General features: G+C 44.4%; 2 protein-coding genes and 1 long non-coding RNA gene across 3 annotated transcripts; all 3 read left to right on the top strand.

Moving 5' to 3' along the window:
- Nucleotides 1-25,909: 25,909 nt before the first annotated feature.
- On the top strand, nt 25,910-26,581 carry LOC137356497 (histone H2B 7-like). The gene has a single exon (XM_068022385.1). The coding sequence runs from the start codon at nt 25,919-25,921 to the stop codon at nt 26,297-26,299; it is 381 nt and encodes a 126-aa protein (XP_067878486.1). The 5' UTR covers nt 25,910-25,918; the 3' UTR covers nt 26,300-26,581.
- Nucleotides 26,582-32,711: 6,130 nt separating this feature from the next.
- Nucleotides 32,712-50,822, top strand: LOC137356375 (uncharacterized). The gene is made up of 5 exons (XR_010971038.1): nt 32,712-32,794; nt 34,178-34,257; nt 40,067-40,150; nt 46,334-46,413; nt 50,740-50,822. It is a non-coding gene; the product is annotated as an uncharacterized lncRNA (long non-coding RNA).
- Nucleotides 50,823-53,053: 2,231 nt separating this feature from the next.
- LOC137356358 (histone H2A-like) lies at nt 53,054-53,496 on the top strand. The gene has a single exon (XM_068022244.1). It carries the CDS (start codon nt 53,054-53,056, stop codon nt 53,492-53,494), a length of 441 nt encoding a protein of 146 aa, XP_067878345.1. The 3' UTR covers nt 53,495-53,496.
- Nucleotides 53,497-66,643: the final 13,147 nt, after the last annotated feature.

Consider the following 66,643-nt stretch of genomic DNA (forward strand, 5'->3'; position numbering starts at 1 on the left):
GCCAGCCGTAGATCACAACCCACACTCACATATCAGAACAGGCAGGTACAGTGTAAAATATCTCTTAATGAACCACTGACAGGGATGTGATACAGACCACATTCATTCATCAGAAACTTACAGATACAGATAATAAACAGTACTTACATACAACAGATTGAAAGGAACAGGTTAAAACCCATCCTTATATGAAGACGTCTGATGGGTACAGAACACAGGTGAGGCCTCCAAACCAGAGACTGACATGTCGAGTGAAAACAACGCTGGTGTGTCATCAATTAACATGTGCTGTGTAAAGCGACACAAAAATGCCACTTACTAACAGGTACAGTGACAAAATCAAACAACCTTTCACACCACAAACTGACAGGTGCAGATTAAAATCCAAATTCACAATTCAGAAATTGACAGATAAAGAGAAATGCCCAGACTCCAAAATCAGATATTAACAGATACATAGCAAAACCCACACTCACTCAGTAGAAGCTCATAGGTACAGAACAAAACCCATAATCACCCACTTAGAAACTGAATGTTCCAGGGAAAGAAAAAACAGAATCACCTATTGAAGATTGAAATTACTGAATTAAATCACAAAATCATTGACCAATACGGAGTAAAAGCCACAGTTAAATATCACATACTGACAGGCACAGAATGAAACCCACACTCACATGTCCTGCAGGGAAAGACAAACATGACACGACCCAGAATGTCCATGCATTTCCTCCTGCCATATTCCGTATATATGACCAAATAGATTCTTTTGTTAACAACTCAAAAACATCATCGCTGCCAGTGTTATCATATTATATTTGATCAACTCTTTCCACTCCACAACCCTCCATATTTTTGCAGACCTGTCTTGCTGAATATTTGTAGCCAGTAATAATAAGTTCCCATGCCTCGCCTAGTTTCAGCCAGAATTATGTAATTGCCACTATATAAATCTTTCATGTGGTGACTTGTGGCTGCAGCTGACCAAACTTATTTGGCACGCAACATAGATTTAAAGACTTGCACTTCAATGCTTGCATTTGCCCATGTCTGACCCCAACTATACTGGACGGTTCCGTCCTGGTGATGGAGGGAAGTGCAGCAGGGCGGTACATCCTGATAAGGAATGGAAGTGTCGAGAAATTATATGTACAGAGTGAAAAAATAGATGTGTTCATACCAGCAAAATGGAAATGTTTGAAGAGACAGAGGGACTCAGAAAGTCATGGTTAAGTTCGGGCAAAGGGGGTTGGACGATCTGACTGCTGCGTCAGTTTGTGGCTGTGATAGGCATGAAGTGTGATTGATTAATTTAGATATCCAATCAGACAGATTTAGCTTTTAGTTTTAGTTTTAGAGATGCAGCACTGAAACAGGCCCACCGAGTCTGTGCCGACCATCAACCACCCATTTATACTAACTCGACACGAATTCCATATTCCTACCTGTCCCTATATTTCCCGACCACCTACCTATACTAGGGGCAATTTTATCATGGGCAATTAACCTATAAACCAGCAAGTCTTTGGCATGTGGGAGGAAACCGGAGCACCCGGAGCAAACCCACGCAGACACAAGGAGAACTTGCAAACTCCACACAGGCAGCACCCAGAATTGAACCCCGGTCGCTGGAGCTGTGAGGCTGCGGTGCGAACCGCTGCGCCACTCAACATCAGGCAGTGACATCATTGTAAACCAGCCAATCATGAACATGGTCATCTCCCATCCTTCATTTGCATAGGGTTCTGGGGATGTCTATAAAATTCAAGCTCCGAGCGAAATTTCGGTTATTCTGCGTCTGAAGTTGATCGTGATCATGGTTGACGAGAAGAAAACTGCAGCACCTTCCAAGAAGGGCGCCAAGAAAACTCAGAAGAAGGCGCCAACGAAGGGCAGCAAGAAACGTAGAAGATCCAGGAGAGAAAGTTACTCCATCTACGTGTACAAAGTGATGAAGCAGGTTCACCCTGACACCGGCATCTCCTCCAAAGCCATGAGTATCATGAATTCGTTTGTGAATGATATTTTCGAGCGAATCGCGGGTGAAGCTTCCCGCCTGGCCCATTACAACAAACGCAGCACCATCAGCTCCCGGGAGATCCAGACCGCCGTGCGCCTGCTGCTGCCCGGGGAGCTGGCCAAACACGCCGTGTCGGAAGGTACAAAGGCGGTCACCAAGTACACCAGCTCCAAGTAAATCGCCACCATGGACTGAAAAACACAATATACAAAAAAGGCTCTTTTAAGAGCCACCCACAATTTCTCTGAAATAGCTACAACATCATAATTATCGATTTCTTTTTATGTTAATACGAATACTCTGCAAATTTTTGATGGCGGTTGTATTCTCTGTTTAAATCCGGTCAGGTTAATGCAGATTCATTTTGGCCCCTTTGCTATATTTCGAAAATGAAAGCTGATTTAACGCATGATTTAAAGATGTTCTCAGTTACTTGGTTGCCGTGTTGAAGTTTGGCTATCTTTATGAATAAGTACATTGTTAAGAAACCCCGTTGGTTTAGGCACCCTCAGTCTCTAACCCGTGACACTGAAAATCTATACTCCGCTTTTGTCTCCCACGAAAAGGGATCAATCTAGAATCAGTGATACAGTATAATTACGAAGATTAACCTGAAATGTGTCCGGTTACAAAATGCTGTGAATGAGTCTTTCAGCCGCTGGTTAGACTGTATCATGAAAAAGAATAAAGCAGAATACATGGCGGATTACAAAAGCGAATCTGGGACAAAATGTGGAATTAAAAAATGAACACGTTTTTGCAATGTTTTCTGTAAAAAAATATAACCTATAAATGTGATATTCTATATTGAAGCCGCCCCTTGTTTTACAAATATATTGGCGGGCTTTTCAAATGTGAAATATCGTTGGGAGCCTGACCATTTCGCGCTCTTATTTTCCGCTCTCAACTCACTGTCTTCTTGTGATTGGTGAATTGAGCAGCTCTCTGATTGGTTACATGTACAGTACAATGACACCGAGTGCTGACTGACCAATCAGCAGTGTCCCCAACACCATTCCTCCAGAAGGTACAAGGAGGAGGAATGTGGGCGGATCTCAGCATTCTTCGTGAAAGTGTTTGTGAGATTGTGGCAATGTCTGGAAGAGGGAAGACCGGTGGTAAATCTCGGGCCAAACCCAAGTCTCGCTCCTCCCGGGCTGGATTGCAGTTCCCGGTCGGCCGTGTTCACCGCCACCTCAGAAAGGGGAACTATGCTGAGCGGGTGGGTGCCGGAGCCCCGGTCTATCTGGCTGCTGTGCTCGAGTATCTGACAGCTGAAATCCTCGAGCTGGCCGGCAACGCGGCCCGGGACAACAAGAAGAGCCGCATCATCCCCAGACACCTGCAGCTGGCCGTCCGCAACGACGAAGAGCTGAACAAGCTGTTGGGAGGGGTGACCATCGCTCAGGGCGGGGTGCTGCCTAATATCCAGGCCGTGCTGCTGCCCAAGAAAACCAGCGCTCCGAGCACGAAGGGCAAGTGAAGCGGCCTGACTTGAATCTGTGAACCAAAAGGCTCTTTTCAGAGCCACCCACTTTATCTGTGAAAGGGCTGGTTAATATCTGAAAGACTGTAATATTATACAGTTATCATTGTTTTGTGTTGGAATGAAGTGTACTGGATTTTGGCATTTAGCTGCTCATCAGATGAAATGCATTCTAATTCCCTCAGACCCTATTGGAAAGGCACTTTTACCATTCTACCCTTTATGTACCACAAACATTTGTTCAGTCCGAAAACGATCGCCGGTCTATTAAAATGCGCTGTGCACATTGGTATCGCTACTCTAGATCTTACAACTGCCACGTCATTAAATCTCCAGCTACCGGATGCAGATATAAGTAATTGTGTCTCCCGGCTTTGAGTAAATAAGTGGTCAAAACCTTCTGAGACGTTTATGTGCTGGAATGAACAAGAGATCACAACTCTTTCTTTTGTCCATTTGGTGGCTCTTAAAAGAGCCGTTGTGGTATTTGATGCCTAACTCAGTTCCGGGCAGGGTCAGTTTAGGCTCGCTCCCCGCGGATGCGGCGTGCCAGCTGGATGTCTTTGGGCATGATGGTGACTCGCTTGGCGTGGATGGCGCACAGGTTGGTGTCCTCAAAGAGCCCCACCAGGTAAGCCTCGCTGGCCTCCTGCAGGGCCATGACGGCAGAGCTCTGGAAGCGCAGGTCTGTCTTGAAGTCCTGTGCGATCTCCCGCACCAGGCGCTGGAAGGGCAGTTTGCGGATGAGCAGCTCGGTGGATTTCTGGTAGCGGCGGATCTCCCTCAGAGCCACAGTGCCGGGTCTGTAACGGTGAGGCTTCTTCACTCCGCCCGTGGCTGGAGCGCTCTTGCGGGCCGCTTTGGTAGCCAACTGCTTGCGGGGAGCTTTGCCTCCGGTCGATTTGCGCGCTGTCTGCTTGGTTCTGGCCATTATCTTGGAACAAATTCGCTGTTAATGCGGAGACTGCTCAGGGACTGCCTATTTAAGACAGTTGAGGGACCGCCCTAGTGTTGTGATTGGATGCAGCCCCGTCCTTCATTTCAGTTTGAAACTCGCTCAGGGAAGTGAATGGGCGTCGGGAATTGCTGCTCCCTGATTGGTTGAACTGCAACTGAAATTTCATCAATTTGAAAAAGCCCGCCAATTTCAAATTAGCAAACTACTCAAAGATTAAATAAAACCTAATTCGGCGGGAACAATTATAAAATCTCACTGCTTGGAGCGTCATTTTTTCCCGCTCCAGATCCCCTTCTATCTTCCCACACGGTTTGAATTGGGGTTCATTCCTTGTTCGGTCTCGGGCGGGAATAAAGCTCCGGTCATTGCTTACTCGAACGGGAATAAATCCATCATCTTCACCAGCAGTTCAGGTCGTCAATGGACATTGTCAAATGCAACCGTTTAATTCATGAGGCGATAACTAAACATAGAGTCATGGAGTTACACAGCACAGAAACAGGCCCTTCGGCCCACCGAGTCTGTGCCGACCAACAACCACCCATTTATACTAATCCTCCATTAATCCCATATTTCCTGCGGCATCCCCACCATTCTCCTACCATCTACCTACACTGGGAGCAATTTACCTATAAACCTGCAAGTATTTCTTCAAGCATCTAACTATTCTAATCCCATTTTCCAGCACTTGGCCCGTATTCTTGTATGCTATGGCGTTTCAAGTGCTCATCTAAATACCTCTTCAATGTTGTGAGGGTTCCTGCCTCTACCACCTATTCAGGCAGTGTGTTCCAGATTCCAACCACATGATGAGTGTTTTTTTCCCCCTCACATCTCCATTAAACCTCCTGCCCCTTACCGACTGATCGATCCGTTCGCTGAGTGAAAACAAAAAAGTTTCCTCCTGTCTAACCTATCAATGACCTTCATAATTTTGGATACCTCAATCATGTCCCCCCTCAGCCTTCTCTTTTCTGAAAATCATTGAAAGTTTATGGCACAGAAAGAAGCCACTTGGACCATCGTGTCTGTGCCAGCCGGAAAGCTCTCCACCCATTCTAATCCCACCTGCCAGCATTTGGTCTGTAATCCAGTAGAATATGCACTTGAGGTGCATTTCCAGACTTCTTTTGAATCATTTGAAGATTTCTGCCTCAACTACCCTTTCAGGCATTGAGTTCCAGACCCCCACCATCCTCTAGATGAGAGGGGAAAAAAACCTTGTCCTCATCTTCCCTCTAATCATTCGACCAAACGCTTTAAGTCTTTGACCCCTGCATTAAGGTAAATTGGCCCTTCACCTACACTCTATCCAGGCTTCTCAAAATGTTATCCAATTCAATCAGATCTCTCCTCAGCATTCTCTGTGCCACAGAGAACAACCACGGACCATTCAATCTTTCCTCATAGCTGCATTTTTTCCAGTCCCGGCAACATCCGGTTGAACTGCAACTGAAATTGAATCAATTTCAAAAAGCCCGCCATTTTCAAATTATAAACGACGCAAAGATGAAAGAAAACCTAATTTGGCGGGACCGATTATAAAATCTCAGTGCTTTTAGCGTCATTTTTTTCCGCCCTAGATCCCCCTCTGTCTTCCAACACGGTTTGAATAGGGGTTCATTCCCTGTTCGGTCTCTGGCGGGAATAAAGCTCCGGCCATTTCTTACTCTAACGGGAGTAAATCCTTTTTTACATCTTTACCGGCAGTTCAGGTCGGCAATGGACATTATCAAATACAACCTTTTAATTCATGACGCGGTTATTAAACATGGAACAGAAGAAGAAAGTGAAAAAATGTGCGAGACGTGAAGTGACTATAAGAGAATTCAATACTGATCTGATAAAGTCCACATAACATTGGATGAGCTCCAACAATTTCACATCCCAAGACATCCCCGCTGCAGTTTCAAGGTCCGTTATCTCTATATGAGGTTTTGGGTGGCTCTTAGAAGAGCCTTTTGCTTTTGGTAGACAAGGTCGATTTGTTTAGCCGCCGAATCCATAGAGAGTGCGGCCCTGGCGTTTCAGAGCGTACACCACATCCATGGCGGTGACCGTCTTTCGCTTGGCGTGCTCAGTGTAGGTGACCGCATCTCTGATCACATTCTCCAGGAAAACCTTCAGCACCCCGCGGGTCTCCTCATAGATCAAACCCGAGATGCGCTTCACTCCGCCACGGCGAGCCAGGCGCCGAATTGCTGGCTTGGTGATGCCCTGGATGTTATCACGAAGCACTTTGCGGTGTCGCTTTGCTCCGCCTTTGCCCAGTCCTTTGCCTCCTTTACCTCTTCCTGTCATGACGTTTCTTCAGACAAACCGATTCTGAATGAGAAACGAGTGGTTTCTGCTGCTTTTTTATCCAGCCTGCCCCGACCTGACTGAGAAAGAGACAGAGAGCCAGAGGCGGGTCTGGAGGAAACTGAGTGACAGACAGAGCAGAGAAATGTCTTTGATCCTCTCGCTCCGCCTCCCACTTGCTCGAACCGCCAATTCAAGAAAAAACAGTTCTCGACATTAGAGCTCAGCATAAAACATGGAGATTCGGCCTTTATCGCCAATGATAACAAAAACCGGCGGTCTAAATAAGGATCTGTAACAAATAAAAGTTAGTAATATACAAGCCTAAGTGCAGTGCTTCCGATCACAAGTCAACCTGTTTCGGCACACCTCTCCTCCCAGACGGATTGAGCAGTTTACTGAAACCTAACACCAGCTGAATTATACAAAATCATGTATTGGAGTTTGAGATGTGACGCGGGGTATCTCGCCCGAGTTACTGTGTTACAGGCTGTCGCCCTGAAACGAGCATGAACTGAGACTTCACCGAACATATACCCGGGTACAGTGAGGCCCGGACATCCCTGATTTGTTACAGAGAGTGAGGAAGGGCTGGGTTGAGAGTCACCAGGGAACTTGGATTTAATTCAAATCATTTCCAGGTGAAATGTGCACACGACTGCGGGACAGGGATCATTTGATCGGGGGATCAGCTCTTTCCTGAGAGACGTGGGTGGCTCTGAAAAGAGCCTTTGGGTTCAGATGTCTACAAGTTTCCCGTGCTGTTTCACTTCTTTCCAGGGGCTGCTTTCTGAGCCTTTGCTGCTTTCGGCTTCTTCCCGCCCCTTGATGATTGGACTTTCTTGGGCGGCTTTCCGCCCGTGGCCCTCTTGGTTTTATTAGCATTCTTCGCTGGAGATTTTTTTGGAAGCGTTGCTTTCTTTACCGCCTTCTTTGGTGTTGCCGTCTTCTTGCTGCTCACTTTCTTGGCGACTATTTTCTTCCCTGGGGATTTCTTGGCTGTTTTCTTTGTTATCTGTTTCTTGGCAGCTGTTTTCTTCACTAAAGATCTCTTGGCTGCTGCTGTCTTAATCTTCTTCACCACATTTCCCTTCTTTTCCTGTTTCGCGATTTTGAAGGTGCCGGAAGCCCCCGTGCCCTTCGTCTGCACCAGGAAGTCTTTCGCCACAAGCCGCTTGATACTTTGCTTGATTGGGAACTTGCTCTTCTCCACATCGACACCTTTAACACACAGAGCCTTCTTTATTGCCTGCAGTGACATCCCACTGCGGACACTGCATTCCGCCACAGTCTTGAGGATCAGCTCGCCCAACTTGGGACCGCCTGACCCCTTCCGAGGAGCCGCCTTCTTCTTCTTGGGAGTCTTGACTTGAGCGGCGGCGGCTGGAGGAGCCGTTTCGGCGGCTGCAGTATCGGTCATGTCCAGGACTCTGCACAAAGTCTCTCTTGTCAGTCAGAACTGGGTCAGAAATGAAGCTGGTGGTGGCGGTACTGAGCAACTTAAAGGCAGCGAGCGGACGGGGCGGAGACAACCTGCTGTCAGCTCCCGGCTCCTGCTGCCTCTCTGTGTTTCTCTCTGGTCCTAAACTCTCCAATTCCACTGAAATTCGGGTATTCCAGAGTCCCAGGCTAGATCCTTCCTGTCTCTGACATCAGAATGTTTGCTGTCACAAAGGTTTCACTTGAAGTAAAGACTCCATTTTCGACTGAAACCCGTTTCATTGCTGCACTGATGACTCTCTCTCAGCCGATCGCTGACATGTTCCATACTTTTCGATTAAAATCTTGAAATCAACAAACAAACAACGCTCAATTCCCACTTTGAGGATGAATAGGGGGGCAAAGTGCTTCTTTGACTGGAAAATCTTGTCATTTTACACAAGAGGGACTCGGAAATCCGGCGATGAGACCAGACCCACAAACACAGTGGCATTAGACGAACGCGCCCTCCCCTTTAATACACTCTCTTCCACAATATTCACATCCACACAATCTCAGGCCGAACTGTTCGTTAAATTTAGCGTTTCCAGAACAGGATTTCCTCTCCGCTCGGCCTGTGCTGCGGATTCGCGGCGGGTATTTGCATTTTCTAGACTCAGTAAGTGTTAAACACTCGGAGACTGGCGCTGCGAATGTTGTCTGTTTCCCAGATTTGGCGTCAAGAGCCTATCACAGCTTTGAATGTGTTCAAACCAATATCGGCTTTGATGTTATTATATTGATCACACACAAGCATGTTTCCTGACGGTGAAAATACAAATTATGCCCTGTCTGTCCCTACATTCCATCCATATTTTTTTCTAGGTGTCCTAGACATCCCATTCTCAACAAGGAGAGACGTCCAGTTGCACAATAATCCCACATTCATACACAGTGTTTTTATTTTGTTCCAGGCAGTGACAGGCTGGTTCTCTCCGTGCTTAGATTCAGGACTGAAGATGGATAAATACACCGTCAGATTCGAACATACGAGCGGAGAAGTGACAGTGACCGTCTCACCTGCGGCATTGGTGGCGTGTTCACTGTTCCAGTACCGTACGTCTCTTCAGCGTGTCCATAACACGCTCAATAACTTCATTCCTCTTTCATATACAACAGAGCGACAGAGAAAGGGAGAGTGAAAGAGAGAGAGGGGTGAGAGAGGGAGGGAGACAGACCGTTTCAGTCTTACAATTTCCAACTGTGTGTCCCTTTCACACAGAATAACAGTATGTCACCTTCACCTGAATATTCAGAGAGAGAGACTATCAGTTCGACAATAGAATGCATACATATAACACTTAGTAACTGTATCTCCAACATAGATACAGCACCAAAGGCAGAGGGAGAGAGACAGCATCAATAGCGAGAAAAAGGCAGAGAGAGAGAGAAATCTGGATTGGGGGAGAGGCTTGGAGGATGGTGAGATAGAGAGATATGTATTCACTTAGAATCACAGAAGCATCGAAATTTTATGGCACAGAAAGAAGCCACTTGGCCCATCGTGTCTGTGCCAGCCGAAAAGAATTCCACCTATTCTAATCCCAGCTGCCAGCATTTGGTCCGTAACCCGCAGATTACGGCACTTGAGATGCATATCCAGACCTCTTTTGTATGAGTTGAAGGTTTATGCCTCAACTACCCTTTCAGGCAGTGAGTTCCAGAACACCACCACACACTTTTTTTCAAATTCATTCATATGATGTGGGTGTTGCTGTCTCGGCCAGCATTTATTGCCGATCCCTCACTGCCCTTGAGGAGGTTGTGGTGAAATGGCTTCTTGAACTGCTGCTGTGAGGTAGGTACAGCCACAGTGCTGTTAGGAAGGGAGTTCCAGGATTTTGACACAGCGACAGTGAATGAACAGCAATATAATTCTAAGTCAGGATGATGTGACAGGATTGCAGAGCTTAGATCTGATCTGTTGGTTATGAGATCACTTGGCTCTGTCTATCGCATGCTGCTTACGCAATTTGGCCCCCAAATAATCCTGTGTTGTAGCTTCCCCAGGTTGACACCTCATTTTGAGGTATGCCGGGTGCTGCTCCTGGCATGCTCTGCTGTACTCTTCATTGAACCACGTTTGGTCTCCTGCCTTGATGGTAATGGTAGAGTGGGGGATATGCCGGGCCATGAGATTACAGTTTGCAGTTGAGTACAATTCAGCTGCTGTTGGTAACTCGATCCTCATGTATGAACATACGAATTATGATCAGGAGTAGGCCACTCGGTCCTTCGAGCCTGCTCTGCCATGCCATTCAATACGTTTTTGTCTCTACTGATTATTTCACATTTCCACCACCCCCCGGTAATCCTCCACTCCCTTGCTCGTGAAGAAACTATTTACTCTGCCTTAAAAATATTCAAAGACTCCACTTATATCGCCGTTTGAGGATGAGAATTCCAAAGGCTCACGAGCCTCCGAAAGAAAATAAAAATCTCCTTATCTCTGTCTTAAATTTGCGACCCCTTATTTCTAAACAGTGACCCCTAGTTATAGATTCTCCCACAAGGGGAAACATCCTTTCCACATCCACCCTGTCAAGACCCCTCAGGATCTTATATGTTTCAATCAAGTCACATCTTACTCTTCTAAATTCCAGTGGATACAAGCCTAGCTTGTCCAATCCTTCCTCGTAAAACAGCCCGTCCATTCCAGGCATTAGCCTAGTAAACCTTCTCTGTGCTGCCTCCAACGCATTTAAACCGTTCCTTAAATAAGGAGACCAGTACTGTACGCATTAATCCGAATGGCCCACAGAGCCTCATGGATGCCCAGTTTTGCATTGCTGGGTGAGGAAAACTTTCCCTTATCTCCCCTCTAATCTTTCTACCAAACACTTTAAGTCTTTGTCCCCTCGTCACTGACCTCCCTGCGAAGGTAAATAGGCCCTTGACATCCACTCTATCCAGGCCTCTCAAAATGTTATACATTTCAATCAGATCTACCATTCTCTGTTCCAAGGGGAACAGTCCCAGCCCACCCAATCTTTCCTCATAGCTGCATTTTTTCCAGTCCCGGCAACATCCTTGTAAATCTCCTCTGTACCCTCTATAATGCAATTCTTCTTTGGCTTCCTTATCTCGACAGACAATGGGTAAGTGCCTGGAGGTGGTCAGTGGTGTGTGGAGCAGCGCCTGGAGTGGCTATAAAGGCCAATTCTAGAGTGACAGGCTCTTCCACAGGTGCTGCAGAAAAAATTGATTGTCGGGGCTGTTACACAGTTGGCTCTTCCCTTGTGCCTCTGTCTTTTTTCCTGCCAACTGCAGGAACTCGCCACACTTTAGCCCCGCCTTTATGGCTGCCCGCCAGCTCTGGCGAACGCTGGCAACTGTCTCCCACGACTTGTGATCAATGTCACAGGATTTCATGTCGCGTTTGCAGACGTCTTTAAAGCGGAGACATGGACGGCCAATGGGTCTGATACCAGTGGCGAGCTCGCTGTACAATGTGTCTTTGGGGATCCTGCCATCTTCCATGCGGCTCACATGGCCAAGCCATCTCAAGCACCGCTGACTCAGTAGTGTGTATAAGCTGGGGATGTTGGCCGCCTCGAGGACTTCTGTGTTGGAGATACGGTCCTGCCACCTGATGCCAAGTATTCTCCGGAGGCAGCGAAGATGGAATGAATTGAGACGTCGCTCTTGGCTGACATACATTGTCCAGGCCTCGCTGCCATAGATCAAGGTACTGAGGACACAGGCTTGATACACTCGGACTTTTGTATTCCGTGTCAGTGCGCCATTTTCCCACACTCTCTTGGCCAGTCTGGACATAGCAGTGGAAGCCTTTCCCATGTGCTTGTTGATTTCTGCATCTAGAGGCAGGTTACTGGTGGTAGTTGAGCCGAGGTAGGTGAACTCTTGAACCACTTCCAGAGCGTGGTCGCCAATATTGATGGATGGAGCATTTCTGACGTCCTGCCCCATGATGTTCGTTTTCCTGAGGCTGATGGTTAGGCCAAATTCATTGCAGGCAGCCACAAACCTGTTGATGAGACTCTGCAGGCACTTTTCAGTATGAGATGTTAAAGCAGCATCATCAGCAAAGAGGAGTTCCCTGATGAGGACTTTCCGTACTTTGGACTTCGCTCTTCGACGGACAAGGTTGAACAACCTGCCCCCTGATCTTGTGTGGAGGAAAATTCCTTCTTCCAAGGACTTGAACGCATGTGAAAGCAATTACATGACTTCTTAACCACCTTGTAGACCTGTCCTCCTACCTTCTGGGTCAGTGGACATTTACTCCAAGGTCCCTCACATTCTCTACACAACTCAGTATATTCCCATTAATCATGTATTCCTTTGCCTTGTTTGACCTCCCTCACACTTATCCGAATTTTATTCCATTTGTCATTTTTTTGCCCATATGTCCAGAGCATCAATATCTTCCTGCAGCCTACAGCAATCCTCCTCGCTTTCTATCACACGACCAATTTTTGTGTCGTCTGTAAGCTTCTTGATCATTTCCCCTCCATTTACGTCCAAATCATTAATATATACCACAATGAGCAGGTGACCCAGTACTGAGCGGAACGCCAATGAAAACAGCTCTCCAATCGCAAAAACACCCGTTAATAATTACCCTTTGTTGCCTGCCACTAAACCTAATTTACATCCAGTTTACTGTATTTTCCTGGATCCCCCGGGATTTTACTTTTTGAAACAGTCTGCCATGTGGCACCTTGTCAAAATCCTTGTTAAACTCCATGTCGACCACATCAACTACAGTGCCCTCATACAACTTCCTTGTTATTAATTCAATAAATTCGATCTAGTTGGTCAGACGAGATCTTCCCTTCACAAATCCACGCTGACTCTGCTTGACTAATCGATGCCTTTCTAAGTGACAGTTTATCCTGTCTCTCAGAATGATTCCAATATTTTGCTCACTACTGAGGTTAGACTGACTAACCTGTAATTATTGAGTTGGAGGCTGAAATGTCAGATTCGTTTTATCTCGAAAGATCCACCCGGGGAGACCGACGATACAAACTTATCTCTCACTTATATGGTGCCACAAGCAGCCACATTATTAATCTCACAATCTGAGGACGTGTCCGAAAGTGAGTCACACAATGTCCCAAATGTAACTTTTTTTCTGCCCTGTTGAGGTCTCTGCAATGTTTCAGCTCGAACCGTTCGCTCTGACACTCAGTGACCGACATTTTCAAAGTGATTACATGAATCTAGGACTGTTACTGTCAGATATTAAATCCTGCGCGATCCCAGCAAACACACCGACTCCCTCCAAGGATTGCTTTGAGAAACTGGGCAAACATACTGCAGAGAATAATCTCAAATTGAACTTTATAAAGGGGTAATCTCCCAGATGGGAACCTTCTCTACCTTACCCGCAGCCCCTGTTCCATTGCTCACAATGTGATAAAACTGAACTGAATAAAGTTCCAATTGTTTGTATTTTTGTTTTTCAAAGCGTTGCCGAAAGAAGCGCATGCGCGGTAAAGCCCCGCCCACACCTCTGAGAGTTGTTGACCGACTGAGCGCATGCGCTCCCCTGTGCCTGCAAAGCTATTGAACGGCATTTATTCAAAGAGGGGAAAGGGTTTGTTTTTAACAGAGGGAATGGAGATATTACAGTATCGGGGTAAGTCAGCAAACAGCAGTCTCCTTCCAGCAGCACTTTGTTTGGGGAAACTTGTCCGCAATCTGGCTCAGAGATCGTCATTGACTTTGGGGCAAGTTCAGGAGGGTTGCGAGTTGTTTGCAAGAGACAGAGTGAGGCAGGAAGTGATCCGGTAACATGGAGTGAGCGGCGGAAGGCAGAGGCATTTCTTGGGCTGCGTGTGCACTGCGTCAGTGAGACAAAACGTGAAGAAGCTGCTGTTGAAATGCATGGCTGTTTTTATCCTCAAACTTGTAATGCTTGTTCCTGGTTTAGCTCCTATTTCACGCTGTTTGTTGTTATTGACAAGTGAATATTGAAAACAGAGCCGGACTGTTGGCATTTATTGCAAGGGGGATGGAATATAAATGTAGGAAAGTCTTTCTACAACTCTGCAGGGTGTTGTTGAGACCTCACCTGGATTACTGGATACAGTTGTGGTCTCCTTCGCTCATGAGGGATGTCTACGTGCATTGGATGCAGTTCAGGCAAGGTTCGTTCCGTTGCTTCCTGCGATGAAGAGTTTACGTTATGAGGAAAAGGTTGAGCAGGTTGTGTTACACTCATTGGAGTTTGTAATAATCAGAGCTAATCTTATTTAAAAATGTAAAATTCTGAGGGGTCTTGACAGAGTAGATGCTGAGAAGATATCTCCCCTCGAGGAAATCAAGAACCACGCCGTACAGTTTCAGAATAAGGGGTCTCCCATTTTAGACAGAGGTAAGGAAGAATTTCTTCTCTCAAAGTGTCATTAATCTATGGAATTCTCTGCACCAGAGAGGAGTGGGGGCTGGATTATGAAATATATTCAAGGATGAGTTAAACTTTTGATCTACAAGGGAGTAATGGGTTTTTAGCCAGGCAGGATAATGGAGCTGAAGCCAAGATCAAATCAGACATGATTTTATTGAATGGTGGATCAGGCTGGAGAGGCTGAATGGCTGACTCCTGCTCCTAGTTCTTAGGTTATTAAATTATAATGCCAGATGGAAATAGAAATCTGACCTGCACAAATATCCCTGCTCCATCAGGTCGTTCCAACCTTGGAGCAGTGCAGATGTTGGCTTGTTTCTGGATGTCTCAAAATTGCTGTGAAACTGCCAAGACATCTCGTCAGCAGATGCTGAGAGCTGCAGTGGAATCAGACAGTGATATTCTTTGTATTTTTGGTTCGCCTTTGTGATTAGTCATAAATATTATGAACTGAAATGTTACATTAATCTCTTTTCTAGCTTCCAACTCAACTGCTCGTGACTGAAAAGACATAGTTTTCTTCCTTTCTGTCGGTGAATAGTTCAAGGGAGCAGAATGAATGTGATGATTCCCAGGCACAAGGGCAAGTGCAGTCGGCTCCTTCCATCACAGACAAGGTACAGTACCACTCCCATAGGCCTTCAGTTCATGTCATAGTCACAAGAAGCAGATGTAGTCAAAGTTTCACTGATCCTAAGTTTAGAGACACATTTCCAATTCAGCAATCAAACAAATCAGAAGAGACAGACATTGTATCCAATCCATTCCAAATCAATACTGCTGAAAATTAGGTAAAGTTCAAAAGCAGAACCCACTATCAGATTAAAAGGCACTCTGTCAATCTCACAAGAGGGTGCATCCTGGAGACAGTGAATCTCACCCTCACATGCCTGAAACTGATGTTTACAAAATTCATAGAATGTATACAGACAGACACAGAGTGAAATTCACATTTACAAATTATTAAAGAGTTTAAGTAAAGATTAAAACCTCCAGCCACTGATGGGAAACTGACAGTTACAGAGAAGAAAATAAAACCACTCACATGCAAGAGACTGTCGGATAGAGAATCACACCAGAGTCACTTAACAGAGACAGTTACCATGTAAAACCCATGGACACATTGCAGAGACTGAGAAGTTCAAAGGAAAAGCAATTCTTCAATGACAGAAATTGAAAGATAAGAATAACACACATACTCATGTAGTAGACGTTGATAGCTGCAGAAAAAAAGAAAATGTGCTCACACACCTATCAGGAACTGTAAGTTGCAGTTTAAAACTTACAGTTACAGAGCTGAAATCGACAGATTCAGAAAAAGGCCCCATGTCACAGACTAGAGTTTGATAGATACAGAATAAAACCACACTATATTACCTTAACTTTACGGGTCCAGCTTAAAACCAACACTCACATACCAGAAGACAACTGGTGCAAAGTAAAACTCACTCAAGTAATAGAAACTGACAGATACAGATCAAAAACCACAATCATATCCCAGAAAATAACAGGTACAGAATAAAACAACAGTCACATATCAGAATTTGGCAGATAGAGAAATAAAACCAAATTCATTTTTCATAAACTGACAGATACAGACTAAAAACTACATTCATTTACTATCAATGCGCAGGTACAGATTTAATCCCTCATTCGCTTCACAGAAACAAACAGGTATAGGGTAAAACACGGACTCAAATTCCAAAAATTGAAAGATCCAAAATAAACCCACCTTCACACACCAGCAACTGACAGAAGAAGATTAAAACCTTCTCACAATTCAGACAGTAACAGGTACTGAATAAATGCCACCCTCACATAAGAGAAACTGGCAGAAACAGATTTTAGCCCAGACTCTCATAGGAGAAATCAACAGGTACACATTAATATCTACATTCACATATCAGAAATGAGGAGATACAGTATAAATGCCGCACTTAACTACCAGAGACTGACAGACACAGAGTGAAATCCATAATGAATTGCAAGAAGTTAACAGTTAAGAGAGTGAAAGCCTCTCATCCACAACAGACACTGACAGATACAGAGCAACACACACATAATTAAGAAGATTCATATATCAGATACTGACAGATACAGGTTAAAACTCACACAGACAGAAAATAAACTGACAAGTTCAGAATAAAATTGTCAGTCACATATCAGAGAATGACAATGTACAAAGTAAACCTCAGCCAAATGTCAGAAACTGGCATGTACAGATTAAATCTCACATTCACATCAGAGAGAATGTAGAGATGTGGTGGAAAATCCACACTCAAAAACCTGACTGAAACCCTTAATCTTATATCAGACAGTGACAGAGACATGTTAAAAACCACAGCTACACATGAGACATTTAAGGGCACAGGTTAAACCTTAAATTGGCTACCAGACAATCAAAGATAATGTGTGAACTCCCACTCATATACACAAGAATGTAATATTAACTGTCAAATCCACACTCACATACCCTATACTGATGGGGACAAAGTACAAGCCAGAACACACACACAACAGAAGCTGAAAGGTACAGAATAAGACGTTTCTCACATAAAACAAACTGACAGGTGCAGTTAAAGCCACACTCAAAATCCGAAACTGACAGAGGTAAATTGTAGACTAGGGATTGAGAGATATACAGTGAAACTTACACCTGCCAAGACTGGTGTGGGAGAAGTCAGGTTCAGTTTGTGGGGCACTGGCACCAGTACTAGGGAAAGTGGAGGCTGTACCGTTCGGACAGTCTATACCTGAGCCAAGCTGTGACCAGTGTTCGAGCAAACCGTATAACTAGGGATGTAGAGAGTTACTTGATCTAAACAAAGTGGGAGGGGAACAAGCTTTAGCAGATGTAACAAATCAAGGGATAAAGTCAATGCAGGAAAACAGAATAGTAACCGTGGAAATGAAGGCCAGAGAATGGCAGGAAGGGACACAGAGGAAAAAAAAACTAAGAGCAGACCAACAGTCAACACTAGATGTTACAAAGATAACAAAAAGATAAAACTAAATGCCATGTATGTGAATGCACAGAGCATTCATAACAAAGTAAAGAAACTGATAGCACATGTTGAAGTAAATAAATACGATCTAATAGCCATTATGGAGACATGGCTGCAGGATGACAAGGATTGTGTCCTCAATATTGAGGGGTGTGTAACATTCAAGAAGAATAGGAAGCTAGGTAAAGTTGGAGAGCTGGCACTGTTAATCAAGATTGGCATTAGTGCAATAGTTGGACATGTCCTTGGTTCAGGAGATCAGTATGTAGAATTGGTTTGGCTGGAGATGAGGAACAGTCAGGGAAAAAAGGCAGTAGTTGGGAGTAGTCTACAGGCCCGCAGACAGTAATCACAATGTAGGATGAAGTATACAAGAATAACTAATGGGTGCTTGTGATAAAGAGATGGAAATAATCATGGGTGATTTTAATCTTCATAAAAACTGGAAAAAATCAGATTGGTAATAGAAGCCGGTATGAGGAGTTCATAGAATGCTTTCGAAGTAGTTTCTTTGAGCAGCATCTTCTGGAACCATCCAGCGAGCAGGTTATATTAGACTTGGTACTGTGTAATTTGACAGGATTAATTAATGACCTCAGAGTATATGCACCTCTTGGTAGCAATGATCACAATATGATTGAGGTTTGCATCCAGTTTGAAAATGAGAGAAGTGGATGTAAGACTAGTATTTTAAACTTAAATAAGGGCAGATATGTGGGCACGAAAGCTGAGCTGGCTGAAGTGAACTGGGTTACTGGGCCAGGAGACGAGAGTGGTCCTAAAGGAAGAGTGCTAAATTGGGGGAAGGCCAACTACACCAAAATTCGGCAGGAGCTGGGGAATGTAGATTGGGAGAAGCTGTTTGAAGTTAAATCCACATTTGATATGTGGGAGACTTTTAAAGAGAGGTTGATTAGCATGCAGGAGAGACATGTTCCTGTGAAAATGAGGGATAGAAATGGCAAGATTAGGGAACCATGGATGACAGGTGAAATTGTGAGACTAGCGAAGAGGAAAAAGGAAGCATACATAAGGTCTAGGCGGCTGAAGAAAGACGAAGCTTTGAAAGAATATCGGGATTGTAGGCGCAATCTGAAACAAGGAATTAAGAGGGCTAAAAGGGGTCATGAAATATCTTTAGCAAACAGGGTTAAGGAAAATCCCAAAGCCTTTTATTCATATATAAGGAGCAAGAGGGTAACTAGAGAAAGGATTGGCCCACTCAAGGACAAAGGAGGAAAGTTATGCGTGGAGTCAGAGAAAATGGGTGAGATTCTGAACGAGTACTTTGCATCGGTATTCACCGAGGAGAGGGACATGACGGATGTTGAGGTTAGGGACAGATGTTTGATTACTCTAGGTCAAGTCGGCATAAGGAGGGAGGAAGTGTTGGGTATTTTAAAAGGCATTAAGGTGGACAAGTCCCCAGGTCCGGATGGGATCTATCCCAGGTTGCTGTGGGAAGCGAGAGAGGAAATAGTTGGGGCCTTAACAGATTTCTTTGCAACATCCTTAAACACGGGTGAGGTCCCAGAGGACTGGAGAATTGCTAATGTTGTCCCCTTGTTTAAGAAGGGTAGCAGGGATAATCCAGGTAATTATAGACCGGTGAGCCTGACGTCAGTGTAGGGAAGCTGCTGGAGAAGATACTGAGGGATAGGATCTATTCCCATCTGGAAGAAAATGGGCTTATCAGTGATAGGCAACATGGTTTTGTGCAGGGAAGGTCATGTCTTACCAACTTAATAGAATTCTTTGAGGAAGTGACAAAGTTGATTGATGAGGGAAGGGCTGTCGATGTCGTATACATGGACTTCAGTAAGGCGTTTGATAAGGTTCCCCATGGTAGGCTGATGGAGAAAGTGAAGGCGCATGGGGTCCAAGGTGTACTAGCTAGATGGATAAAGAACTGGCTGGGCAACAGGAGACAGAGAGTAGCAGTGGAAGGGAGTTTCTCAAAATGGAGACGTGTGACCAGTGGTGTTCCACAGGGATCCGTGCTGGGACCACTGTTGTTTGTGATATACATAAATGATTTGGAGGAAAGTATAGGAGGTCTGATTAGCAAGTTTGCAGATGACACTAAGATTGGTGGAGTAGCAGATAGTGAAGGGGACTGTCAGAGAATACAGCACAATATAGATAGACTGGAGAGTTGGGCAGAGAAATGGCAGATGGAGTTCAATCAGGGCAAATGCGAGGTGATGCATTTTGGAAGATCCAATTCAAGAATAAACTGTACAGTAAATGGAAAAGTCCTGGGGAAAATTGATGTGCAGAGAGATTTGGGTGTTCAGGTCCATTGTTCCCTGAAGGTGGCAATGCAGGTCAATAGAGTGGTCAAGAAGGCATACGGCATGCTTTCCTTCATCGGACGGGGTATTGAGTACAAAAGTTGGCAGGTCATGTTACAGTTGTATAGGACTTTGGTTCGGCCACATTTGGAATACTGCGTGCAGTTCTGGTCGCCACATTACCAAAAGGATGTGGATGCTTTGGAGAGGGTGCAGAGGAGGTTCACCAGGATGTTGCCTGGTATGGAGGGCGCTAGCTATGAAGAGAGGTTGAGTAGATTAGGATTATTTTCATTAGAAAGACGGAGGTTGAGGGGGGACCTGATTGAGGTGTACAAAATCATGAGAGGTATAGACAGGGTGGATAGCAAGAAGCTTTTTCCCAGAGTGGGGGTTTCAATTACAAGGGGACATGAGTTCAAAGTGAAAGGGGAAAAGTTCAGGGGGGATATGCGTGGAAAGTTCTTTACGCAGAGGGTGATGGGTGCAGGGAACGCATTGCCAGCGGAGGTGGTAGACGCGGGCACGATAGCTTCTTTTAAGATGTATCTAGACAGATACATGAATGGGCAGGAAGTAAAGAGATACAGACCCTTAGATAATAGGCGACAGGTTTAGATAGAGGATTTGGATCGGCGTAGGCTTGGAGGGCCGAAGGGCCTGTTCCTGTGCTGTAATTTTCTTTGTTCTTTGTTCTTTGAGATAGTTCAATAGAGAAGCAGTGGCAGACATTTAAGTGGATATTTCAGAATACTCAAAATAAGGATATCCCTACTATAAAGAAAAATTCCAAGGGGAGGATCCCCCATCCATGGTTGATTAAAGAAGTTAAGGAAGGCATCAAACTGAATGAAAAAGCATATAATTGAGCAAAGATGAGTGGCAGGTCAGATGATTGGTCACAATATATAGAATGGCAGAGAATGACTAAAAGGTTAATCAGGAAAAAAATAAATTAGAGCATGGGTGTAAGCTAGTGAGAAATCTAAAAACAGATAGCAAGAGTTTCCACAGGTATTAGAAAAGGAAAAGTGCAAGTAAATTGAGTGTTGGTACTCTAGAGAATGAAAATTAGGAGTTAAAGGTTGAGAATAAGGAAATGACAGAAGAAATGTACATTAAAAAATGCTTCTATCTTCACTGTAGCAAATACAAAAAACATTCCCATCATAGCTGTAAATCAGGAGGTGGATGGAAGAGAGGAACTTGTTGAAATTACAATCACCAGGGAAGTGGTACTGAGTAAAGTGATGGAGCAACGGACTGACAAGTCCACAGATCCCGATGGGCTTCATCCTAGGAGTTTCAAAATGGTGGCTACGGAAGTAATAGATTTGGTGGTGTTAATTTTTCAAAATTCGTAAGATTCTGGAAAGGTGACATCAGACTGGAAAGTAGAAAATATAATCCCTCTATTTGAGAAGGTATGGAGGCAGAGAAAGGGTAACTACAGTAATATAAAAGCAAAATACTGCAGATGCTGGAAATTTGAAACAAAAACAAGAAATGCTGGAAATACTCAGCAGGTCTGGCAGCATCTGTGGAGAGAGATGCAGAGTTAACATTAACTATAGGCCAGTTAGCTTGACCCCTGTCATGAGGAAGGTGGTAGAATTGATCAATGAGGAGGCTATAGCTGGGCATTTTGAGAAACATAAGGTCATCAGGAATAGTCAGCATGGTTTTGTGAAGGGGAAATCATGTTTAACCTATTTATTGAAGTTCCTTGAAGGACTAACATGCACTGTGGATAAAGGGGAACCCGGTTGACAGACAGTACTTGGATTTCCAGAAGGCATTTGACAAGGTGCCACATAAAAGGTTATTGTGCAAAGTAGGAGCTCATGGGTAACATATTGGCATGGATAGAAGATTGACTGGCTGGCAGAACACACAGAATGCAGAAATGGGTCCTTTTCTGATTGGCAGGATGTGACGAGTGCTGGGGCCTCAACTTTTTACAATTTATATCAATGACGTAGATGAGGGGAGCGATGACATGGCAGCTAAATTTGCAGATGAAACAAAGATAGGTAGGAATGTATGTTGTGAAGAGGACATAAGGAAGTTGAAGACTGATTTCGATAGGTTGAGTGAGTGGGCAGGAATCTGGCAGATGATGTACAATGTGAGAAAATGGGAAGTTGTTCACTTTGTCAGGAATATTAAAAAATATTTCAGTGCTGAGCGACTGCAGAATTCTGGAGAGGGATCTAGGTGTTCTAGTGCATGAGTCAAAAAAGTTAGTTTGCAGTTACAGCAAGACAGAAGGAAGGCAAATGGAATGCTATCCAGTATTACGAGAGGAATTGAAAATGAAAATAATCATGTTATACTTCAGTTATACAGGGCATTGGTGAGACCACATCTAGAATACTGTGTGCAGTTTTGGTCTCCTTATTTAATAAAGGAAGTAAATGTGTTGGAGACGGTTCATAAGATGTTTACTTCAGAGAAGTGAGTGTGACAGCTAACCAGAATAAAAAGACACAAACTCAAATACCAGAGAATGAGAATATAAGAGCAGGGAGGTTATGAGGGAGCTGAATGAAATGCTAGTTAGGCCACAGCTGGAGTACTGTGTACAGTTCTGGTCAACTCACCAAAGGAAGGACGTGATTACAATGGAGAGCGTGCAGAGGAGATTCATCAGGATGTTTCCTGGGCTGTGGCATTTCAGTTATGAAGAGAGACTGGATAGGCTCGGGTTGTTTTCCTTGGAGCAGAGAAGGCTGAGGGGGGAACTGATTGAGGTATACAAAATTACACGGGACATCGACAGTACAGATAGGAAGAAAACGTTTCCCTCAGCGGAGGGATCAACAACCAGGGGAGATAGATTTAAGTAATGGGCAGCAGGTTTAGAGGGGACTTGAGGAGAAAATATTTCACCCAGACTGTGGTTGGAATCTGGAACACACTACCTGAAGGGCTGGTAGAGTCAGGACCCCTCATAGCATTTGAGAAGGATTTAGATGAACACTTGAAACGTCATAGCATACAAGACTATGGGCCAAGTGCTGGAAAATGTGATTCGAATAGATTCATGCTTGATGGGAGGCAGAGACACAGTGGACCAAAGGGCCTGTTTCTGTGCTGTATAACTCTATGACAAATGTAAAGGAAAGCCAACATTCACATAGCAGAAATTCACAGATCCAAAGCGAATCCATCATACAGTTCAACAGAAAGTGACAGGACAGAAAGAACACACACTCACATATCAGAAATTGGCATACAGAATAAAATTCACACGCCTGTGCCAGAAACTAACTTGTACAGATGTAAATCCACAATCATACAGCAGAGAATGAGATGTACGACTAAACCCAGCTTCTGACACTTGAGGCTAACGTACACAGAGTGAAAACAATGCTCATGTCTCACACCTGAAATGGCCAGATATAGATCACAACCCACACTCACATCTCAGAACGGGCAGGTACCTTGTAAAATATCTCTTAATGAACCACTGACAGGGAGACGATACAGTCCACATTCGTTCATCAGAAACTTACAGATACAGATAATAAACAGAACTTACATACAACAGATTGAAAGAAACGGGTTAAAACCCACCCTCATATGTAGACATCTGATGGATACAGAACACAGGTGAGGCCTCCAAACCAGAGACTGACATGTCGAGTGAAAACAACGCTGGCATGTCATCAATTAACATGTGCAGTGTAAAGCTACACAAAAATGCCACTTACTAACAGGTACAGAGACAAAATCAAACAACCTTTCATACCAGAAACTGACAGGTGCAGATTAAAATCCAAATTCACAATTCAGAAATTAACAGATAAAGAGAAATGCCCTGACTCCAAAAGAGGAGATTAACAGATACATAGCAAAACTCACATTCACTCAGTAGAAGCTCAGAGGTACAGAACAAAACCCATAATCACCCATTTAGAAACTGAATGTTACGGAGAATGAAAAAAAAAACAGAATCACCTATTGAAGATTCAAATTATTGAATGAAATCACCAAATCATTGACCATAGATTGACAGATATGGAGTAAAAGCCACAGGTAAATATCACATACTGATGGGCACAGAATGAATCCCACACTCACATGTCCTGCAGGGAAGGACAAACATTTCACGACCCAGAATGTCCATGCACTTCCTCCTGCCATATTCCGCATATATGACCAAATAGATTCTTTTGTTAACACCTCAGAAACATCATCCCTGCCAGTGTTATCATATTATATTTGATCAATTCCTTCCACTGCACAACCCTCCATATTTTTCAGACCTATCTTTCCTGAATATTTGTCGCCAGTAATAATAAGTTCCCTTGCCTCGCCTAGTTTCAGCCAGAAATATGTAATGGTCACGATCTCAATCTTTCATAATAACAAGAAATGCTGTATATACTCAGCTGGTTTGGCAGCATCTGTGGAGAGAGAAGCAGAGTTAACGTTTCAGGTCAGTGACCCTTCTTCAGAACTGGTAAATATTAGAAATGTGAAATGTTTTAAGGAAGTAAAGCGGAGGTGGGGCACGAGATAACAAAGGAGAAGGTGTAGAAAGGACAACGTCACAGAATAGCTGACCAGAAGGTCATGGATCAAAGGCAAACATTATGTTAATAGCGTGTTGAAAGACAAAGCATTCATACAGATAGGGTGTTAATGGATGAAATTTGAATAGCCACAAGTACCAACATGGAAAAAAAAGTGGGTAAGCAAACTGTACCAACTAAGATGATATAAAATAAAATAAACAGAAAAATAAATATAAATAAGAAAGAATAACTAAAAATAAAAGTAAAATGGGGGGCCAGTCATGCTCTGAAATTATTGAACTCAATGCTCAGTCTGGCAGGCTGTATTGTGCCTGATCAGTAAATGAGATGCTGTTCCTCGAGCTTGCGTTGATGTTCCCTGGAACACTGCAGCAATCCCAGGACAGAGATATGAGCATGAGAGCAGGGGGGAGTGTTGAAATGACAAGCAACCGGAAGCTCGGGGTCATGCGTTCAGACTGAGCAGAAGTGTTGTGCAAAGCGGTCACCCAGTATGCGTTTGGTCTCCCCAATGTAGCGGACACCACTTTGTGAGCAGCGAATACAGTATACTAAATTGAAAGAAGTACAAGTAAATCGCTGCTTCACTCGAAAGGAGTGTTTGGGGCCTGGGATTGTGAGAAGAGAGGAGGTAAAGGGGCAGGCATTACACCTCCTGTGATTGCAGCGGAAGGTGCCGTGGGAAGGGGACAAGGTGGTGGGGGTAATGGTGGAGTGGACCAGGGTGTCACAGAGGGAATGATCCCTTTGGAATGCTGACAGGGGAAGGGAGGGGAAGATGTATTTGGTAGTGGCATCACGCTGGAGGTGGCAGAAATGGCGGAGGATGATTCTTTGGATGTGGTGGCTGATGGGGTGGAAAGTGAGGACAAGGGTATCCTCGGTTGAGGAAAAAGGAAGACATATCAGAAGCGCTGTCATCTCAATCTTTCATGTGGTTACTTGTGACTGCAGCTGACCAACCTTATTTGGCACGCTACATGGAGATAAGGACTTGCACTTCAATGCTCGCATTTGTCCCACTCTGACACCCACTATACTGGACAATTCGGTCCTGTTGATGGACGGAAGTGCAGAGGGGCGCTACATCCTGATAAGGAAGGGAACTATAGAGAGTGAAAAAAGAGACGAGTTCGTACTAGCAAAATAGAAATGGTTGATGAGGAAGAGGGACTCAGAAAGTCACTGATGTAGATGGATAAGGGCCGGCAAAGGGGTTTGGACGATCTGACTGCTGCGACAGTTTGTGGCTGTGAGAAGCACAAAATGTCATTGGTTACTTTAGACACCCAATCAGATAGATACAGAACATCAGGCAGTGACATCATTGTAAACCAGCCAATCATGAACATGGCCTTCTCCCATCCTTCATTAGCATAGGGTTCTGGGGATGTCTATAAAATGCGAGCCTGGAGTGAAATTTCGGTTATTCTGTGTCTGAAGTTGATCGTGATCATGGTTGATGAGAAGAAAACTGCAGCACCTTCCAAGAAGGGCGCCAAGAAAGTTCTGAAGAAGGCGCCAGCAAAGGGCAGCAAGAAACGGAGAAGATCCAGGAAAGAAAGTTACTCCATCTACGTGTACAAAGTGATGAAACAGGTTCACCCTGACACCGGCATCTCCTCCAAGGCCATGAGCATCATGAATTCGTTTGTCAATGATATTTTCGAGCGAATCGCGGGTGAGGCTTCCCGCCTGGCCCATTACAACAAACGCAGCACCATCAGCTCCCGGGAGATCCAGACCGCCGTGCGCCTGCTGCTGCCCGGGGAGCTGGCCAAACACGCCGTGTCGGAAGGTACAAAGGCGGTCACCAAGTACACCAGCTCCAAGTAAATATCCGCAATGTACTGAAACACACCCAAAACACAAAAAGGCTCTTTTAAGAGCCACCCACAACTCCTCTGAAAAAGCTACAACATTGTCTGTATAGTATCGACTTATATTGATTTATATATCAAGTGTCCTTGCCTTTGTGATCTCTGTTTTACTCCCATAGATTCTGGTTAATGCAGTTTCACTGCCCGTGCGATCTTTCTGTCTCTAACTAATAATGTCCCGTACATAAATTACTGACCACTGACCATTTGTGAGGTTTGTTCTCGGACGTGTTCATATTCGGCCCCTTTTCTGTACTTCGACAATAAAAGCTGATTTAACGCACATACATCAGTTCGCAGTCACTTTTTTCCCGAGTTCAAGTTTGACCTCAAAAATTAATAATTACATTATCTAGAACCCCGGGTGGTGTCGGACCCTCCGTTTCACACGCTGACACCTGACACTGAAAATCTACACTCCGCTGTTGTCTCCCACGAATAACAAACAATCGTTCATCAGTGATGCGGTATTATTATGAAAATTGACATGAAATGTGCCCGGTTGGAGAATGCTGTGAAAGAGACTTTCTGCTCGCTGGTTTCAAAAAGGACAGAGAGTAAACCCGAATAGATGTCAGAATGTAAAAGCCAATCTGGAACTTGTTACCAAATGTAGAATAACACAATATGAAAAAGGTTTTATTTATTTAACCGTAAAAAAAGAACTATAAATGTGATATTCTCTTTTGAAGCCGCCCCAATATATTGGCGGGCTTTTCAAATTTGAAAAATCGGTTGCAGTCTGACAATTTGGCGCCGTTATTTTCCGCCCTCATCTCCTTGGCGTCTCCTGATTGGTGAATTCAGCAGCTCTCCGATTGGTTACATGAAGAGCACAGAGCAGAGTGACCAATCAGCAGTGCCCACCACTCCATTCCTCCAGAAGGTACAAGGAGGAGGAATGTGGGCGGATCTCAACATTCTTCGTGAAAGTGCTTGTGAAATTGTGGAAATGTCTGGAAGAGGAAAGACCAGTGGTAAAGCTCGGTCCAAGGCCAAGTCCCGCTCCTCCCGAGCTGGACTGCAGTTCCCGGTGGGCCGTGTTCACAGGTTCCTTAAAAAGGGTAACTATGCTGAGCGGGTGGGTGCCGGAGCCCCGGTCTATCTGGCTGCTGTGCTCGAGTATCTGACAGCTGAAATCCTCGAGCTGGCCGGGAACGCGGCCCGGGACAACAAGAAGACCCGTATCATCCCCAGACACCTGCAGCTGGCCGTCCGCAACGACGAGGAGCTCAACAGGCTGCTTGGAGGGGTGACCATCGCACAAGGCGGTGTGCTGCCTAATATCCAGGCCGTGCTGCTGCCCAAGAAAACCAGCGCTCCCAGCACGAAGGGCAAGTGAAGCGGCCTGACCTGAATTTGACAACCCAAAGGCTCTTTTCAGAGCCACCCACTTCATCTGTGAAAGGGCTGGTTACTGTCTGAGAGACGGTAATGTTATACTGTTCGCGTTATTTTGTGTTGGTATGAATTGTACTGGAGTCAAGCATTTATCTGCTCATCAGATGGAATGCATTTTAATTTTCTCTTTCCATATTTGTAAGGCTTTTTTACAATTCTACCGTTTATATACCACTAAGGCGTGTCTTGAGTTCTAAAATGAGCTACTCTGATAAAATGACTTGCATACAATGGTGTCACTGCTCTCACACTGAGAACTGCAAGGTCCTGAAATTCCCGGCTGCAATATGGAGACAAAGGAATCTGGGTCACTCTGCTTCGAGAGTTATCAGTGGACAGTAAAGAGGGTGGTCAAATCCTTCTGAGACGTTTAAGTGCTGGAATCAACAAGAGATAACAGCTCTATCTTTTGCCAATTTGATGGCTCTTTGAAGAGCTCAGTTCCGGGCAGGGTCAGTTTTTTTTTCAGGGCAGTTGTTTCAAAGAAGCTGTCGGCTGATTTTAAAAGAGATGTTGCATTTCGTGTTTTATTTCTGTACACTGTGGAGATTTACAAGGAACTGGAATAATTCGTCAGTGTTTTTGTCCCTGCCAAGGCGGCGTGCTTGGAGAACTCCCCGGGCAGCAGCAGACCCATTGCGGTCGATATGTGTGCACACAAATCACAAGATCCAAATGATTGTCGACTGATGCCATCTACTGGCTAAAAGTGAGTCATGCAAGAATATTCCCATTCCTTCAGAAATATCTGAAATTGGAGAGGAATAACATCGAGTGTGTTGGGGGCAGATTCAATCGAGACCCTGTAAACAGAATTGGATAATTATATCAAGAATAAAACAAAACTGCAGAGCAATGGAGAAAAGGCGGGTCGGTGGAGGAGGTCTTGCAGAGAGCCGGCCTTGACACGACGAATAACTAATTTAATAGAAACATAGAAAAATTGGAGCACGAGTAAATCATTCGGCCCTTCGAGCCTGCACCGCCAGTCAATACGATCATGGTTGATCATCCAAACTCAGTACCCTGTTCTCGCTTTGTCCGCGTATCCTTTGATCCCATTACACATAAGCGGCGATCATTTTAGAAATAAAAGACACGCTTTAGTAGTACATTGAGTCAGAGAGAGATACAGCACTGAAACAGGCCCTTCGGCCCACTGAGTCTGTGCCGACCATCAACCACATCAACCTTACTATTCCAACGTTAATCCCATATTCCCTATCACATTTCCACCTTCCCTCAATTCTCCGACCACCTACCTGCACTAGGGGCAATTTACAATGGCCAATTTACCTATCAACCTGCAAGTCTTTGGCTGTGAGAGAAAACCGGAGCACCCGGCGGAAACCCACGCGGTCACAGGGAAAACTTGCAAACTCCACACAGGCAGTACCCAAAACTGAACCCGGGTCGAATTGTAAAAAAAAAGCCTTACACATATGACCAGAGTAAATTAAAATGCATTTCATCTGATGAACATCTAAATTCCCGAATCCAGTGCAACAAACTCTCTTATGAATTTATTTAATGATTTGGCCTCAACTCTTTTCTGTGGTGGAGAATTCCACAGGTTCACCACTCCCTGGGTGAAGAAATCCCTCCTCATCTCAGTCCTAAATGTCTTACCCCTTATCTTTAGACTGTCACCCCTGGTCCTGGACTCCCCCACCATCAGGAACATCCTTCCTCCATCTCGTCTGTCCAGTCCTGTTAGAATTTTGTCGGTTTCTAGTAGATGATGTAACCATTCCATGATTCTATCCTCCAATGGGAACATGAACGTGGTGTTAAGGTGCAGATTGAAATGGTTGAAATGACATTTGAGTTCCAATGAGCTCTGGTGTGTATACTGTATAAATGACGAGCTACATGTATACCAGCGATGCTGGTATAGTGGTGAGTATATCTGCCTTCCAAACAATTGACCCAGATTAGATTCCCGGTCATTGCAATGCCCACTCGCGGTCAAATATATTTCTGCAACCTTGCCACAGAATGTGACAAATGAAAAGCCATGACTGAATTGAAGTCGACAAATATTCTCAACATTATGTTCTTCTCCCTTAAAGTTGATGGTCAAGTGTGCTGTGGAATTTTGCAGCTTAAAAACGTCAATGCAAATTCAGAAAGAAAGTTTTCAAAATATTCTCAACATCCAATCAGATTCACTTCCTTGCTTGATCAGCGTCGCCCTGCAGCAAGTTTGTTTCCTTCAAGTGCTTATCCTGTTTCTTATTGAAATCATTGATTCTCTCTCCTTCCACCACACTTGTGTACAGCGAGTTCTAGCAGGTAAAACAGAAAAAGTTCTTCCTCACATTCCCTTCCATCTCTTGCCATAAACCATCAGTCTGTGTCTCCCAGTCCTTGTACCATCAGCTAATGGGAACAGGTTATCCTTGTCTAACTTATATACACCTCTATCAAACCTCCACTCAATCTCCATTTCTCCAAGGAGAACAACCCTTTACTTACAGAACACAATCCAGAGTCATCTATCCAAGCTTTTCAGGTGCAAAAGAATAGTTGTGTATTAAGTAGTATAGATAGGAGCATAAAACTAAGAGACTTTGAGAGATCAACTGATTGTCTCTGCCCAATTCACTGGATTTTCTGTTTCACCTGAACACTGCTATACTCTGTGTAAAGGTTAGAGCATTTCCATGGCTTACATTTATGCAAGAACTGCTATGTCAAGTCTGGATGGCAAAGCATGACGGTCATCTTCACAGGAATATGTCAAAATGCCATGTTGAGAGATGTGTCTGTGTGGATGATGCACTGAGTCACGACAAAAAGGAAAGAAAAGTCGTGCAGCAGGAGGGGTCCCACAATGTGGGGGTGATGGATCATGACATATTTTGCCTTTGTGAATAATAAGGACAGCTAAAATAATAGGACTAATTGTATGCTATGTACATCAATATATTACAGTCTGTTTGAGCTAATGCTTGCTTCATTATGAAATGACATTACAAGGCTATAGTCCGTTAAAACCTCTATGTAAGGACAATGGGAGAGATAGGTTGAAGACCACAGCATCCTTACAGGGGGTGAGATGAGATAAATAGGACACTGTGGAATTGCAAAATCAAAATGGCTTCTATCAGCAAGAATGTGACCTTTAGTATCCTTGTTAAAATAGAAAGGAACAGGAAGTATCTGTAATGTGTGTAGATTGAACCATTAACTAACTAGGGTCAAACAATGATGTCAACTTGGTCCAATTCAAAGCTAATATGGGAACATTCTTGCACCCAAAGAAGGGTAAAAGAAAGGGTGATACGGGACATTGTCGGCACTTACAGAGGGGTCCACGGAACATCGTTGGCGCATTTAGAAGGAGAAGATAGACTACGGTCAAGAAAACAGCAAGGGAAGCAGAAAGAGAGAAGTCCACGCCCCAGCAAGCACAGAAGCAAGAACCGGTGCTGAGTGATGCTGCAAACCTATTGCTGTTGTTAAACATTCACTTTATCTATCTTAGTTAAGACTAATAAACTCTCAGACTTGATCACAGAACTTGAGTTTGTACCTTGTAGGTCTATTTTGGCCAATAATCACAGGACATTTTCTGTCGCCACTTCCCCTCTCTATTCTATCTCCCTCCTCTCGCTCTCCTCCCTATGCACTTTATTATTATTGATGATGGTCATATTGACCTATTTATTCTCCTCCATCTCAGGCAGTCCCCTGCGATTATGGATGACTTTTTACACTCCAGTTTGATGGGTTCTGAAATAGCTGATAAATCCAATGCATGATCTGCAGACTCTGCCACATGAGGGTTAGGTGGGTTTAGAAGGGTTCAGGTAAATGACCCGTTTGGAGGTATGGATTCTGCCTTCGAGCCTCGACTTCACATGTTACCGACAAATTTCCCTGAACTGTAAACTATCTTCCCAAATGAGAGATGATTTGAGGACATATCTAAAATGTTTCCACACTCAGACAGGGGTTCTCCTGCTACGACCAATTTCTGAGCAAAACAGCTGCTTCCGGATTCTGCATTTGCAGGTTCTTGGAGGCACCTGTTCAGACTAAGTGAGAGACTAATACTGATGGTCTGAACACACATAGGCAACAGAAACGACACCAGTTCCCCTCCCTGAGTGCCGGTCACTGCTTCTATCCTGTGTGTAGGATTCACCCTGAGTCCCTCTATCCAGCTTTACCTGCTCTATCTGGAAAAGTGCTGAACCTTTCAGTTTTTGGTCTGCTCAAACCGAGTTCAAGGCCTGAGTAGTGAACAGAATGTCTCATTAATTCTTTGAATAATAACATGATTGAACAGCAGGTTATGATCGACTCGGCCAAAGATTGGAAATATTCCTGTCCATCAATCTTTCAACAGGGACTGCGAGAATCTCCTGGCTCAGAGTGTTTAAGGGATACAGACCTAGGCATCGGCAACTAACCCCTGAAAATCACAGCAAAGACTGTGTACATGAGGACATTTAACAACCGGGAGCTGGGACTCTGGGACGGTCCAGCTCTATTCTCACTGTGCTTGTGTGTCCGGTGTAATCGCGTGTCTCTTGTTTAAAATAAAACGATGAAGATTGCCGTCCGGTATTACTCTCATTGACCTGGGTATTCACTCGGGTAAAATAAAATGTTGCTGGCTGATATTAACTCTGCAAAGTCCCAGCAAACACACCGGCTCCCTCATTCTTCCCATGTTTCTGTCGCTTTGAGAAGAGGGGCTCAATAGTAACAAACACCCTGCAGACAGAGTCCGCAATTTGAGCATCTAAATGGGACCAGCTGCCAGTTTTCTATGTTCCATGTTCCCCCACACTTCCCCTCCCTCCCTCCACCCTAACCCCATGTTTGACTTTTCAATGTAGACATTGGGAGAAGTTTCCATTGATGTTTATTTGCTGAATTATTGCAGAGATCTGCTCACGCGCGAGAAGGGCCAGTCGAATATGACGTCATAACGCGGAGAAGAGCGCATGCGCACCCCATCCCCCAGCTCTGCCTCTGAGCGCCATTCACTGTGATTGTTTAAATCAGCTGCAAATGGAGACATTACAAGCCTGGGGTAAGTGAACAAACAGTATCTGCTCACAGCAGTACAACAGATTTGGGCCTGCGTCTGCCGATGTGCTCATAGATTAGCATTGATTACCGGGTCCATTCAGCGGGAGTGGGGGACAGTTTGTAATGTACATTGTGGAGCAGGAACTGGTCCTGGAACATGGAGTGAGCTGGGGGGGAAGGGAGAGGTCTTTCTCAGGCAGTGTCTGGACAGGGAGAGAGAGACAGAATATGATGAACTCACTATTGAAAATCATTGCTGATTTCTCTCTCCAAACAGTAATGAATGTTATAATAAAAAGCAAAATACTGCGGATGCTGGAAATCTGAAATAAAAACAAGAAATGTGGCGCAGTGGTTGGCACCGCAGCCTCACAGCTGCAGCGAACCGGGTACAATTCAGGGTACTGTCTGCGTGGGTTTTCTCCGGGTGCTCCGGTTTCCTCCCACAAGCCAAAAGACTTGCAGGTTGGTAGGCAAATTGGCCATTATAAATTGCCCCGAGTATAGGTAGGTGGTAGGGAAATATGGGGACAATTGGGGATGTGGTAGGAGTATGGGATTAGTGTAGGATTACTATAAATGGGTGGTTGATGGTCGGCACAGACTCGGTGGGCCGAAGGGCCTGTTTGAGTGCTGTATCTTGAAGCTAAACTAAACTAAACTCAGCAGGTCTGGCTGCATCTTTGGAGAGAGAAGCAGAGTTAACGCTTCAGGTCAGTGACCCTTCTTCAGTAATGAATGTCCCTGGTTCAGATCCAGTATCTCACTATTTATTGTTATTGGATAGTGAACAGCAGAAAAAAAAGGCTGAACAATAAAGATGCGGCAGCTTTGAAGGGACCAGGTGAGAAGATTAAAGACACTTTTTTAAACAGTGCTTACTTGTTGTCCATTGAACAATGGAACACGGAAATAGAAATCTGGCTTACGCAAATGTCACTACTCGATCGGGTATTCCAATTCATGGAGCAGTGCGGGGCTTGGGTTGTTTTTGAATGTCACAAAATTGTTATAAAACCGCTCCAAATTGCCCCTCGTATAGGTAGGTTGGAGGGAAATATAGGGACAGGTGAGGATGTGGTAGGAATATGGGATTAGTGCAGGATTAGTATAAATGGGTGGTTGATGGTCGGCACAGACTCGGTGGGCCGAAGGGCCTGTTTCAGTGCTGTATCTCGAAATAAAAAATAAATAATATACCTGGCAAGTAAAAGCAGAGTTCTGCAGTACTACAGTGGACTCAGACACTGACACTGCTTGTGTTGTTAACTTTCCTTTTGTGATTGTTCAGAATGTTTATTATTGTAAAGATTACATTGATCACTTTTCTGTCTTCTCACTCAGCTGTTATTCAAGTATAAGAGTTACCTTTCTTTTTCTGCAGGCAGACAGTTGAAGGAACCAGATGGAAAGGCATGACTCCTCGACAGAAGGAAATGTGCATCCAGCTCGTTCCAATATACAGTAGGTACAGTATCAGTCACAAAGCACACTGACATGGTCAGGTCATCATTTCCACTGGAACAAACAAAAGAAGTAGTCAGACCAACACTGACCCCAAAGAGACACATTATCAATTCAATAGTCAAACAGAGCAGTAGAGATAGTCGTCATTTCTATTTCACTCCAACTGACTGGTAGATATATCAATCACAGTCCAAAAACACACACATTATCAGATTTAAATACATTGTGTCACCTTGACTACAAATCAATTCCCAAATCTTAAGTAGAACAGACAAAATGTACCTGATTGAAAGCTACAGAATGAATCCCAATAACGTACCCCACAATATAAACTGAGCTACAAATTACACACCAGTCCAAACATGTCACTCAGGGTCAGACAAAAACACATAGGATTAATTCATTCTCTACAAACGGATGGAATTTGACATTACATATCGGGTCATGCTCTAAAATTGAAAGATCGTCATTCATAATTGCTTTTGCAGAGCTACAATTGGATACCAAACTGCAACTCAAACAAGAATTGCATAAAACCTACAGCAATAAAATTTTGTTTAACCATATTTTAAATTAAACACATATTGATACATTAACGTGTGAAACAAAGCATTGCCAACACAGTGCCTGAAATATATATTAAGTCCTGAATACAGCAGGATCTCAACTCACATACAGCACAAAGACACATAGATGCAGAGTGAATCCTACAGTCAAACAGGGTGCCAGAGCCTCACAGATCAGGAATGAATCAAATATACAGACACAGTATCAGTAACTTGCATATATTTATTTATTTATTTTATTTATTTAGAGATGCAGCACTGAAACAGGCCCTTCAGCCCACCGAGTCTCTGCCGACCAACAACCACCCATTTATACCAATCCTACATTAACCCCATATTCCCGACCACATCCCCACCATTCTCCTACCAACACTAGAGGGAATTTACAATGGCCAATTCACCTATCAACCTGCAAGTCTTTGGCTGTGGGAGGAAACCAGAGCACCCTGCAGAAAACCATGCGGTCACAGGGAGAACTTGCAAACTCCGCGCAGACAAAAACTGACAGGTTCAGAATAAAATTGGCCGTCACATACCAGAGAATGACATGTACAAATTAAACCTCAGAGCCCTATGTTAGAAACAGGCATGTACAGACTGAAAATCACATTCACTTCCGAGACAATGTAGAGATGTGGTGAAAAATCCACAATTAAAAACCAGAATGATATCCTTCCTCTTATAACAGATAGTGACAGTGACAGGTTAAAAACTACAGCTACATGTTAGAAATTTAAGGGCACAGGTTAAACCTTAAATTGGCCTTCTAGACAATCAAAGATGAAATGTGAACCCCCATATCTTTTTTTTTTTATATATATATTCCCAAGAATGTAACATTAACAGTCAAATCCACACTCACATACCCTAAACTGATGGGGATAAAGTACAAGCCAGACACACAGACACATCAAAATCTGAAAGGGTCAGAATAAGATGATTCCCACATAAAACAGGTACAGAAAAACTCACACTCAAAATCAGAAACTGACAGAGATAAATTGTAGACTAGGGAATTGAGAGGTATACATTGACACTTACACTCCAAAAGACTGGTGTGGGAGAAGTGGGGTTCAGTTCATGGGGCACTGGCACCATTACCGGAGAAAATGGGGGCTGTACCATTCTGACGGTCAGCACCTGAAACGGCTTGGACCAGTGTTCTGGCAAACTGCATAACTAGGGAAATAGAGAGGGCTTTGAACTAAACAGAGGGATCAAGCTTGGGTAGATGCAACAAATCAAGGGGTAGAGTCAAGGTTAGAGAGCAGAATAGTAATATGGGAAATGAAGACCAGTGAATGGCGGAAGGGACAGAGAGAAAAAAACCTAAGAACACACCAACAGTCCACACGAGGGGTTACAAAGATAATAAAAATCTAAGGCTCTGTATGTGAATGCACATAGCATTCATAACAAGGTAGAGGAACAGATAGTGCACATTGAAGTAAATCAATATGATATAATAGCCATTACAGAGACTTGGCTACAAGATAACAATGGTTGGGTCCTGAATACTGAGGCATATACAGCATTCAAGAAGAATAGGAAGCTAGGTAAAGGTGGAGGGGTTGCAATGTTAATCAAGGATGGCATTGGTGCAATAGTTAGAGATGACCTTGCTTCAGGAGATCAGGATGTAGAATTGGTTTGGGTGATGATGAGGAATAGTCGGAGAAAGAAGTCACTCGTGGGAGTTGTGTACAGGCCCCAAGCAATAATGACAATGTAGGGTGAAGTATACAAGAAGAAATTTTGGGTGCTTGTGATAAAGGGATAGAAATAATAATGAGGATTTTGTTCAACATTTCAACCGGAAAATTCAGACTGGTTATAGCAGCCTGGACGAGGAGTTCATAGAATGCTTTTTGAGATAGTTTCTTAGAGCGGTACATTCTGGAACCATCCAGCCAGGGTTATATTAGATTTGCTATTGTGTAATTTAACAGGGTTCATTAATGACCTCAGAGTAAAGGAACCTCGAGGTAGCAGCAACCACAATATGATTGAATTTTGCATCCAGTTTGAAATTGAGAGGAGTGGGTCTAAGACTAGTATTTTAAACTTCAATAAGGACAACTATGTGGGCATGCAAGCTGAGCTAGCTGAATTGAACTGGGTTACTAGGCTAGGAGATAAATTAATGGAGAAGCAGTGGCAGACATTTAAGGGGATATTTCAGAATACTCAAAGTATACTCCTACAGTAAAGTAAAATTCCAAGGGGAGGAGCCACCATCCATGGTTAACTAAAGAAGTTAATGATAACCTCAACCTTAAAGAAAATGCATATAATAGTGCAAAGACGAGTGGCAGGTCAGATGATTGGTCAGAATATAATGAATGGCAGAGAATGACTGAAAGGTTAATCAGGGGAAAATAAATTAGATTATGACAGCAAACTAGCTAGAAATGTAAAAACGGATCGCAAGAGTTTCCATAGGGATTTAAAAAGGAAAAGTGTAAGTAAAGTGAGTGTTGGTCCTTTAGAGAATGAGAATGGGGAGTTAATAGTAGATTATAAGGAAATGGTGGTTGAAATGAACAATTATTTGGCTTCTGTCTTCACTAGAGGATACACAAAATATTTCAGTAATAGCAGTAAATCAGGAGGTGGAAGGAAGAGAGGAACTTGGTGAAGTTACAATCACCAGGGAAGTGGTACTGAATAAACTGATGGAGCTGCTGGCTGACAAGTCTCTGGGTCCTGATGGGCTTCATCCTCGGGTCCTTAAAGTAATGGCTGCTGAAATAGTTGACTCGTTATTTTTTCAAGATTTGCTAGATTCTAGAAAGGTTCCATCAGACTGGAAAGTAGTAAATATAACCCTTCTATTCAAGAAGGTGGGGAGGCAGAAATTGGGTAACTATAGGATAGTTAGCTTGACCCCTGATTCAGGGAAGGCGTTAGAATTGATCATTAAGGAGGCTATAGCTGGGCATTTAGAAAAACACAAGGTCATTGGAAATGTTCAGCATGGCTATGTGAAAGGGAAATCATGGTTAACCAAAGTGTTCGAGTTCTTTCAAGGAGGAAAATGCACTGGGGATAAAGGGGAGCCCATTGACATACAGTATTTGGTTTTCAAGAAGGCCTTTGTCAAGGTGTCACATGAAAGGTTATTGTGCAAAGCAGGAGTTCATGGTGTAGGGGGTAACTTAATTAGCATGGATCTAAGATTGGCTGGCTGACAGAAAACATTCTGATCGGGAGGATGTGATAAGTGGAGTAACACAGGGGTCTGTGCTGGGCCCACAACTTTTTACAATTTATATCCATGACCTAGATGAGGGGAGCAATGGCATGGCAGTTAAATTTACAGATGACTCACAGATCGGTAGGAAAGTGTGTTGTGGAGAGGACAGAAGGAGGTTGCAGACCTTGATAGATGGTTGAGTGAGTGGTCAGAAATCTGGCAGATGAAGTGTAATGTGAAAAAATGTGAAGTTATTCACTTTGTCTGGAAGATTAAAAAAACAAAGTATTACTTAAATGGAGAACAACTGCATAATTCCGAGGTGCAGAGGGATCTAGGTGTTCTGGTGCATGAGTCATGAAAAGTTAGTATGCAGATACAGCAAGTCATCAAGAAGGAAAATGGAATACGATCCTTTATCATGAGAGGAATTGAAAATAAATGGAAGAATGTTATGCTTCAGTTATACAGGGCATTGGTGTGACCACATCTTGAATACTGCGTGCAGTTTTAGCCTCCATATTTCAGGAAGGAAGTAAATGTGTTGGAGGCGTTTCACAGGATGTTTATTAGATTGATACCTGGAATGAGTGGGTTGTCTTATGAGGAAAGGTTGGACAGACTGGGCTTTTCTTCACTGGAGTTTAGAAGAGTGAGGGGAGACTTGATTGAAGTGTATAACATCCTGAATGGTCTTGACAAGTGGATGGGAAAGGATGTTTCCTCTTGTGGATGAGTTCAGAACTCGGGGTTGCTGTTTTCGAATTAGGGGTCGCCATTTTAGGAATGAGATGAGATTTGTTTTCTCTCCGAGGGTTGTGCAACTTTGGAATTCTCTGCCTCAGAAGGTGGTGGAGGTGGGCTAATTGAATATTTTTAAGGCAGGGGTAGATAGATTCTTGTTAGGCAAGGGAATCAAAGATTATCAGGCATAGATGGGAGTGTGGAATTCAACTCAGAAATTGATCAGCCATGAACAAATTGAATAGCGGAGCAAGCTCGAGCGGCTGAATGGTCTACTTCTGCTAATTCAGCAGGACTGGGGGACTGTTTGTAATATGCACTGTGAAGCAGGAACTGGTCCCGGAACACGGAGTGAGCCAGGGGAAAGGGAGAGGTCTTTCTCGGGCACTGTCTGGACAGAGAGAGAGAGACAGAATATGATGAACTCCCTTTTCAAAATCATTGCTGATTTCTCTCTCCAAACTGTAATGAACGTTCCTGGTTTGGATTCAATATCTCACTGTTTGTTGTTGTTGGATAGTGAAGTGGGTGGCAGAGTGGCACAGTGGCTAGCACCGCAGCCTCACAGCTCCAGTGACATTGGTCCGGTTCTTCATACTGCTTGTGTGGATTTTGCAAATTTTTCCTGTGACTGCATGGGTTTCCGCTGTGTGCTCTGGTTTCCTTCCACATGCCAAAGACTTGCAAGTTGATCGGTAAATTAGTCATTGTATAAAAAAAATGCCCCTGGTGTAGGTATGTTGTAGGAGAATAGTGGGGACTTTAGAGGTAGAAATGGGATTAATATAGATTGGTATAAATGGGTGGTTGGTGGTCAGGAAAGACTCGATGGGCTGAAGGGCCTGTTTAGGTACTGTATCTCTCGATGAATGGGGGAATAAAAATGGCAGAATAATGTAGAAACGGCAGATTTTCAAAGACTGTCTATTGCAGGATCAGGAGAGGAGATTAAGGACACTTTTTTAAACAGTTATTACTTCTTGTCCGTTGAACAATTGGACATGGAAATAGAACTCTGGCTTGTGCAAATATCGCTTCTCCATTGAGTCGTCCGGGTCATTGAGCAGTGCGGGGCATGGGTTGTTTCTGAATGTCACAAAATTGTTGTAAAACTGCTCCAAATACCTGGGAAACAGAAGCAGAGTACTGCAGTGGACTCAGACACTGACACTGCTTATGTGTGAACTTTCCTTTTGTGATTGCTCAGAATGATTATTATTGAAAATATTACATTGATCACTTTTGTGTCTTCTCAATCACCTGTTCTTCAAGTGTAAGAGTTACCTTTTTTTTCTGCCAGGCAAACATTTGAAGGAACCAGAACGAAAGTCATGACTCATCAATAGATGGAAAAGTACTTCCAGCTCGTTCCAACACATATTAGGTACAGTATCAGTCACAAAGCACAGTGACACAGTCAGGTCATCATTTCCACTGGAACAAACAAAAGAAGTAGTCAGACCCACACTGATCCCAAAGAGACACATTATCAATCCAATAGTCAAACAGAGCAGTAGAGATAGTATTTGTTTCTATTTCTCTCCAACTGACTGGTAGATACATGATTCACAGTCCAAAAACACACACATTATCTGATTTAAATACACTGTGTCACCTTGGCTACAATTCAAATACCAAATCTTAAACAGAACAGACAAAATGTACCTGATTGAAAGCTACAGAATGAATCCCAATAACATACCTCACAATATAAACTGAGCTACAAATTACACAGCAGTGTAAACATGTCACTAAGGGTCAGACAAAAACATACAGGATTAATTCATTTACTACAAACTGATGGAATTTGACATTACATGTCAGGTCATACTCTAAAATTGAAAGATTGTCATTCACAATTGCTTTTGCAGAGATACAAATTGGATAAAGAGATACAAATTGGATAAAAAGCTACAACTCACAAACAAGAATTGAATAAAACCTACAGCAATAAAACATTGTTAATCCATATTTTAAACTAAACACAAGTAAACACATATTGATACATTAACATGTGAAACAAAGAGTTGTCACCACAATGCCTGAGATACATATGAAGTACCGGATATTCCAAAATTCTGTAGACTCTGGAGCAGTTCATACAGATTGGAGGGTGGAAAATGTAACCTCACTATTTAAAACAAGGAGGGAGAGAAAAAAAAGGAATTGCAGACAGAACCTTACATCAGTGGTGGGGAAAATGCTGGAGTCTATTATAAAGGATGTGATAGTTTTACGAAAGGGAAGTCATGCTTAACAAATCCACTGGAGTTTTTTGAGGATGTAACTAGCAGACTCGATAATGGATAACTAGTGGATGTGGTGCATTTGGATTTTCAGAAGGCTTTTGACAAGGTCCCACATAAGAGGTTAGTGTGCAAAATTAAAGCACATGGGATTGGGGGTAATATACTGGCAGGGATTGGGAATTAGTTGACAGTCAGGAAACAGAGCAGGAATAAATGGGTATATTTCTGGGTGGCAGGCAGGGTCCAGTGGGGTACTGCAGGAAACTGTGCTTGAGCCCCAGCTATTCACAATATATCTTACAGACTTGGGTGAGGGAAGTAAATGTAACATTTCCAGGTTTGCAGATGACACAGAGCTGGGGGTGGGGTTTGGGGGGTGGATTGTGAGCTGTGAGGAGGATGCAAAAGGCTCCAATGTGATTTGGACAAGTTGGGTGAGTTGGCAACTGTGTGGCAGATGAAATATAAATAGGATAAAAGTGAAGTTATCCACTTTGGTTTTAAAACAGTAAAGCAGATTATTATCTGAATAGTGATAGATAGGGAAAGGGGGAGGTGCAACGAGACCTGGGTGTCCTTGTACACCAGTCGCTGAAAGCATGCATTCAGGTGCAGCAAGCAATTAGGAAGGAAAATGGTATGTTGGCCTTCGTTGCAAGAGGATTTGAGTGCAGGAGCACAGATGTCTTACTGCAGTTATATAAGGCCTTGGTGAGACTCATCTGGAGTACTTAGAGTCATAGAGTGATACAGCACCGAACACTCTGTCCCTTCATCTGTCTTTTCCTCCCTGACAGTCCCTCTCTCTCCTTCTCTCTCTGTCCCTCCATCTGTCTTTCCCTCTCTCTCCTTCTATCTCTGTCTCTGCCTGTCTCTCTGTCACTCCCTCTCTCTCCTATCTATGTCTCTCTCTCGATCCCTCGATCCCTCCATCTGTCCTTCCTTCCCTGTCACTCCATCTGTCTCCTTCTCTCTCTGTCTCTCACTCTGTCCCTCCATCTGTCTTTCCCTCCCTGACACTCCCTCTCTCTCCTATCTCTGTATCTCTCTCTGTCCCTCCATCTGTCTTTCCCTGTCTATTTCTCCCTTTCTTTCCTTCCATCTCTGCCTCTCTCTCTCTCTATGTTCCTCCATCTGTCTTTCCCTCTCTGTCCCTCCATCTGCCTTTCCCTCTCTGTCCTTCAATCTCTGTCTCTCTGTCTTTCCCTCTCTCTCCTTCTATCTCTGTCTCTCTCTCTCTCCCTCCATCTGTCTTTCCCTCTCTGTCCTTCTATCTCTGTCTCTCTTAAATTCCCTCTTTCTCCTTCTATCTCTGTCTCTGCCTCTCTCTCTGTCACTCTCTCTCTCTCTATCCCTCCATCTGTCCTTCCCTCCCTGTCACTCCATCTCTCTCCTTCTCTCTCTGTCTCTGTCCCTCCAGTGGTCTCCCCTTTAGTGACTTGGTGCCAAATTGTTATTATTTTTTATTCATTTGTTGGATGTGTGCATTACTGGCTATGTCAGCATTTTATTGCCCATCACGAATTGCTGTTGAACCTTCTTGAACCGCTGCAGTCCATGTGGGGTAGATACACCCACAGTGCTGTTAGGAAGTGAGATCCAGTATTTTGACCCAGTGACAGTGAAGGAATGGTGATATAGTTCCAAGTCAGGATGGTGAGAGACTGGAAGGGAAACTTGCAGGTGGTGGTGTTCCCATATGTGTTTCCTGTTTGTTTGCTCTCTCCCTGCCTCCTTATTTCTAGACCTCCCTGTCCTTCTGTCCCTCTCTGTCATGGGAACCTAAGAAGAGAAGGAAGTGGGTGCAGGAACAGAGAGACCTGGGGATGTCTGTGCACAAATTGAAGGTGGCAGGGCTGGTTGAGAAAGTGGTTAAAAGGCATATGGGATCCAGGCTTTGTAAATAGAGGCTGAGAGTATAAAAGCAAGGAGGTTATGATGAAGATTTATAAAACACCGGCTTCATCCTCATCGAGTATTGTGATCAATTCTGGACACCATACTTTAGGAAGGATGTGGGGGCTTTAGAGAGGATGCATAAAAGATTCACGAGCAAGGTTCCAGGGATGAGGGACTTCCGTTACGTGGATAGATTGGAGAAGCTGGGGTTGTTCTCTGTGTCTTTCCCCGTCTTCCTCTCTCTGTTCCTCCTGCTATCTCTGACACTAGGAGAGGGACAGAGGGAGAGAGGGTTAGCTATGAAGCCAGGAGAAAAAGACCAACAAATTCAGCAACCATTTCAGTAGGAGAAAAGCACAAGCTGTTGGAGGGACGGGAAATCGATTACGAAGGGACAGAGTATCTGATCACACCCGGGATGGTGTAATGAATGCCAAAAAAGCCCATGTCAGCTTGCAATATGAAAAGAAGGGATAGAGAGCTGAAAGGGAATGAGTTAATTTTTACTGAGTTAATGAGGGGGCAATGGCGTCCTGCGGTTCCCACAATGCCGCGCGACGGGGAACGGCCCCTTTCTGCGGAACAGGCCGCGCTGCACTCTGGGAAGATGCTCCGCACATGCGCATCTCCACAAGAGCGTTAACCGCCGCTTTTTTATATTCTCCCCCGGCTCAGACGTTCAACTTTCCTCCCTTGAGATCGAAAGCTGAAGCCGTTTGTCCTTTTCCTTTCAGCTGCTGTTTGCGGAAATAAGTGGCCGGTGGGTGACGTCACGCAAACAAGGCGGCTGATGACACCTCCTGCCTTGGCGTCAGTGAGGTCTCATTGGCTGCCTCGCCCCACGTGTCCGGAGGTCAAGGGGTCAAAAGCTGCCTCCAGCCTCCGCGCAGCCGCGGTTTGGGCGTCTTGTGACCCCATCCCCCATGGGGTGGGGGAGGGGTTCAGCACCAGACTCTTAAAGGGACCCTGCACCACCAGAACTGTCCCAAACTGTTAAAGGGACCCAACATGGATAGACAGAGCAAGACAGTTGGAGAGCAAGTAATAGAGACGGAAATAGAAAAGAGAGAGAGGAATAACTGAGCTTGAAAGAATCATAGAGAGATGGAGAGACTGAGAGATAATAGGTGAGAGGGAGAGAGTGAGAGAGCAAGAGATGGAGAGAAATGGAGGAAGAATTTCATCAATTGGACAGAGATGAAGAGAGAGTGATAGAGAGATGGAGAGACTGAGAGAAAATAGGTGAGAGTGAGAGAGCAAGAGATGGTGAGAAATGGAGGAAGAATTCAGCCCCTCAAACCTGCCCCGCCATTCAATACAACCATGGCTGATCTCATTTCGTCCTCAACTCCGCTTTCCTTCCCGTTCTCCATAACCATTCAACCCATTATTAATTGAAAATCTGACCATCTCCTCCTTAACTTTACTCAACGTCCCGTCATCCAGCACAATGTGGGGTAGTGAATTCCACAGTCTCACGACCCTTTGAGAGAAGTAATTTCTCCTTATCTCTGTTTTTAATCTGCTCCCCCTTATTCTGAAACTATGGCCTCTCGTTCTAGATTGCCTCACATGAGGAAACATCCTCTCTGTCTACTTTGTCAATCCCCTTAATCATCTTATATATCCCTCAATTAGATCTCCCCTCATTCTTCTAAACACTAGAGACCAAAGGCCTAAACTGCTCAATCTCTCTTCATAAGACAAACCTTTCATCTCTGGAATCAGTCCAGTGAACCTCCTCTGAACTGCCTCAAAGAACAAAGAACAGTACAGCACAGGAACAGGCCATTCGGCCCTCCAAGCCTGCGCCGATCTTGATGCCTGCCAATATTAAACAAGTGGTGACCCGTACCTCCCACATCCTGTAAGAGGAGCAAGCAACTGCCCGAGCTTCCATCCCCTCCACTCTAAATTGACAAAAGAGATTTAAAAAAATAAAGGAAAAAAGTTACCTGACCGAACCCTCCACACAAGAGTCCTTTTTTTTTGGTTAGAGGAGGAGGATGGGTGGGAGACACTACACGTGTAGTGTTTCAGGTTTAACCACTGCCTGAATATATAAGTTCACTTACCCAGCAGTCCCCGTGTCCGTGTCCGCCCAATCACGAGGTAAGTACTTTCTAGTGAAACTTACCTTCCCGGCTGCCCCCTGGCTCGCACTCTCACCACTCCCACTGCTCAAATGGAAGAAAGAAATACCCACCAATCACTGAGCAGCTCTCCTGTGACATCACACTTCACCTTTTGCTGGTCAAGCAGGTCCACAGAACAGAACCGAGCGGCTCTCGCTGCTGCTTCTGGTCTCTGGCTTCGGCTCCTTTTATCTCCCGGCTCCTCTCGCCTGTTCCCGCTCTCGCTGCAGAGATCTGCTCACGTGCGATTTCGGCCTGTCGAATATGACGTCATAACGCGGAGAAGAGCGCATGCGCACCCCATCCCCCAGCTCTGTCTCTGAGCACCAGTCACTGTGATTGTTTAAATCAGCTGCAAATGGAGACATTACAAGCCTGGGGTAAGTGAACAAACAGTATCTGCTCACAGCAGTACAACAGATTTGGGCCCGCGTCTGCCGATGTGCTGATAGATTAGCATTGATTACCGGGTACATTCAGCGGGAGTGGGGGACAGTTTGTAACGTGCATTGTGGAGCAGGAACTGGTCCTGGAACATGGAGTGAGCCGAGGGGGAAGGGAGAGGTCTTTCTCAGGCAGTGTCTGGACAGGGAGAGAGAGACAGAATATGATGCACTCACTATTGAAAATCATTGCTGATTTCTCTCTCCAAACAGTAATGAATGTTATAATAAAAAGCAAAATACTGTGGATGCTGGAAATCTGAAATAAAAACAAGAAATGTGGGAAATACTCAGCAGGTCTGTTTACATCTTTGGAGAGAGAAGCAGAGTTAATGTTTCAGGTCAGTGACCCTTCTTCAGTAATGAATGGTCCTGGTTCAGATCCAGTTTCTCACTATTTATTGTTATTGGATTGTGAACAGCAGATAATCTGGCTGAACAATAAAGATGCGGCAGCTTTGAAGGGACCAGGTGAGAAGATTAAGGACACTTTTTTAAACAGTGCTTACTTGTTGTCCGTTGAACAATGAGACATGGAAATAGAAATCTGGCTCACGCAAATGTCACTACTCGATCGGGTATTCCTATTCATGGAGCAGTGCGGGGCTTGGGGTGTTTCTGAATGTCACAAAATTGTTACAAAACCGCTCCAAATACCTGGCAAGCAGAAGCAGAGTTCTGCAGTACTGCAGTGGACTCAGACACTGACACTACTTGTGTTGTTAACTTTCCTTTTGTGATTGTTCAGAATGATTATTATTGAAAAGATGACTTTGATCACTTTTCTGTCTTCTCACTCAGCTGTTATTCAAGTATAAGAGTTGCCTTTCTTTTCCTGCAGGCAAACACTTGAAGGAACCAGAAGGAAAGGCATGACTCCTCGACAGAAGAAAATGTGCATCCAGCTCGTTCCAATACACAGTAGGTACAGTATCACTCACAAAGCACAGTGACATGGTCAGGTCGTCATTTCCACTGCAACAAACAAAATAAGTAGTCAGACCCACACTGATTCCAAGAGACACATTATCAATTCAATAGTCAAACAGAGCAATAGAGATAGTCGTTGTTTCTATTTCACTCCAACTGACTGGTAGATACATCAATCACAGTTCAAAAACACACAGTATCAGATGTAAATACACTGTGTCACCTTGGCTACAATTCAAATATCAAATCTTAAGTAGAACAGAACAAATGTACCTGATTGAAAGCGACAGAAGGAATCCCAATAACGTACCCCACAATATAAACTGAGCTACAAATTACACATCAGTCCAAACATGTCACAAAGGGTCAGACAACAACATACAGGATTTGTTCATTTTCTACAAACTGATGGAATTTGACATTACATATCAGGTCATGCTCTAAATTTGAAAGATCGTCATTCACAAATGTTTTTGCAGAGCTGCAAATTGGATACAAAGCTGCAACTCACAAACAAGAATTGAATAAAACCTACAGCACTGAAATATTGTTAATCCATATTTTAATGTGAACACAAGTAAACACATATTGATACATTAATGAGTTAAACAAAGCATTGCCAACACAGTGCCTGAGATACACATTAAGTCCTGAATACAGCAGGATTTCAACTCACATACAGCACAAAGACACATAGATGCAGAGTGAATCCTACACTCAACCAGGGTGCCAGAGCCTCACAGATCAGGAATGAATCACATATACAAACACAGTATCATTAACTTACATATATTGAATGTGTCTATCCTGTGTGCACAGTAGAGATACTGGCAGATCCAGAATGTCTCCCACACTTACATACTCCCCCATAGACAGACACATGAGGAATACATTCCAAACACACATTCAGCACCAGAGACTCTCAAATTCAGAATAAACCCTCCATTCACACACAGGATCAGAGACTGAAAGTCCAGAATGTGGCCCACATTCAAATACATATCATTAGCCCTTATCCAATAGGTATGAGCTTCTTGCTCCCTGTGTGGACGAGGGCACAGGCTGTAGGGGAGGATGAGCAAACTGTCCACAGCACCGTGGTTCAGAGCGCTATTCAAGTGGGGGGATTAGTAATAGGGGATTGCAGATTTAGGGGAATAGAGTCCATCCTCTGGCATCAATAACAGGGAGTCCCAAAGGCTGCATTGCCTACCTGGTGCCTAGGTTAATTACATCTCTTCTTGACTGGAGAGTAACTTGGAGTGGGAGGGGAAGGATCCAGCTGTCTTGGCCCACATCGGTAGGACAAGGAATCCGGTTCTGCTGAGGGCCTATGAGCAGCTCGGGGCTAAATTACAAAGCAGACCCAGAAAGGTGATACTCTCCAGAATGCTACCAGAGCAATGTGCAAATTGGCGTAGGGTAAATCAGATTATAGAGGTAAACGTATGGCTCAAAGATTGGTGTGGGAGAAACGGGTTCCAATTCCTGGGGCACTGGCACCAGTACTGGGGAAGGAGAGAGCTGTTCCACTGGGACAGGCTTCATTTGGACCATGCTGGGACCAATGTCCTGGCGAATCATATAACTATGGTTGTAGATAGGACATTAAATAATTAGTGTGGGGTGGGGGGGGGGGGGGTGTTCAATTGAAGGGAAGTTTAAACAATCAAAAAGGAACGACAGAACTGAGGTGCAAAATAGTGAAGAGGCAAACGGTAATCAAAGTATGACAGGAAGGTGCAGCTAATATAAGCAGCAGAGTTCAGCAGAAATTTGAACCAGAATGAATAATAATGATAAAAAGTCAAAGCCTCTTTATCTGAATGCACACAGCATTTGTAACAAGATAGATCAGTTGGCAGCACAAATAGAAATAAATGAATGTGACTTGATAGCTATTACAGAGACGTAGTTGCAGGGTGACCAAGACTGAAAACTCAATATTCAAGGGTATACAATGCTCTGGAAAAGTAGGCAAAAAGGAAAAGGAGGTGGGGTAGCTTTGTTAATAAAGGAAGGTATCAGTGCGGTGTTGAGTAGTGAAATAGGTGCAATAGATCATGATGTGGAATCAGTTTGTGTGGATATAAGGAATAGCAAAGGGAAGAAGTCACGAACGAGAGTTGTCTATAGGCCCCCGAAGAGATGTCTCACTGTAGGACAAAGTATAAATCCGGAAATAATGGAGCTGTGTAAAAGGGCGGTAGAATTGACATGAGTGATTTTAATCTGCATATTGACTGGACAAATCAGATTGGCAGAGGTAACACAGAAGATGAATTTGTAGAGTGCATCAAGGACTGTTAATTCATTGGAGAACTGACCCAGGAAACAGCTATTTTGGATCTAGTAATGTGTAATATGGTAGCATTAACAAGAGATATCATAGATAAGGATCGTCTGAGGGGGTAGTGATCACAACATGGTAGAATTTCAAATTCAGTTTGAGGGCGAGCAGCTCGGGTCTCAAACCAGTGTCCTTAACTTAAACAATGGCAATTGCTGTGGTATGAAGGAAGAGTTGTCTAAAGCGGGCTGGGAAAATGGACTAAGGGGAAGGTCAGTGGATGAACAGTGGCAGATATTTAAACAGATATTTCATAATGCTCAGCAAAAATGTATCCCAGTCAAAAACTGAAGGATGAACCATCTGTGGTTAATAAATGCTGTCAAGGAGAATATCCAATTAAAAACTAAGGCATACAGAGAGGCAAAAACTAGTGGTGGGCCAGGAGATTTTTGAAGAAGGGCGTTATATTTGCTTTTTCCAATCCACTGGAACCTTTCCTGCATCCAGGGAATTTTGAAATATTATAACCAATGGATCCACTATCTTGCTGCAACTTCCTTTAAGACCCTAGGATGAAGGCTATCATGCCCTGGGGACTTGTCTACCTTCAATCCTAATGGTTTGCTGAGTATTTTTTTCCTAGTGATGATGATTGTTTTAAGTTCCTCCCTTTCTATAAACTCTGCATTCCCTGTAACAGACAGGAGCAGAAAAAAAACCTGCACTCACAATCAGATACAGACAAATTACAGGTTAGGGATTGAGAGATATCGAGTGAAACTTACATTTGCATCCCAGAAACTGAATGATACAGCAAAATAGACAAGAAAACAACACTCACCTGTGAGAGCAGAGTAAAATTATACAAACATACCACAAACAGAGAAGCATGAAGCAAACCTCACACACACTGCAGAAACTGATAGGTAAAGATCAATACTGTAAGGCACAAAGGAATTAAAGGTTCAAACGCACTCACACATTTCAGTGGCAGACAAATATCGAGTAAATCCCATACTCCCATAGCAGAAACTGACAAACACGAAGTGAAAACTACACACATACCAGAAACTGACAGGTACAGAACAGAATACATATTTAAATACCAGAAACTAAAACCAACATTCACACACCACAGAATGACAGGTACAGTGCAAACCCCACATCATACTCCAAAAACTGACAGATACAGACTAAATCAATACTCCCGTACCAGAAACAGTCAGGTACAATGGCGATCATTGGACGATATTTAGTTTGTCGGGCAGGGAATTAATAAGTGACACAATGTTTGAACCGGTTGGTGAACGTGCTTGTTTGAGAACTCAAAGTTAACTTGGCTGAAATTTGAACAGCTGGTATTGAAATCACTTCAGCAAATCGATTATTTCAGAGAGGCTGTCAGTGGATCTTAAAAGAGCCGTTGTGCTTGGTGCTTTATTTCTGTACATTGTGGAGATCTACAATGAGCTGTTGTGCTTGGTCACTGCCTTTGTCCCTTTCGACATGGTGGGCTTGGCAAGCTCCCCAGGCAGCAACAGGTCCATCGCAATAGAGACGTGCATACAAAAACCGTAAGGAGCAAATGATTGTGGCTGGTGCCATCTCCTGGCCGAAAGTGAGTCGTGCAACGAGAGAACCATTCATTTGTCACTATTTTAATTGGAGAGAAATAACAGAGTGTGGTGATGACACATTCAATAGAGCCCTTCCAAAGAGAATTGGATAATGATATGAATAGTAAATCAAAATTACCAAGCTATGGAGAAAAGGCCGGGGAGTGGGACTAGGTCAGCTGCTCTGCAGAAACCTGGCCCAGACAGAATGGGCCAAATGTCCTCTTTCTGTGATGCAACCATTCAATGATTCTATCCTTCAATGGTAACATAAACGTGGTAATGAAAACAAAGTGCTGGATATACGCATCAGGACTAGCAATATCTGCGGAGAGAGGAACTGTTTTAACGTTTCAGGTCTGTGACCTTTCATCAGAGTATTTACATTTCATTCTGTTTTTATTTCAGATTTCCAGCATCCACAGTATTTTGTTTTTGATGAACATAAACTAAAAGTTTCAGATTAAAATGCTTGCAAAGCATTTGATTAATCAGAAGGCTATTGTGTGTAGTTGCTCCATAAATGAAGCGTGAGGGGCCTGTTTCCAGAAGCAATCTTGTTATAGTGGTGAGCAAAGCTGCTTTCCAAGCAGTTGAGTTAGTTTTGATTCCTGGCCATCACAATGACCATCTTTATTGCCCTGTTGAATGTCAGGCTTTAATTCTGGAACTTGAATTAAACTATCTAAAAATGTCAGAGCAATTGATAAAATTCTCATCATCTATGCAGTTCTCACATAAAATGGACCTGTGGTTTCTTTTTATGGCTACTATATATTGAAAAAGCCTTTAAAATAATCATGTTACAGTCTCAAACAAATAGTAAACATACAGATATTTCCAGCACAGAAGGAAGCCATTGGGCCCATCGACTCCATGCCAGCTCTCCATAGATGAATCCAGTCACACTCATTTCCCCACACGATCCTTGTAGCTCTGCAAGTTTATTTCCTTCAGATGCCATCCCAATATCCTCTTGACGTCATAAACTGCCTCAGCTTCTTCCACCCTTGTGGTCAGTGAGTTCCAGGTCATTACCATTCAGTGCAGATAAAGTTCTTTCTCGTATTCCATCGTGGCATTTGGAGTTTAATCCAGACAAATGTGAGGTAATGCATTTTGGAAGATCTAATACTGGTGAGAATTATCCAGTAAGTGGCAGAATCCTTAGGAGTATTGACAGGCAGAGAGATCTGGGCGTACAGGTCCACAGGTCACTGAAAGTGGCAACGCAGGTGGATCAGGTAGTCAAAAAGACATATAGCATGCTTGCCTTCATCATTCGGGGCATAGAGTATAAATATTGGCAAGTCACGCTGCAGCTGTACAGAACTTTAGTTAGGCCACACGTGCAATGCTGGTCGCCACACTACCAGTAGGCCGTGGAGGCTTTGGAGTGGGTACAGAAGAGGTTTACCAGGATGTTGCCTGGTCTGGAGGACATTAGCTATGAGGAGAGGTTGGATAAACTCGGATTGTTTTCACTGGAACGACGGAGGTAGAGGGGCGACATGATAGAGGTTTACAAAGTTATGAGTGGCATGGACAGAGTGGATAATCAGAAGATTTTTCCCCAGGGTGGAAGAGTCAGTTTCCTGGGGACATAGGTTTAAGGTGAGAGGGGCAAAGTTTCGAGGGGATGTGCGAGGCAAGATCCTTGCACAGACGGTGGTGAGTGCCTGGAACTTGTTGCCGGGGGAGGTGGTGGAAGCAGGTACCATAGAGACGTTTAAGAGGCAACTTGACAAATACATGAATAGGATGGGAATAGAGGGAAATTGTCCCCGGAAGTGCAGAAGGTTTTAGTTTAGGCAGGCATCAAGATCGGCGCAGGCTTGGAGGGCCGAAAGGCCTGTTCCTGTGCTGTACTGTCCTTTGTTCTTGTTCAGAATGAAAGACCCAGCACATTCTGAGAAAGACATCTGAAGTCGGTGCTCTTCAGTGACAACCAGCTAAGAGAAACATTTCACAGACAAACGATTTGAAGCCACGTGGGCAGAGCTCAATGAATTAGTTGTCAATCGCGTTTACCACCCGACCACCTAGTCTGCCTGGGCCAAAATAGATGTGAAGTGGAATGATAGGTAGAGAATGAAAAAGTAACGGGCCAGTTCCAACAAAATGGAAATAATTGAAGAGACAGTAACAGAGGGAGTCAGAAGGTCAGGGATGTCGGCAGATAGGTTTTTTGGCACATAACACAGAATATCTCTACTCCTCTTTTGTCCTCCACGAAAAGGGATCAATCTATAATCAGTGATGTAGAATTATTATGAAAATTGACCTGAAAAGTGTCCGGTTGCAGGATACTGTGAATGAGGCTTTCAGCCGCTGGTTACAGACAGTATCATAAAAAGAAAAGAATAAAGCAGAATACATGGCGGATTACAAAAGCGAATCTGGAACAATTAGGGACAAAATGTGGAATAAAAAAAATAAAAAGTTTTTACAATCTTTTCTGTAAAACAATATGACCTATAAATGTAATATTCAACATTGAAGCCGCCCCTTGTTTTACAAATATATTGGCGGGCTTTTCAAATGTGAAATATCGTTGGGAGGCTGACAAATTCACGCTCTTATTTTTCGCTCTCAATTCTTGTGATTGGTGAATTGAGCAGCTCTCTGATTGGTTACATGTACAGCACAATGACACCGAGTGCTGACAGACCAATCAGCAGTGTCCCCAACACCATTCCTCCAGAAGGTACAAGGAGGAGGAATGTGGGCGGATCTCAGCATTCTTCGTGAAAGTGTTTGTGAGATTGTGGCAATGTCTGGAAGAGGGAAGACCGGTGGTAAATCTCGGGCCAAACCCAAGTCTCGCTCCTCCCGAGCAGGATTACAGTTCCCGGTCGGCCGTGTTCACCGCCACCTCAGAAAGGGGAACTATGCTGAGCGGGTGGGTGCCGGAGCCCCGGTCTATCTGGCTGCTGTGCTCGAGTATCTGACAGCTGAAATCCTCGAGCTGGCCGGCAACGCGGCCCGGGACAACAAGAAGAGCCGCATCATCCCCAGACACCTGCAGCTGGCCGTCCGCAACGACGAGGAGCTGAACAAGCTGTTGGGAGGGGTGACCATCGCTCAGGGCGGGGTGCTGCCTAATATCCAGGCCGTGCTGCTGCCCAAGAAAACCAGCGCTCCGAACACGAAGGGCAAGTGAAGCGGCCTGACTTGAATCTGTGAACCCAAAGGCTCTTTTCAGAGCCACCCACTTTATCTGTGAAAGGGCTGGTTACTGTCTGAAAGACTGTAATATTATACTGTTATCGTTGTTATGTGTTGGAATGAAGTGTACTGGATTTTGGTATTTAGTTGCTCATCAGATGAAATACATTCTAATTCCCTCAGACCCTATTGGAAAGGCACTTTTACCATTCTACCCTTTATGTACCACAAACATTTGTTCAGTCCTAAAACGATCGCCGGTCTATTAAAATGCGCTGTGCACATTGGTATCGCTACTCTAGATCTTACAACTGACACGTCATGAAATCTCCAGCTGCCGGATGCAGATATAAGTAATTGTGTCTCCCGGCTTTGAGTAAATAAATGGTCAAAACCTTGAGACGTTTATGTGCTGGAATGAACAAGAGATCACAACTCTTTCTTTTGTCCATTTGGTGGCTCTTAAAAGAGCCGTTGTGGTATTTGATGCCGAACTCAGTTCCGGGCAGGGTCAGTTTAGGCTCGCTCCCCGCGGATGCGGCGTGCCAGCTGGATGTCTTTGGGCATGATGGTGACTCGCTTGGCGTGGATGGCGCACAGGTTGGTGTCCTCAAAGAGACCCACCAGGTAAGCCTCGCTGGCCTCCTGCAGGGCCATGACGGCAGAGCTCTGGAAGCGCAGGTCTGTCTTGAAGTCCTGTGCGATCTCCCGCACCAGGCGCTGGAAGGGCAGTTTGCGGATGAGCAGCTCGGTGGATTTCTGGTAGCGGCGGATCTCCCTCAGAGCCACAGTGCCGGGTCTGTAACGGTGAGGCTTCTTCACTCCGCCCGTGGCTGGAGCGCTCTTGCGGGCCGCTTTGGTAGCCAGCTGCTTGCGCGGAGCTTTCCCTCCGGTCGATTTGCGCGCTGTCTGCTTGGTTCTGGCCATGATCTACGGAGACCTTACACAATGTCGTGTTTAATGCTGAAGCTGCTCAGGGACTGCCTATTTAAGACAGTCGAAGGACCGCCCTAATGTTGTGATTGGATGAAGCACCGTCCATCATCCAATTTGAAACAATGTCTGGGATGGAAAAGGGCGGTGGGAATTGCTGCTCCCTGATTGGTTGAACTGCAACTGAAATTTCATCAATTTCAAAAAGCCCGCCAATTTCAAATTAGCAAACTCCTCAAAGATTAAATAAAACCTAATTCGGCGGGAACAATTATAAAATCTCACTGCTTGGAGCGTCATTTTTCGGCCCTCGATTCCCCCTCCGGTTCTTCCAACACGGTTTGAATTGGGGTTCATTCCTTGTTGGGTCTCAGACGGGAATAAAGCTCCGGTCATTGCTTACTCTAACGGGAATAAATCCATCATCTTCACCGGCAGTTCAGGTCGTCAATGGACATTATCAAATGCAACCGTTTAATTCATGACGCGATAACTAAACATAGAGTCATTGATTTAAACAGCACAGAAACAGGCCCTTCGGCCCACCGAGTCTGTGCCGACCAACAACCACCCATTTATACTAATCCTCCATTAATCCCATATTCCCTCCGGCATCCCCACCATTCTCCTACCATCTACCTACACTAGGGGCAATTGACCTATAAACCTGCAAGTATTTCTTCAATCATCTAACTATTCTAATCCCATTTTCCAGCACTTGGCCCGTATTCTTGTATGCTATGGCGTTTCAAGTGCTCTTCTAAATACCTCTTAAATGTTGTGAGGGTTCCTGCCTCTACCACCTATTCAGGCAGTGTGTTCCAGATTCCAACCACATGATGAGTGTTTTTTTCTCCCTCAGACCTCCATTAAACCTCCTGCCCCTTACCTTACATCTATTCCCACTACTTATTGATCACTCCGCTCAGGGAAAACAAAAAGTTTCCTCCTGTCTAACCAATCAATGACCTTCATAATTTTGGATCGCTCAATCATGTCCCCCCCCTCCCCCCACCCCCCCCTCAGCCTTCTCTTTTCTGAAAATCATTGAAAGTTTATGGCACAGAAAGAAGCCACTTGGACCATCGTGTCTGTGCCAGCCGGAAAGCTCTCCACCCATTCTAATCCCACCTGCCAGCATTTGGTCTGTAATCCTGTAGAATATGCACTTGAGGTGCATATCCAGACTTCTTTTGAATGATTTGAAGATTTCTGCCTCAACTACCCTTTCAGGCATTGAGTTCCAGACCCCCACCATCCTCTAGATGAGAGGAAAAAAACCTTGTCCTCATCTTCCCTCTAATCATTCTACCAAACGCTTTAAGTCTTTGACCCCCAGTCAGTGACCTCTGTATTAAGGTAAATTGGCCCTTCACCTGCACTCTATCCAGGCCTCTCAAAATGTTATCCAATTCAATCAGATCTCTCCTCAGCATTCTCTGTGCCACAGAGAACAACCACGGACCATTCAATCTTTCCTCAGAGCTGCATTTTTTCCAGTCCCGGCAACATCCGGTTGAAATGCAACTGAAATTGAATCAATTTCAAAAAGCCCGCCATTTTCAAATTATAAACGACGCAAAGATGAAAGAAAATCTAATTTGGCGGAAGCGATTATAAAATCTCAGTGCTTTTAGCGTCATTTTTTTCCGCTCTAGATCCCCCTCTGTGTCTTCCAACACGGTTTGAATTGGGGTTCATTCCCTGTTCGGTCTCTGGCGGGAATAAAGCTCCGGCCATTTCTTACTCTAACGGGAGTAAATCCTTTTCTACATCTTTACCGGCAGTTCAGGTCGGCAATGGACATTATCAAATGCAACCTTTTAATTCATGACGCGGTTATTAAACATGGAACAGAAGAAGACAGTGAAAAAATGTGCGAGACGTAAAGTGACTATAAGAGAATGCAATACTGATCTGATAAAGTCCACATAACATTGGATGAGCTACAACAATTTCACATCCCAAGACATCCCCGCTGCAGTTTCAAGGTCACTTATCTCTATATGAGGTTTTGGGTGGCTCTTATAAGAGCCTTTTGTTTTTGGTAGACAAGGTCGATTTGTTTAGCCGCCGAATCCATAGAGAGTGCGGCCCTGACGTTTCAGAGCGTACACCACATCCATGGCGGTGACCGTCTTACGCTTGGCGTGCTCAGTGTAGGTGACCGCATCTCTGATCACATTCTCCAGGAAAACCTTCAGCACCCCGCGGGTCTCCTCATAGATCAAACCCGAGATGCGCTTCACTCCGCCACGGCGAGCCAGCCGGCGAATTGCTGGCTTGGTGATGCCCTGGATGTTATCACGAAGCACTTTGCGGTGCCGCTTTGCTCCGCCTTTGCCCAGTCCTTTGCCTCCTTTACCTCTTCCTGACATGACGCTTCTTTAGACAAACCGATTCTGAATGAGAAACGAGCAGCTTCTGCTGCCTTTTTATACAGCCTGCCCCGACCTGACTGAGAAAGAGACAGAGAGCCAGAGGCGGGTCTGGAGGAAACTGAGTGACAGACAGAGCGGAGAAATGTCTTTGATCCTCTCGCTCCGCCTCCCACTTGCTCGAACCGCCAATTCAAGAAAAAACAGTTCTCGACATTGGAGCTCAGCATAAAACATGGAGATTCGGCATTGATAGTCACTGATAACAGAAATTAGCGCTTTAAATAAGGATCTGTTACAATTAAAAGTTCGTAATACACCCGCCTAAGTGCAGTGCTTCCGATCACAAGTCAACCTGTTTCGGCACACCTCTCCTCCCAGACGGATTCAGCAGTTTACTGAAACCGAACCCCAGCTGAATTATACAAAATCATGTATTGGGGTTTGAGATGTGACGCGGGGTATCTCGCCCGTGTTACTGTGTTACAGGCTGTCGCCCTGAAACGAGCATGAACTGAGACTTCACCGAACATATACCCGGGTCCAGTGAGGCCCGGACATCCCTGATTTGTTACAGAGAGTGAGGAAGGGATGGGTTGAGAGTCACCAGGGAACCTGGATTTACTTCAAATCATTTCTAGGTGAAATGTGCAAACGACTGCGGGACAGGGATCATTTGATCGGGGGATCAGCTCTTTCCTGAGAGACGTGGGTGGCTCTGAAAAGAGCCTTTGGGTTCAGATGTCTACAAGTTTCCCGTGCTGTCTCACTTCTTTCTTGGGGCTGCTTTCTGAGCCTTTGCTGCTTTCGGCTTCTTCCCGCCCCTTGATGATTGAACTTTCTTGGGCGGCTTTCCGCCCGTGGCCCTCTTGGCTTTTTTGGCATTCTTCGCTGGAGATTTTTTTGGAAGCGTTGCTTTCTTTACCGCCTTCTTTGGCGTTGCCGCCTTCTTGGTGCTCACTTTCTTGGCTGCTGTCTTCTTGCTGCTCACTTTCTTGGCGACTATTTTCTTCCCTGGGGATTTCTTGGCTGTTTTCTTTGTGATCTGTTTCTTGGCAGCTGTTTTCTTCACTAAAGATCTCTTGGCTGCTCCTGTCTTAATCTTCTTCACCACATTTCCCTTCTTTTCCTGTTTCGCGATTTTGAAGGTGCCGGAGGCCCCCGTGCCCTTCGTCTGCACCAGGAAGTCTTTCGCCACAAGCCGCTTGATACTTTGCTTGATTGGGAACTTGCTCTTCTCCACATCGACACCTTTAACACGCAGAGCCTTCTTTATTGCCTGCAGTGACATCCCACTGCGGACACTGCATTCCGCCACAGTCTTGAGGATCAGCTCGCCCAACTTGGGACCGCCTGACCCCTTCCGAGGAGCCGCCTTCTTCTTCTTAGGAGTCTTGACTTGAGCGGCGGCGGCTGGAGGAGCCGTTTCGGCGGCTGCAGTATCGGTCATGTCCAGGACTCTGCACAAAGTCTCTCTGTCAGTCAGAACTGGGTCAGAAATGAAGCTGGTGGTGGCGGCACTGAGCAACTTAAAGGCAGCGAGCGGACGGGGCGGAGACAACCTGCTGTCAGCTCCCGGCTCCTGCTGCCTCTCTGTGTTTCTCTCTGGTCCTAAACTCTCCAATTCCACTGAAATTCGGGTATTCCAGAGTCCCAGGCTAGATCCTTCCTGTCTCTGACATCAGAATGTTTGCTGTCACAAAGGTTTCACTTGAAGTAAAGACTCCATTTTCGACTGAAACCCATTTCATTGCTGCACTGATGACTCTCTCAGCCGATCGCTGACATGTTCCATACTTTTCGATTAAAATCTTGAAATCAACAAACAAACAACACTGAATTCCCACTTTGAGGATGAATAGGGGAGCAAAGTGCTTCTTTGACTGGAAAATCTTGTTATTTTACGCAAGAGGGACTCGGAAATCCGGCGATGAGACCAGACCCACAAACACAGTGGCATTAGACGAACGCGCCCGCCCCTTTAATACACTCTCTTCCACAATATTCACATCCACACAATCTCAGGCCGAACTGTTCGTTAAATTTAGCGTTCCCAGGACAGGATTTCCCCTCCGCTCGGCCTGTGCTGCGGATTCGCGGCGGGTATTTGCATTTTCTAGACTCAGTAAGTGTTAAACACTCTGAGACTGGCGCTGCGAATGTTGTCTGTTTCCCAGATTTGGCGTCAAGAGCCAATCACAGCTTTGAATCTGTTCAAACCAATATCGGCTTTGATGTTATTATATTGATCACACACAAACATGTTTCCTGACGGTGAAAATACAAATTATGCCCTGTCTGTCCCTACATTCCATCCATATTTTTTTCTAGGTGTCCTAGACATCCCATTTTCAAGGAGAGACGTCCAGTTGCACAATAATCCCACATTCATACACAGTGTTTTTATTTTGTTCCAGGCAGTGACAGGCTGGTTCTCTCCGTGCTTAGATTCAGGACTGAAGATGGATAAACACACCGTCAGATTCGAACATACGAGCGGAGAAGTGACAGTGACCGTCTCACCTGCCGCACCGGTGGCGTGTTCACTGTTCCAGTACCGTACGTCTCTTCAGCGTATCCATAACACGCTCAATAACTTCATTCCTCTTTCATATACAACAACAGAGCGACAGAGAGAGGGTGAGTGAAAGAGAGTGAGGGGTGAGAGAGGGAGGGAGACAGACCGTTTCAGTCTTACAATTTCCAACTGTGTGTCCCTTTCACACTGAATAACAGTATTTCACCTTCACCTGAATATTCAGAGAGAGAGACTATCAGTTCTACAATTGAATGCATACATATAACACTTAGTAACTGTATCTCCAACATAGATACAGCACCAAAGGCAGAGGGAGAGAGACAGCATCAATAGCGAAAAAAAGGCAGAGAGAGAGAAAGATCTGGATTGGGGGAGAGGCTTGGAGGATGGTGAGATAGAGAGATATGTATTCACTTAGAATCACAGAAGCATCGACATTTTATGGCACAGAAAGAAGCCACTTGGCCCATCGTGTCTGTGCCAGCCGAAAAGAATTCCACCTATTCTAATCCCAGTTGCCAGCATTTGGTCCGTAACCCGCAGATTACGGCATTTGAGATGCATATCCAGACCTCTTTTGTATGAGTTGAAGGTTTATGCCTCAACTACCCTTTCAGGTAGTGAGTTCCAGAACCGGGTGCTCCGGTTTCCTCCCACATGCCAAAAGACTTGCAGGTTGACAGGTAAATTGGCCATTATAAATTGCCCCTAGTATAGGTAGGTGTTAGAGAAATATAGGGACAGGTGGGGATGTCGTAGGAATATGGAAATAGTGTCGGATTAGTATAAAATGGGTGGTTGATGGTCGGCACAGACTCGGTAGGCCGAAGGGCCTGTTTCAGTGCTGTATCTCTAACTAAATAACCAACCGCCACACTTTTTTTCAAATTCATTCATATGATGTGGGTGTTGCTGGCTCGGCCAGCATTTATTGCCCATCCCTCACTGCCCTTGAGGAGGTTGTGGTGAAATGGCTTCTTGAACTGCTGCACTCCATGTGAGGTAGGTACAGCCACAGTGCTGTTAGGAAGGGAGTTCCAGGATTTTGACACAGCGACAGTGAATGAACAGCAATATAATTCTAAGTCAGGATGATGTGACAGGATTGCAGAGCTTAGATCTGATCTGTTGGTTATGAGATCACTTGGCTCTGTCTATCGCATGCTGCTTACGCAATTTGGCCCCCAAATAATCCTGTGTTGTAGCTTCCCCAGGTTGACACCTCATTTTGAGGTATGCCGGGTGCTGCTCCTGGCATGCTCTGCTGTACTCTTCATTGAACCACGTTTGGTCTCCTGCCTTGATGGTAATGGTAGAGTGGGGGATATGCCGGGCCATGAAATTACAGATTGCAGTTGAGTACAATTCTGCTGCTGTTGGTAACTCGATCCTCATGTACGAACATACGAATTATGATCAGGAGTAGGCCACTCGGTCCTTCGAGCCTGCTCTGCCATGCCATTCAATACGTTTTTGTCTCTACTGATTACTTCACATTTCCACCACCCCCCGGTAATCCTCCACTCCCTTGCTCGTGAAGAAACTATTTACTCTGCCTTAAAAATATTCAAAGACTCCACTTATATCGCCTTTTGAGGATGAGAATTCCAAAGGCTCACGAGCCTCCGAAAGAAAATAAAAATCTCCTTATCTCTGTCTTAAATTTGCGACCCCTTATTTCTAAACAGTGACCCCTAGTTATAGATTCTCCCACAAGGGGAAACATCCTTTCCACATCCACCCTGTCAAGACCCCTCAGGATCTTATATGTTTCAATCAAGTCACATCTTACTCTTCTAAATTCCAGTGGATACAAGCCTAGCTTGTCCAATCCTTCCTCGTAAGACAGCCCGTCCATTCCAGGCATTAGCCTAGTAAACCTTCTCTGTACTGCCTCCAACGCATTACACCGTTCCTTAAATAAGGAGACCAGCACTGTACACATTAATCCGAATGGCCCACAGAGCCTCATGGATGCCCAGTTTTGCATTGCTAGGTGAGGAAAACTTTCCCTTATCTCCCCTCTAATCTTTCTACCAAACACTTTAAGTCTTTGTCCCCTCGTCACTGACCTCCCTACGAAGGTAAATAGGCCCTTGACATCCACTCTATCCAGGCCTCTCAAAATGTTATACATTTCAATCAGATCTACCATTCTCTGTTCCAAGGGGAACAGTCCCAGGCCACCCAATCTTTCCTCATAGCTGCATTTTTTCCAGTCCCGGCAACATCCTTGTAAATCTCCTCTGTACCCTCTATAATTCAATTCTTCTTTGGCCTCCTTATCTCCACAGACAATGGATGTGGTCAGTGGTGTGTGGAGCAGTGCCTGGAGTGGCTATAAAGGCTAATTCTAGAGTGACAGGCTCTTCCACAGGTGCTGCAGAAAAAATTGATTGTTGGGGCTGTTACACAGTTGGCTCTTCCCTTGTGCCTCTGTCTTATTTCCTGCCAACTGCAGGAACTCACCACACTTTAGCCCCGCGTTTATGGCTGTCCGCCAGCTCTGGCGAACGCTGGCAACTGACTCCCACGACTTGTGATCAATGTCACAGGATTTCATGTCGCGTTTGCAGACGTCTTTAAAGCGGAGACATGGACGGCCGATGGGTCTGAAACCAGTGGCGAGCTCGCTGTACAATGTGTCTTTGGGGATCCTGCCATCTTCCATGCAGCTCACATGGCCAAGCCATCTCAAGCACCGCTGACTCAGTAGTGTGTATAAGCTGGGGATGTTGGCCGCTTCAAGGACTTCTGTGTTGGAGATATAGTCCTGCCACCTGATGCCAAGTATTCTCCGAAGGCAGCGAAGATGGAATGAATTGAGACGTCGCTCTTGGCTGGCATACGTTGTCCAGGCCTCGCTGCCGTAGAGCAAGGTACTGAGGACACAGGCCTGATACACTGGGACTTTTGTGTTCCGTGTCAGTGCGCCATTTTCCCACACTCTCTTGGCCAGTCTGAACATAGCAGTGGAAGCCTTACCCATGCGCTTGTTGATTTCTGCATCTAGAGGCAGGTTACTGGTGATAGTTGAGCCGCGGTAGGTGAACTCTTGAACCACTTCCAGAGCGTGGTCGCCAATATTGAGGGATGGAGCATTTCTGACGTCCTGCCCCATGATGTTCGTTTTCTTGAGGCTGATGGTTAGGCCAAATTCATTGCAGGCAGCCACAAACCTGTCGATGAGACTCTGCAGGCACTCTTCAGTGTGAGATGTTAAAGCAGCATCGTCAGCAAAGAGGAGTTCCCTGATGAGGACTTTCCGTACTTTGGACTTCGCTCTCAGACGGGCAAGGTTGAACAACCTGCCCCCTGATCTTGTGTGGAGGAAAATTCCTTCTTCCCAGGACTTGAACGCATGTGAAAGCAATTACATCACTTCTATAATGAGGTGATGAGAACTGCACACAGTCCTCAAGTTGTAGCCTAACCAATGATTGATATATTTCCAGGATAACCTTCCTGCTATTATATTCTATACCTCAGCTAATAAAGGGAAGGATTCCATATGCCTTCTTAACCACCTTGTCGACCTGTCCTCCTACCTTCTGGGTCAGTGGACATTTACTCCAAGGTCCCTCACATTCTCTACACAACTCAGTATATTCCCATTAATCATGTATTCCTTTGCCTTGTTTGACCTCCCTCACACTTATCCGAATTTTATTCCATTTGTCATTTTTTTGCCCATATGTCCAGAGCATCAATATCTTCCTGCAGCCTACAGCAATCCTCCTCGCTTTCTATCACACGACCAATTTTTGTGTCGTCTGTAAGCTTCTTGATCATTTCCCCTCCATTTACGTTCAAATCATTAATATATACCACAATGAGCAGGTGACCCAGTACTGAGCGGAACGCCAATGGAAACAGCCCTCCAATCGCAAAAACACCCGTTAATAATTACCCTTTGTTGCCTGTCACTGAATCAAATTTACATCCAGCTTACTGTATTTTCCTGGATCCCCCGGGATTTTACTTTTTGAAACAGTCTGCCATGTGGGACCTTGTCAAAATCCTTGTTAAAGTCCATGTCGACCACATCAACTACAGTGCCCTCATACAACTTCCTTGTTATTAATTCAATAAATTCGATCTAGTTGGTCAGACGAGATCTTCCCTTCACAAATCCACGCTGACTATTCTTGACTAATCGATGCCTTTCTAAGTGACAGTTTATCCTGTCTCTCAGAATGATTCCAATATTTTGCTCACTACTGAGGTTAGACTGACTGACCTGTAATTATTGAGTTGTAGGCTGAAATGTCAGATTCGTTTTATCTCGAAAGATCCACCCGGGGAGACCGACGATACAAACTTATCTCTCACTTATATGGTGCCACAAGCAGCCACATTATTAATCTCACAATCTGAGGACGTGTCCGAAAGTGAGTCACACAATGTCCCAAATGTAACTTTTTTTCTGCCCTGTTGAGGTCTCTGCAATGTTTCAGCTCGAACCGTTCGCTCTGACACTCAGTGACCGACATTTTCAAAGTGATTACATGAATCTAGGACTGTTACTGTCAGATATTAAATCCTGCGCGATCCCAGCAAACACACCGACTCCCTCCAAGGATTGCTTTGAGAAACTGGGCAAACATACTGCAGAGAATAATCTCAAATTGAACTTTATAAAGGGGTAATCTCCCAGATGGGAACCTTCTCTACCTTACCCGCAGCCCCTGTTCCATTGCTCACAATGTGATAAAACTGAACTGAATAAAGTTCCAATTGTTTGTATTTTTGTTTTTCAAAGCGTTGCCGAAAGAAGCGCATGCGCGGTAAAGCCCCGCCCACACCTCTGAGAGTTGTTGACCGACTGAGCGCATGCGCTCCCCTGTGCCTGCAAGGCCATTGAACGGCATTTATTCAAAGAGGGGAAAGGGTTTGTTTTTAACAGAGGGAATGGAGATATTACAGTATCGGGGTAAGTCAGCAAACAGCAGTCTCCTTCCAGCAGCACTTTGTTTGGGGAAACTTGTCCGCAATCTGGCTCAGAGATCGTCATTGACTTTGGGGCAAGTTCAGGAGGGTTGCGAGTTGTTTGCAAGAGACAGAGTGAGGCAGGAAGTGATCCGGTAACATGGAGTGAGCGGCGGAAGGCAGAGGCATTTCTTGGGCTGCGTGTGCACTGCGTCAGTGAGACAAAACGTGAAGAAGCTGCTGTTGAAATGCATGGCTGTTTTTATCCTCAAACTTGTAATGCTTGTTCCTGGTTTAGCTCCTATTTCACGCTGTTTGTTGTTATTGACAAGTGAATATTGAAAACAGAGCCGGACTGTTGGCATTTATTGCAAGGGGGATGGAATATAAATGTAGGAAAGTCTTTCTACAACTCTGCAGGGTGTTGTTGAGACCTCACCTGGATTACTGGATACAGTTGTGGTCTCCTTCGCTCATGAGGGATGTCTACGTGCATTGGATGCAGTTCAGGCAAGGTTCGTTCCGTTGCTTCCTGCGATGAAGAGTTTACGTTATGAGGAAAAGGTTGAGCAGGTTGTGTTACACTCATTGGAGTTTGTAATAATCAGAGCTAATCTTATTTAAAAATGTAAAATTCTGAGGGGTCTTGACAGAGTAGATGCTGAGAAGATATCTCCCCTCGAGGAAATCAAGAACCACGCCGTACAGTTTCAGAATAAGGGGTCTCCCATTTTAGACAGAGGTAAGGAAGAATTTCTTCTCTCAAAGTGTCATTAATCTATGGAATTCTCTGCACCAGAGAGGAGTGGGGGCTGGATTATGAAATATATTCAAGGATGAGTTAAACTTTTGATCTACAAGGGAGTAATGGGTTTTTGGCCAGGCAGGATAATGGAGCTGAAGCCAAGATCAAATCAGACATGATTTTATTGAATGGTGGATCAGGCTGGAGAGGCTGAATGGCTGACTCCTGCTCCTAGTTCTTAGGTTATTAAATTATAATGCCAGATGGAAATAGAAATCTGACCTGCACAAATATCCCTGCTCCATCAGGTCGTTCCAACCTTGGAGCAGTGCAGATGTTGGCTTGTTTCTGGATGTCTCAAAATTGCTGTGAAACTGCCAAGACATCTCGTCAGCAGATGCTGAGAGCTGCAGTGGAATCAGACAGTGATATTCTTTGTATTTTTGGTTCGCCTTTGTGATTAGTCATAAATATTATGAACTGAAATGTTACATTAATCTCTTTTCTAGCTTCCAACTCAACTGCTCGTGACTGAAAAGACATAGTTTTCTTCCTTTCTGTCGGTGAATAGTTCAAGGGAGCAGAATGAATGTGATGATTCCCAGGCACAAGGGCAAGTGCAGTCGGCTCCTTCCATCACAGACAAGGTACAGTACCACTCCCATAGGCCTTCAGTTCATGTCATAGTCACAAGAAGCAGATGTAGTCAAAGTTTCACTGATCCTAAGTTTAGAGACACATTTCCAATTCAGCAATCAAACAAATCAGAAGAGACAGACATTGTATCCAATCCATTCCAAATCAATACTGCTGAAAATTAGGTAAAGTTCAAAAGCAGAACCCACTATCAGATTAAAAGGCACTCTGTCAATCTCACAAGAGGGTGCATCCTGGAGACAGTGAATCTCACCCTCACATGCCTGAAACTGATGTTTACAAAATTCATAGAATGTATACAGACAGACACAGAGTGAAATTCACATTTACAAATTATTAAAGAGTTTAAGTAAAGATTAAAACCTCCAGCCACTGATGGGAAACTGACAGTTACAGAGAAGAAAATAAAACCACTCACATGCAAGAGACTGTCGGATAGAGAATCACACCAGAGTCACTTAACAGAGACAGTTACCATGTAAAACCCATGGACACATTGCAGAGACTGAGAAGTTCAAAGGAAAAGCAATTCTTCAATGACAGAAATTGAAAGATAAGAATAACACACATACTCATGTAGTAGACGTTGATAGCTGCAGAAAAAAAGAAAATGTGCTCACACACCTATCAGGAACTGTAAGTTGCAGTTTAAAACTTACAGTTACAGAGCTGAAATCGACAGATTCAGAAAAAGGCCCCATGTCACAGACTAGAGTTTGATAGATACAGAATAAAACCACACTATATTACCTTAACTTTACGGGTCCAGCTTAAAACCAACACTCACATACCAGAAGACAACTGGTGCAAAGTAAAACTCACTCAAGTAATAGAAACTGACAGATACAGATCAAAAACCACAATCATATCCCAGAAAATAACAGGTACAGAATAAAACAACAGTCACATATCAGAATTTGGCAGATAGAGAAATAAAACCAAATTCATTTTTCATAAACTGAC

This window comes from Heterodontus francisci, chromosome 45 (assembly GCF_036365525.1).
Source record: "Heterodontus francisci isolate sHetFra1 chromosome 45, sHetFra1.hap1, whole genome shotgun sequence".
In the NCBI taxonomy this organism is placed as follows: domain Eukaryota; kingdom Metazoa; phylum Chordata; class Chondrichthyes; order Heterodontiformes; family Heterodontidae; genus Heterodontus; species Heterodontus francisci.

What these genes read in the sequence shown, in the direction of transcription:
- LOC137356497 (XM_068022385.1), top strand. Translation starts at nt 25,919, where the DNA reads ATGGTTGATGAGAAGAAAACTGCAGCACCTTCCAAGAAGGGCGCCAAG.
- LOC137356358 (XM_068022244.1), top strand. Translation starts at nt 53,054, where the DNA reads ATGTGGGCGGATCTCAGCATTCTTCGTGAAAGTGTTTGTGAGATTGTG.